Source organism: Callospermophilus lateralis, chromosome 19 (assembly GCF_048772815.1).
Source record: "Callospermophilus lateralis isolate mCalLat2 chromosome 19, mCalLat2.hap1, whole genome shotgun sequence".
In the NCBI taxonomy this organism is placed as follows: Eukaryota; Metazoa; Chordata; class Mammalia; order Rodentia; family Sciuridae; genus Callospermophilus; species Callospermophilus lateralis.
The window spans coordinates 20,021,741-20,088,365 of NC_135323.1; the positions used below are offsets into that span (position 1 = coordinate 20,021,741).

Sequence of the window (66,625 nt, forward strand, 5' to 3'; positions counted from 1 at the left end):
CCATCAAATAACCAACCAGTGAGGCTTTCTGGTAAGTATGTTGTTCCAAATATTTTCATTTGTCAAACCTGGCAGTTCCACCCATGGGGTTGGATTTGTCCCATAAAGATATGATCCAAGCTGGGTACAGGGGTGCACGCCTGTAATTCAAGCCGCTCAGGAGGCTGAGACAGGAGGATTGCAGTTTTGAGGCCAGCCTCAGCAACTTAGCAAGGCCCTGTCTTAAAATAAAAAGGGCTGGGGATGTGGCTCAGTGATGAAGAGCCCTGGGTTCAATCCCGAGTACCAAAAAGTAAAGTAAGATTTGACCCAGCAAACCCCTCCAAGGAAGAGGATTGTTGGTCTTTCTTTCCCTCAAACCTCACCTCCTTGGGCCCCTTGGGGGACCGACTCTGTATTTCCTTCCCTACCCTCTGTACCCCAGGCTGTCTGTCCCCTGGACAAGGAGAGGCAGAGAAGAGGAGCTCTGGCTCTTCAGAACCCCGCCAGGTCCCTTCCATGGCTCCTTCTTCTCTGGGCCCAGCAGGAGCAGCCCTGTCCCCCACGGCCCCTCCTCCCAGGCTCTGTTCACACCTGACACAGTCCTTGGAGCTGGCAGTTTGGGGCCTCCAGCTTCTTTCTCAGCTGCATTTGTGGGAGGTGGTAAGAAACAGCACAGAGTTTGACATCTCAAATCACCAGCCCGCCACAAACGCACACTCTGCAGCCTGCCAGGCTGTGGCCCGCGCTCTGAGCCTGGGACAACCTCCCATTTCAGTTGAGGACACGGAGGCTCAGCAGGGTGAAGGCCTGGCCCTGGGTCACATGGCTGGTGAGTGCAGGGCCCAAGAGGGGCGTCCCCCTCCAGGACCCCTGGGCTGCCCAGGGCAGGCCACCACCTCTCCTCATGGAGACCTAGGGTCCCTGCAGGGGCTCAGCCAGCCCGGCAGGAGGCTCCAGGTCCCTCAGCCCCTGAGGTGTCCTCCCACAGTGGCCTGAGCTGCAGCCATGGGGCGTAAAGAAGCCTCACCCCGCCCCCCACAGCTGGTGGGGCCTCTCGTGAGGGTTCCTTTTCAGGGATCAGCTCCTGCTAAGCCAGGCTGGCAGAAAGGGAGGAAGAGAGGTCACCATGAGACTCAGGCCTGACTATAAAAGGAGGCCAGGCCCAAGCACCGGGGACTCAGAAAGGTGTGCCCTGGCTCACCCAGGGCCTGGCAAGTCATTTCAGGCCTCAGAGCCTCAGCTGACTCATCCAAAAAGTGGGGTCCAGAACGCTTTCCACATCCCAGGGCTGAAGGAAGGATTCAAAGTGGTTTTAGGAAGCCGGGCGCGCCTGTAAATCCCAGCAGCTCAGGAGGCCGAGGCAGGAGGACGGCGAGTTCAAAGCCAGCCTCAGCAATTTAGTGAGATCCTAATCACCTCAGCAAGACCCTGTCTCTAAATAAAATGTAAAAAGGACTGGGGAGGGGGCTGGGGATATAGCTCAGTTGGTCCAGTGCTTGCCTCGCACGCACAAGGCCCCGGGTTCAATCCCCAGCACCACAAAAATAAAGGTGGGGAGGCTGGGGATGTGGCTCAGTGGGTAAGCACCTCCAGGTTCAACCTCCAGTACAAAAAAAAACCAAAGTGGTCTTAGGGGGGGTGTGGCTCAGTGGTAGAACAGGTGCTGAGCATGCACAAGGCCCTGGCCTTGATCCTCGGCGCCTTCCCATGATTAAATAAAGGAGTAACAAGAGTCTTACATGATAAAAATAACCGGCCAGCACCTATTTACTGTGTATTATAAGCCAGATACTGCTCTAAGTAATTTATATTGCTAATTCTCTCAACCACCCTAGGAGGTAGGGACTATTATTATATCGACTTTATAAATGAAGAAACTGAGCCAGAGATGAAGTCACTTGCTTCAAGGTCACGGAGCGACTGGAGGCAGCATTCCAGTTGTGTTAGCGATCACAGCTTCTGTATAAAGCACCAACCCAGAAGCGCTCAACAGATCACCGAGCGGAGGTGCGCTCCTACCATCCCAGCCCCTCAGGAGGCGCAGGCAGGAGGACTCTTGAGTTCAAGGCCAGTCTCTGCAACTTACCAGAGTCACTGGTGGAATGGACCAGAAAATCCAGAAACAGACCAGGGGAGTGTGGTCTAATATACAGCACCGTTCCAAGTTAGTCAGGAAAATACGAATTAGATTATTCAGTACATGGTAGTAAAAAGGTATAGACAGCTGAAAAAAAATAGATAAATAAGACTGTTCTCTACCTCACACCTTAGACCAGGATAAATTACATTAAAGATTTAAGTGTAGGCAAGAAAACCGCAGCAATGCTCAAACTAACCCCATCCGATAGTTTTTAAATCTTGGAGTGGGAAAGGCCTAATACATTCTAGGAGGTATTATAGATAAATGATCGGTCCACTCAACTATGTAAAAATAAAAAGAGCTCCCGGCACTAGAAACAATGTTTAAAAAAATCTTCAAACAATAAATCTTGGTAAAAATGGAAAAGCATAACTCACTTGAATCAAATGTATGAAAGATGAAAAAAATTTAAAAAAATAAAAAATAAATCTTTAAATAAGGTCCACTTGAAGAGGATCCTCAAGCGTCTGATTTTGCTTTACAGTATGGTTATGACCCTTTCAAAACAGTTATTTTTTAAAAAGTGAAGTGACAAGCCAGGCGGATGGCGCACTCCTGTAATCCTAGCAGCTGGGGAGGCTGAGGCAGGAGGATCGTGAGTTCAAAGCCAGAGTCAGCAGAAACAAGGCCCTAAGCAACTCAGGGAGACCCTGTCTCTAAATAAAATACAAAATAGGGCTGGGGATGGGGCTCGGTGGTCGAGTGCCCCTGAGTTCAATCCCCAGGACCAGAGGAGGAGGAGGAAGAGGAGGAGGAGGGGAGAAGAGGAGGGGGGGCAGGAGGAGGGAGGAAAAAAAAAGATGGAGGTGTGGCTCAGCTGGGGTCAATCCTTGGTACTGAAAAAAAAAAAAAAAAAAAAAAGGAGGGAGGGGAGGAGGAGGAGGAAACTAGCAATGGACCTGAACACAGAAAAGAAAATATGTGACTCTAAAGTATATGAAAAGACATTTATTTTCAAAAGAGACATGCAAATTGAAACTGCAGTCTGACTCCCATTTTTACGACGGTTTGGTAAAAGATCAGACTGATAACACCCCGAGCTGGCGAGGGGGCGGGAAACCGTCCCTGCGCCTTGGCTGTGGGAGTCCAGGTCCCCCCCCCCCCTCCCCGGGGGAATTTGGCGAGCGCTGTCAAAGGCGCATGCGCATTCACTTTGACCTAGTGACTCCTCTTCTAGGGATTCGTTATACAGAGATACTCCCACGGGTGTGAAATGACTCGCATGTTAGACCACCCGCCCAGCCTTGTCTTTCCTTCTTGATAAACTGGGAAACCTTCTCGATGCCCACCACTAGAGCAGGGGCAGCATCCACCCGCACAACAGCACATGGCACAGCGCAGGGGGGCGGCGTGACGGCACGGGCAAGGTTTGGGGGTGCTGATGCTAAGCGATCCCCGACACCCAGGACGCCCCCTTATCCGCAGGGGACGTGTTCTACGACCCCCGTGGATGCCTGAGACCGCGGATAGTGCAGAACCTGTAAGAAGAGTGCTGCTAGCACAGTCCACCCGATAAGTGAGATAATGCCAAGTGACTGACGGCACCCACCTGTGTCCCTAGGCTGACTGAAGGCATGATTCGTGTCCCGGGCAGACCGGAGCGGGATGGCAAGGGGCTTCACTGAGCTACTTAAAATGGCATGCAATTTAAAACTTAGGAATCATTTATTTCAGGAACTTCCCATTTAATATTTTTGGACCAAGCTTGGCCGTGGACTGTACAATTACAGGTGACGCAGTGCTGCTGTACATGGTGACATGAAGAAAGAAGCTGCAAACAGCGCAAAGAAATAGGCCGTTGTGTGGTGCACGCCTCTGATCCCAGCAGCTCCGGAGGCTGAGGCAGGAGGATCCCGAGTTCAAAGCCAACCTCAGCAAAAGCAAGCACTAAGCAGCTCAGTGAGACCCTGTTTCTAAATAAAATACAAAATAGGGCTGGGGATGGGGCTCAGTGGTCGAGTGCTCCTGAGTTCAATCCCTAGTACCTCCCCCCCCCAAAAAAAAAAAAAAAAAAAAGAATTAGACTGTTCCATTAAAAAGGAAGGTAGAGAACAAGCTCATGAATATATTTCCTTCTTGGTGCTAAGGAAAGGGCAGGAGGGAGATTTTTCCACATACTCTTTGTTCCTGTGTGTCATTAGGGATCTTTTTTTTTTTTCAGAACCCCTTGGATCCCATAGTCCCGCGTATAAAATGGGGTCATGTTGCATATAAACTATGCACATTTTTTTTTTTTTTTTTAAAGAGAGGGAGAGAGAGAGAGAGACGTTTTTAATATTTATTTTTCAGTTATTGGCAGACACAACATCTTTGTTTGTACGTGGTGCTGAGGATCGAACCCGGGCCGCACGCATGCCAGGCGAGCGCGCTACCGCTTGAGCCACATCCCCAGCCCAAACTATGCACATCTTCCCATCCCTTTAAATCATCTCCAGAATGTCTGTAAGTACCACACACCCTGTAAATGCCAGGGAAATTGTTATACTGTATTGTTCAGGAGATCATGAAAGGCGGGGGGAGGACTGTACTTATTCGGTGCTGAAGCAATTTAAAAATATATATTTTTTAAATCTGAGGTTGGTTGAATCCATGGTAGCTCAATCCATAAATAGGAAGGGCCCGTATACTCTTTAGTGTTTTAGGACTTTTGAACCCTGGCAAGGTACTACCTATTTAAAACAAAACAAAAACATTCAAGCCGGCTGTGGTGGCACACACCTTAATCCCAGTGGCTTGGGAGGCTGAGGGGGGAGGATCAAGGCCAGCCTCAGCAACTTAGTGAGGCCCTAAACAACTTGGTGGGAATTTGTCTCTAAATTTAAAAATACAAAAAAAAAAAAAAAAAGGCTGGGGATGTAGCTCAGTCGCTGAGTGCCCCTGGGTAGACAGATAATCAATTTTAATTTTTTTTAAAAAAGAAAATGAAATAGGGCCAGCACAACTGAGCTCTGGCCCCCCGCTAGCACATGGGGCTCCAGGCTGAGCAGGGGAGGCGCTCACGCAGACCTGGATTTCCAGGGAGAGCTACCAGTGCCCCTACTCTGGCCTCCCGTCTTCCCCTTCTCCAGAACACAGCAGGAGCACCAGCAGCCATCTTGCCTTTCTGAGGATGGGGCTAAGAGCCACGGATGATGGAGGAGAAATAGAAAAGGAGCCTGGGTCCCAGGAGGCTGTGGGGCTGGTACATGCCCACCATTCACACAGTGCATGTGTGCAGTCATATTGTTCTAGAATATAATAGTGGGGTGTTTTATTATAAATCAAGTTTTCTAACAGGTGGAAATATAGAGAACAGCACACCTTTTAAAAAAATATTTTGTTTTAGTTGTAGTTGACACAATCCCTTTATTTTTTTAATGTGGTGCTGAGGATAGAACCCAGGGCCCTGCAGGTGCTAGGCGAGCGCTGTACCATTGAGCCCCGTCCCCAGCCCCATCCCCAGCCCCCAGCACACCTTTTCTAATTTGCCTCCCTCTAGTATTTTTTAACATCCAAGAAAATTAGCCCCGTGTTTTGCCTGAGGTGTTTTGCCTGAAGACAGATCTGTTTTCTCCAGTACAATTTAACTCTATATTGAAATGTCACCTTGGAACCCGGAGCCTGTAATCCCAGCTGCTGCGGAGGCTGGGGCAGGAGGATCACAAGTTCTGGACCTTCCGGGTGACTTAGTGAGATCCTGTCTTAAGATCAAAATGAGAAAGGGCTGGGGATGTAGGGATATAGATCACCCCTGGGTTCAACCACCAGCACCACACCCACAAAACAAAGTTTGCCATAGATGTACACAATTATGATTTGTCGATTAAAAGGGATAATAATTTTTAAAAATTCAGTTCAAATTTATAACAATTAATTTTATCAGTAAGAATAAACTGACTCAGGGCTGGGGATGTGGCTCAAGCGGTAGCGCGCTCGCCTGGCCTGCGTGTGGCCCGGGTTCCATCCTCAACACCACGTACAAACAAAGATGTTGTGCCTGCCAAAAAAACTAAAAAATAAATATTAAAAAAAAATTTAAAAAAAAAGAATAAACTGACTCAAAAATTAAAGATTCCTCTTAAAATTCATGGAGAATATCAAAATAAAGCCCCCAAACGAACCCTCACGTATGCTGTCCACCAATCTTTGACAAAGGTGCTCAAATCATTAATGGAGAGAAGACAATTTTTTCAACAAGCAGTACCGGGAAGACCAAGATGCACTTGGACCCTCACCTCACATCACATATACAACTAACTCAAAGTGGATTAGAGACCGAGATGTCATGTCTAAAATTACAAAAGCTCCCAGACCCAGGTACAGGGGCGCACGCCTGTCATTCCAGCAGCTCAGGAGGCTGAGGCAGGAGGATCGTGAGTTCAAAGCCAGCCTCAGCAACAGCGAGGTCCTAGGCAACTCAGTGAGACCCTGTCTCTAAATGAAATGTAAAATAGGGCTGGGGAGGGGGCTCAGTGGTTAGGGCCCCTGAATTCAATCCCCGGTACCAAAAAATTAAAAATACAACAACAAGTATTGGGGAGGATGCAGAGAAGCTGGGGACCCTGGGGAACTGTGGGCGGAAATTTAAGATGAAGTGGCCACTGTGGAAAGGCACAGAAGCTCCTCAGAATATTTAAAATGTAGCTACCACAGGATCCAGCTCTCGGCTCCTGGGTGTGTATCCAAAAGAATCAAACTGTAGTATCTCCAAGAAATGCCTGCACTGGTGTGTTCACAGCAAAGGGGAGGAAACACAGTGTCCCCTGACAACTGAACAGAAAACCCAAATGTGGGCCACCCCTTCCCTGGAACATCATTCAGAAGGAAGGAAAAGCAGGATGTGGGGGCCTCTGAGCCTGGGGTTCCAGCCACTTGGGAGGCTGAGGCAGGAGGATCGCTGGATCCCACAAGTTCAAGACCAGCCTGGGCAACACACAGAAACCTGCCTCAAAAAAATAATAATAATTTTTTTTTTTTAAAGAGGGAAGGAAATCCATGCTACCACCTGGACGGACCTTGAGAACATTCTGCTAAATGAAATAACAAGTCACAAAAGGACAAGAAGCAGGAAAGCACAGTGATGGTTGCCAGGGCCGGTGGGCGAGGGAGGAGGAGTGGGAGTTTCCTGGTGCCTGCAGAATTTCTGTTTTGCAAGATGAGAAAGTTCTAGAGATCTGCTGCCTAACGTGAAGCTACACCTAACACCACTGAATTGAGGTGTGAGTAAACTTAAGATGGTGATTTTATGTTATGTGGTTTTTTTACCACATTTTTTCTTTTTTTTTTTTTTTATCAAGCACTTCAGTGGGCCACCAGCTTGCGATCCCTCCTTGAGACAGCGCCTTCTGCCAGGCTGGGCCTGTTCCACGTGTTAGAATCAGCGGGAACTTATTGAGGATCTCACTTGCCTGTCTTTTGAAGCACTTTTTAAAATTCAGTCATCCAACGATATTTGCTGAGCAACTACTCTGTGCCAAGCTCTATACTGGGCCCTGGAGAGACGATGCTGGACAAGGAGTCCAGTCTAGATGGGGACAGATATGAAACACCAAATGCACGAAAAAAAATCAGCAATGGGGGCCCTGGGTGTGGTGGGTGATAGAGCATGTCCTTAGCAGGCACAAGGCCCAGGTTCAATCCCCAGTGCTAAATAAATAAATAAATAAATAGCAGCATCCTGAAGCCCATTTGTTATAGGAGGCAGGATCGACTGTGAGGACTCCTCCAAGGAGCAGAAATTTCAACTGAGATTCAACTAGCAGCAAGGGGCCATGTGAGGATTCTCGGCAAAGATCCTGGCAGAGGGAAAAGCAAGTGCAAAGACCCAGGGGTAGAAACAAGCTCGACCCCTCCAAGCTAGCAGGGAGCCAAAGTCCAGAGCGTCTGACTCAGGGAGCCGGTGGGAGGTAGATGGTGGAAACATTGCCAAGAGCCCTGTGTATATGAATCAGAGGAAAGCCAAACTTTATAGAGTGGTTTGGGGAGTTCAAATATATCATTATCTTTTATAATAAAAAAAAAAAAAATCAACTACAAACAGCAAACTGGTCCGAGAAGCCTGGGTGACCAGAAGCCTCTCCAAACCCCATGTTTTTGTCTCAACCCATCCAACATCTGCTGAATCTCTGATTTAAAAACCACGGATCTGGCTGGGTGTGGTGACACAGGCCTATAAACTCAGGGGACTGAGGCAGGAGGATTGAAAGTTGGAGCTCAACCTAGCGAGGGTCTGGCTCTGAATGAAAATTGTAAAAGTGCCGGGGCCATAGCTCAGGGGTAGAACATTTGCCAAGCCTGCACGGGCTCCGGGTTCAGTTCTCAGGAGCACCCACACAGGCTGCACCCCGCCCCGGGGATCGGCTGTGCTCCGACTCCCATCACCCCCAGCAGGGGAGGCCCCAGGGAAGGGGCTCCAAACTGGGCATGTGCAAAGGAGTCAGTCCTGGAGGCCTGGGGAAGAGGCCCCCACAGCCGTGGTCCTCAGCCTGTGGGAGAAGCCCCCTCTGTGGGGGACGGGAGGGCCCTGACTTCCCTTGTGGGGAGAACCCCTCTCCCGCACCCAGGCAGCCCAGGAGTGGGGCCCAGTGTGGGCTGGACCAAGGGCAGATGCAGGTGACCAAAGAGGGAGGGACATTTAGGGGTGAAGCCTGTGGCTGGTGGCAGCGCTGGAGGTGTCTGGGCTGGGTCCTGCTCAGCAGGGCCGTCCCAGCGTCCTGCAATGGCTGCGAGTGCCCCCACCGGGTCACTGACTGGCCATGTGGTCTTGACAAGGTGACTGTGGGCTCGGCCAGGCTCGGCCAGGCTGGGACTGGGACACGGCAAAGCCAGAAGGGGGCTCTCAGTCACCAACTGGCTCCAAATTGCCTAGAATTCAGTCTTGAGAGGGAGAGAGAGCGGGAGTTTAGGTGGAAGCCCAGGATCTCCCCTCGGCACCAACTAAACAGATAAATAAAATTCAGTTCTCTGAATCCACATTCACGACTTTGGCCACACCTACAAGTGCCCGTGCTCAATTCTCTTATTAGTTTTCCTTTTTACTTAAATTCACTTAAGAGGTAACCACGTGTCACATCCCTAAACCAAAAACTGGCACTGCCTGCCCTAAATGAAGAGGAACCCTGGAAAAACGAAACAGAGGATTGAGTTCCATAAAGCTGCTGCCTGCTGCCTGCTGGGGCCCAGAGCTTGAGACTTCCTCCCTCCGTCTAAGAAGGGAGATCAGCAAGCCCAGAGCTGGGTGAAGTGCCAGCAGCCGTGATCGGAAGTGAGGAGCAAATGTCTTTCTCTTCCCAGGGTTCAAAGTGAACTCACTCAGCCTCCATCCAAAATGGACAAGCCAATGGCCAGTCCAGGCTTTGGCAACGATCAGTCCAATGTGGTCAGAGTTGTGTCATATCAAGGGTTCTTAGCTGTGTGACCATCAGCAAATCACTCAACTTCTCTGTGCCCCTGTAAGATAGAGTTGGTAACAGTAGCCACCTCGAGGGGTTGTTGTGGGGATTAAAGCCCTAAACACTAGGCTGAGACCTGTCACAGAGAAAGTGCCGCCAATTGCTTGTCAGCCTTTGGCTAAGATCAAGCATGGGAGGGTGCCACCAAGGGTCAATAAGCCCACCATAGTTAGGAGGGGACCCTGAAGGGCAAGGAAGGGCGGCGACAGGCTTGAGAGCACCTACAGGTCTCCAGACACCAGGTGGAGCCTTCTTCCTCTCAATCCCCGCCTGCCCCAGCTGGCCAGACCTCAGACCTCCCCGTCCCTGTCTGTGCAGGTCCCGCTCTGGTCAGGATGCTTGATGCAGTTCTCACAGGGACCCCACGGGGATCAAGCCCCACTCAGGGGAGAAGGAGCCGGCAGAGGAGGCCAGTGCCTCCGGCTGTCCCTGCAGACCCCGGCTGGGAGGAAGACGCAGGGGATTCTGGGCTCCACCCCTCCCCCACCAGCAACCCCCCAGCACATTATCTCTGAGCGGCAGCAGCTGAGCCTCCCGGTATCTCTCTGATCCCCCAAATTTCCGGTTCCCCAAAGACAACTCAGGATGTGGGGAGGGAGGGGCAGGGAGAGGAGGAGGGAGAGGGAGCAAGAGAAAGATGAGAGGGTGACAGAGAGAGATGGCGTCCAGGACAGAGGGGCAGGGATGGACGGACAGGCAGACGCAGCGCGCTGGGCAGAGTGGGAAGCAGACAGAGGGACAGACCAAGGACAAGACAGAGAGATGGAGGGAGAGGCAGAAAGGGGCGGAGAGACCCTGAGATACACACAGACAGAGGGACCCGGAGGCAGAGGGGGACCAAGGATGAGGCCCAGTGACGGCTGCGGTTGCTTGGGGGGCGTTGGGGGTGCAGGGATTGCCAAGGGGACCTGAGACAGAAAGGAAGTTGGAAGCTTCCCAGCCCAATGTGAGAGGCGAGGAATGAGCAGACCCCCTCAACACCAGGAAGAGGCAGACAGGAAGGGAAGGGGGCGGGGTGGGGACCTGGGGCAGACCAGATGCTCCAAGCATGTATGCCACACCACTCTGGTGTCCTTGAGGACGGCCGGGGAGCCTGCGGCCCCAGGGAGGAGTCCAGCAGGGGAGGTTGGCTCCAGAGGCCTCAGCTGCCCACCACTCTCAGGGACCGTCAAGAGCAGGGCCTGGGGCAGGGAAGGAGGGATTCAGAACAGGGCGGCCCTGGGCTGCTCCGGGAGGGACAGCGACAGTCCCCGCTTGGTCTGGCAACCTGTTCTCTCTGAACCTCAGTCTCCTCCTTTGTAAAAGGGTAGCAAGAGAAGAACCGCTTCAAGGGTCCGGGGTGGACTGAACGTAGGCAGAGTGCCACCGCATGGCATGTGGCAGGTGTCTGAAGATGGGGCCCTTGTTGGTGAGGCCGAGGCTCCCACAGCATCCTGTCTCTGAGTCAACTCTTTCATTTGCAAATGAGAGAAACCCAGCTGAAGCTGAGCCAAGGCAGAGAGAGGCGTTCGTTGTTCTCCCACGTAACTGCACAGTCCCTGGTGGATCCGACTTCAGGAACCAGCGGATCCAGCACCTCAGCGCTCTCAGGAAGCTGTTGCCCTCACCTCTCAACGCTGCTCCTCTTCCGCTGCCTTCTCTCGGGCCACTGCCCTGCTCACTGTGGTCCCTGGCAGCTCCGGGCCCTGCCTTCCCTGTTGAGTGGTCCCAGCTAAGTAAGAAAGTCTCACTCCCAAGAGCTCTAGCCAAAGTCCCCTGTGCGAAGCAGAACCGACCCTCCACGGCTGGCTCCTTGGCTTACCTTCTGGTTTTCTCCTATTCCACCAACTTCTAGCTAATGCGCAACCTCCCCCTCTCCCCCTCAGAGTAGGCTTCAGAATTTGTTGTGTGACCTTAAGTAAATCACTCAACCTCTCTGAGCTCTTTCTCTTGTCTACAGAATGGACTCCTCCCCACCTCACACTCGATATAATAATAATGAGCATGGCATACAGTAAGCGTGCAATAATTGCATCTCACACAGACATCCCTCCTTCTACCAGCATAGTGCTGAATTTTTCTCCAAGCATCATCCCCAAGGCCAGGCCCAGTTGGGAGTGGATTCTAGGTCATGGGCGGGCCCAAACCCACCTCGTGTGGTGTGCCCCTGGCCAGTGATTGGTTCAGGGGAGTCAAGTGCCCCAAGCTCATCCAATCGGAATAAGTTTGGGGCTTTGCCGGGAACTTGAATGTCTTGCCCCTCCCACTCCATGGAAACCTGGAGGGATGGGGACCCCGGACTCGCTGTCTCCTGGACCCACGGGAAGAGACCGGAAATGGACTCAGTAGAGAAAGGAGAGCAGAGGTCTAAGCCAACCGACAATGGGAGGTGCCAGTTCGCCCTCTGACTCCCCCTGTTCCTCGGCATCCGGCCTCTCAGCAGTAAGAAGCCTTCTCTTCTCTTTGGCTTCAAGGACATTCTTTGGGGCTGGCCACCTCAGAACGGAAAGGTCTGAAACTTCAATCCAGGACAGGGGATGTGGCTCAGGGAGAGAGCACCTGCCGGGCAAGCATGAGGCCTGGGTTCCCACCCCAACGTCCCCTGCCCGCTCTGGCTCACAGAACAGACTTAAATCCAATATCCTCAAAGTCCCACAAAGGTCAAGTGGCAGAGCCAAGGCAAAAAGTTTAGTCTCCTGACTCACATTTCAAAGCTCTTGTTATCAAGTACAGCTCTAGGCTTGGAATTAGTGCTTGTTATCTCTGTGACTAATCAAACCAATTATATAGATCAAAAGTAAGAGGTCCGGGCAGGGGGCAGCGGTGCATGCCTCTAATCCCAGCAGCTGCGGAGGCTGAGGCAGGAGGATCATGAGTTCAAAGCCAGCCTCAGCAAAAGCGAGGCGCTGAGTAACTCAGTGAGACCCGTCTCTAAATAAAATACCAAATAGGGCTGGGATGTGGCTCAGTGGCCTTGTGCTCCGAGTTCAATCCCTGGTAAAAAGTAAGCCGTCTGGGGCGGTGGCACAGGCCTGTAATCCCAGCCCTTGGGAGGCTGAGGCAGGAGGATCACAAGGATCCAGATTTCTTCTCTAGAAATTCCAGAAGATTCTCTCTCTTACTAAAGCTACCTTTTCTCCAATGCTAGAATTCAAGAAAAACCTGTTTCTGCTCTCGGCTCCTGTAGGGGCCTCCCCACTGACCTCTCCAATGTGCTAAGAAATCCTGGCCCCAGCCCAGGAGACCTCAACTGCATGGACTGCTCTTTCCCACCTGGGTCACCGGCTGTGGAAGCGAAGCCACATCCCCTTGCTCACTCCAAGAAACACAAATGGAACCTGCTCAGTGCTTCAGGGAATGCCCACACCCCCCAGTCCCCAAGGCAAGGACCAGAGTGGCCCTGGCTCTCCCCATGACCCCCAGCCCATAGCCAACCCATCCTTCTGGTCCCTGGATTGTGCCTTTCAACACCTTCTTATTCTACCACTTCTCTCTGCTGCCCCTGCCACTTCTGTGGCCAGCCCCCCACCATTTCTCATGGGGATGACTCCAACAGCCTCCTCATGGCCTCCCTGCCTCTCGCTTAACTGGCCTCACCATCGATTCTGCCCATCAACCAAGCCAAAGATCTCTGCTAAACACAGACCTGATCATGTCCTCCTCAGCTCCAAAGCCTCCAGGGGCCGCGCTGGGTCTCAGGATCGAGTCTCCACACGGGCTCAGCCCCACCCCCGTCTACTCATCTCTTAGAGTCTTCTCCAGTCTCACCACATGGAATTTATTTTAGTGTCTCCACTGCACCGCGTGGCCTCTGTGGAGGCTGTTGCTAAGGCCTGGGGCACCGCAGCTTGTTTGCTTGGCACAAACCACCAGGGAGGCTTGGCCTGCTGTCCACTGTCTTCTAGAGCCACGTGGGCCACATCCCCTACCCTGACCCGTTCCATCCTGGGGTCTTGATCTTAGTTATCTACCCCATCGGGATACCTTTATGAATGTGTGTCCCCAAACTAGGTACAGGTTGAGCATCACTCGTTCAAAAACCTGAAACCTGAAACCCAAAACATTTTGACCACCAACGTGAGGTCACAAGTGCAGAATTCTACACCTGACCTCACATGACAGGTTGCTGTCAATACGTGAATACACTAAAAATATTGTATAAGCCGGGCATGGTGGTAATCCCAGTTACTTGGGAGGTCGAGGCAGGAGGATCTCAAGTTAGAGGCCAGCCTCAGCAATTTAGCAAGACCCTGTCCCCAGGCTATGAATATAAGGTGTACATGAAACATAACTGAATTTTGTTTTAGGCTTGGGTCTCATTTCCAAGATACCTATATATGTGCAGATATTGCAGAGTCTGAAATACTTCCAGTCCCAAGCATTTTGGATCAGGGCTAGTCCACCAGTGTCATTTTCTCATTCTTAACTGGACGTGTGTGGCTGGCTTAGCCGCCTCACCCCACATTCTCTTGATGATGTTCATCTGCGTTGACAGGCCTGGCTCATTTTATCAGCTGGTGAGTATTTGCCATGTGACTTCACCCAGCTTATCAAACTGTTGTCTGGCAACGGGTGTCGGCTGCTTTCCAGCTGTGGCTGGAAGCCGTGGCACAGGCCTGTAATTTGCAGGGTGGCCCTGTGCCTGCTTGCCCCGCCATCTCAGCCCAGGAGCCAGTCAGCCAGGGTCTCCACCCGAGTCTGCTGGGAAAGGGACGCGCACACCTCCAGATTCCCAGGTGTTGCTAGATTGTCCTCCAGGCTGGTTGCCCAGCATCCCCGGTTGGTAAACTGTTCTGCCCAGACACACAGATGCCTCTGCCCATTTCTGGTTCCTCCCAATAAAAGGATTTAACTCTATCTTCCTGTCTGACTGAACCCTGTCTCCTTCCCCCACATCTCCAGCTCGGGCTCATGAGCTCGGTGTCATGAGCTCTGCCATGTCCCAGGCAGCTGGCATTTTGCACAATAACCAGAACCAGGGCAGCAGGCAGTTGTGACTCTGGAGGCCACAGATCTAATCGCAGATTTACCTCTTTGGCTGTGTGCCTTTGGGCAAATCACCTCACCTCTCTGAACCTGTTTTCTCACCTGTGAAGTGGGGGCACTAACCATAACCGACAATAGGGAAGTCACGGTGATTGAGAAGGTGCCCCACGAGGAGAAGTTCCTGTTACCTCCAGAGTCCACAGAGAACTGGCAACTTTGCATGGCTCAGGGCAACTTTGATTGCAGCGACAGAGACTCCAAGTCAGCGGATTGAAGACAAAGGGTAATTTATTGGCCCACGTGACCAGGAAACCTGAGAGGGTCGTCCTGCCCCTGTGTGGTTAGATCAGGAAGCCGTGCCAGCCTGCCTCTGGGACACTCTTTCCTTCCCGATGGCTCTGTCCTAGGTGGCCCCAGGCTCTGTCCTCCAGCTGAAGGACAGGCTTCTCCTCCCAGCACGTCCCCAGGGCTGTGCCTCGCCACGCAGCCGCTCCCCTGCCTCTGCCTGAGCCCTCACAGTGGCCAGAGGCAAGGGGGATGTCTGGGGTCCCCTCCCGGGGTGCAGGCTGGCTCAACCAGCTCCAGATCCACCCGGAATGAGACTGGAAAAGGAGGGGAGCCCAGGGGAGCCCAAGGGGATGTTCCCCAAATAAGGGGCAGGGGATGCCGGTCAGGTGGGCACCACAGTCACAGCCTGCTGTCCAAGATGCAGTCCAGGGAGCTCCCCTGGGTGCTGCAGCGAGATGCAGAGTCCCGGGTCCCACCCAGGCCACCGAGTCGGGGTGGCACTGAGCCAGACCTGCGGGAGCCACCTGAAACGGGCTGCCCCACACCAGCTTTTTCAGCCACTAGAACCTTTTTTTTTGAGACCAGGTCTCGCTGTGGTGGCAGTCACGGCCCTGCCTCCCTCCCAGCCAGCTCCCTCCAGAGCAGCCGGCTCTGGCGCCCGCACCACACCCACCCGACTCGCGGCCACCGTTTCTGATCTACTGAGAACCACCCAGGCCGAGAACTAAGAGAGCACTCGGGGTCATCGGGGCCAGTCCCTGGTCGCAAGGACAGAGGATGAGTGCCTGGGGGAGGGTCTCACGGTTGACATCCACACCGCCCCCGGGGGACCCCACCATCAGCGGCTCTGCCAACAGCGCTGCACTTACATGGACCACCTCGCGGGGAGATGCGACCTGGGTCTTGGGTCTCAGCCTCACTCCAAAGGCAGCCGCGTGCCGGGCAGTGTCTGCTGTCACTCCCAGGACCAGGCCAGGCGCTTCACCCTGTGGGTGACGGACACCCACCACACGCACACGCAGGTCTCCGTGGCTCCCCCACACGCAGGCACACGCACGCGAGCCCTCCCAAGCTTTCAGCGCAGACCCAGGCAGGACCTGGCGCACCCCAACCTCATCAGCCTCCAGCCCCTGGGGCCTCAAAGTCAAGGGCGCCACAGACCACGCGGCCTTTATTTGGTTACAGAGGGTGGGGCTAGACCAGGGGGGTTCATTCTCAGGCTTCGTCAGAAGGTGCAGGGTATTGGGGGGGACACAGACTGGCCCCCAAAGTGACAATAAGTTAGGGGGGATTCTCAGGCTGTTGTCCGGCTGGAGTCAGGGCAGGGTACCAAGTGGAGGCCCCCCAGAGCCACTTCCAGCTGCCCAGCTCAGCCGGCCCCGCAAGGCTGGATCCAGGACAGACGTGACCCCGGCTGAAACACACAGGGTGGGGAGGCGGAGGGGCCGTGGGTCAGGGGATGGGGCCATCAGCAGGGTCAACAGCAGAGAGGACAGGCCTGAGGTGCTGGTGGTCAAGAGGGTCCTGGAGGGAGGTCACCGGCCCAGGACAGTGCTGAAGACGAGGGCCACTCACCAGACCGTCAGTTGAGCTCCTGCAGGTTCTCATAGTCCGGAAGCCCCTCTTCCTCTTCATCCCCCACTTCCTGGGAGCTCAGGGGAGCTGGGACGGGACGGGACGGGAGGTTGGTGTCCAGCCTGAAGGCCAGCCCCTCTCCCGCCCTGCCCCCACACACACCAGCCTGGGCTCGAGCCTCGGACTCCAGCTCCTGGGACACATTCACGTACTCCCGGCTCCCATCTGTGGGGACAGGTCAGAGGGGGGATGGTCAGGCCAGGTCACACTGAGGGAGTGGGGGCAGGGCAGGAGGAGCCCCAGACAGACAGGGAGGGGGCGGTGGGCGGCCATGGGTGGGCTCCACGGGTGGAGGGGGACAGGGTGGGCGACTAGAGCCCGGTCACTCACCCAGAGACGCCTCTGCGCTCTCGCCGCTCTCAGGAACGTTCACGTAATCTTCCACTGTGGGAAGCCATCGGGGCCCACCCGCCCCCACCGCTGTCATTAGACACCTTCAGTCACAGATTCCTGGAGGCCCCCAATTCGGAAGTCCAGGGCCTCAGGGATACCCTGAGGCTCCCAGTACAACCCACCCGAGTCAGTTGCACAGGGACGCAGGGAATGTTCTGAAGAACTGTCACTTGTCCCCCATGCTGTCTGATGGTGTCATGTGCTGCCCTGCTTCTCCATGAGGACGTGGACAAGGTGACCTTGCAGCCAGACGGCCCAGGTTCAAACCTTGATCCAGCGCTAAGGAACTGATGTGTGACCTCAGATAAGTTATCTCACCTCTCGGTGCCTGTCTCCTCAACTGTGAAACAGGATCAGGAAGGGACTTGCCTCGCAGAGTTGTAGGGATTAAAGCAGAGGTAACAGGATGGTGCCTGTCATGCAGTAAGCCCTGCCTAATGGCTGCTAATCAGTTCATCCCGAGTCCAGCTGCCCAGGAGGCCGAGGCAAGAGGATTGCTTGAACCCAGGGATTCAAGGCCAGCCTGGACACCATAGGGAGGTTTTCTCAAAATAAGTAAAAACAAATAAATAAACCCTGCCCTGGTACTGAGGGGCTGGAGGGGAAGGGACGGACACTAGAGAACCCGGCCATTATACACATACGACTCTTCGTAGGGCACATAGTAGGCCTTCAGTAAGTGATAGTCCTTCTATCGTCCCAGCCTGCCTCATTAACTCGTCCATCCTGATGTTAGCCCAGCAGACATGCCCGATAAGTGAACGAAGTGAATGAACGAAGGAGTGAGTGAGTGAATAAATGAGAGCATTCGGACAGACAGTCCGGAGCCCAGAAGAGAGGTGGCACATTGGAAATCTGAATGGCAAATAGACAGCCCAGTTCAAGCACATATAGACTAAGCATCCCTAATCCAAAAACCCAATATCTAAAAAAGCTCCAAAGTCCAAAATCTTTTGGGTGCCAACATAATACCACAAGTGGAAAATTCCACACCATGAAACTTAGTTTTTTGTACAGTTATTTTAAATATTGTATCAAATTACCTTCAGGCTATGGATACAAGGTATATGTTAAAACATAAATGAATTTCATGCTTAGACTTGGGTCCCATCCCCAAGATACCACCTTAGGTATATGCAGATATTCCCAAATCCGAAACATTCTGGTCCCAAGTGTTGAGGAATACTCAACTAGTACAGAGAGGGGATAGGAACAGAAAGCCCTGCAATGAGACCAGGAAAGGAGAAAGAAACCGAGATGATGCAGGAAACAGAAGAAAACCTCCAGAAAAAGAAAAAGAAAAAAAAAAAAAAGACCACCTCTAGTTAATATTCTTAGAGATTTGCAAGATGCTATGGCCTCTATTAGTGCTTTGCTAATCTGGATGAGGCCCCGGATTCAATCCCCAGAACAAGAAAAAAGAAAAAGAAACAAGAACAGGAAGCTATACAAAAAGAACACTCAGAGTCCAGGAAAGACCTTTTGGATGGGTGAAAGGAAGTTGTAGTAGAAGGATTGAAGAAGAGAGTCAGGAAATCTCCCAGACAACGACTGCACAGGAAAAAGTCAAAGGAGAGAGCAAAGAGGAGATAAAAGGTAAAAAAACAAAAAAAGTCAAAACGGAACAGGAAGTCCAACATATGAATGAGAGAACAGAAGGGGAGCCATCATTAAAGATATAGGAGAGGGAAGAGAAGAAGGTCAGGAGGCACACGGGGAAAAGGAGGTACACAGAAATACTGAACTCACTGGAGAAGGTGCTGTCACGGAGGCCAGGGTCACTGGGCACAGGAGCTGAGGGGACAGCAGTGCTAGTGGCTGGGGTGCTGTCAGGGAGCACTACCCTGCAAGGAGAGAGTGAGGAAGGTGACTGAGGACGTCTGGCCTCACTCGACCTCCACCTCTCGCCTGGCCACTCACAGGTAGCCCGGGTTGTGATAGTCGTCCTCCTCATCATCTTCATCTGCGTCCTCACAGGCTGGCTCTGGGGACAATGACACCGGGGTCAGCATGACCTGGGACAGATGCCAGCTGCCCCACCTAGCCCGGGGACGCCAGATCCCAGACGCACCCTGGTTCTCGTAGCTCGCCATACTGTTAGCTTCAGAGAGAACAAGATGGAGACAGGGTCAGCTCAGGCTGGGTCCGCCTTCTGCCCAGCTGCAGAGCCCCCCGCCCCACAGCCCCTCTCTGCCCTTACCACCATCTGAATCCTGTTGGGAAGGCGGCATCCGGTGGGAACCCACAGGGGGCTGCGGGGATCTCCTGGGAGTCAAAGGTCAGGGGTCATGCCTGGGAGAGGCTCGGGAGGCAAGATGGGTTGCAACAGGAAAAGAGGCCCCAGTGCGAGAAAGGGAGGGGCGGGAGGTGGGATCTGGAGAGGGAAGAGCCATCGAGGGGTACTCACGGGATGGGGAGCAAGTCTGGCTGGCTTGGAGGTGGGTAGGAGATAACAGGTGGGTAGGAGGCGTCAGGTGGCCAGGGAACTGGCGTGTCTGAGGACAGAACTGAGTTGGAAGGAAGGACTCCAGACATCAGGCCCCAGGCCTTGAATCAGCTCCTTAAGCCCCTGCGCCTGGGGGCCGTCCCCTCCCCTCCCATCACAGCTCAGGACAAAACCCTGTGGGCAGCCCAAGGTGGGCTGCCAGGGGACCCCCTCCCGGGCACTAGAAGGCGGGGACCCTCTGCACTCACAGGGAGGTTTGATGAGGATGCTCGTGGGGTTTGAACTGCGAGGAAAGACACAGCTGGGTGAGTGGCCGAGAGAGGCCCGGCCCCAGCCCCAGGGCAGGGGGAAGGAGGGCGGCAAGACTCACCTGTCTGCGGGAGCGCTGTCGTAGGAGTCTGGGGGAGACAAGCCAGGTGAGATGGGGCAGGGCTGCAGAGGGACAGGTGTCGGGCCCGGGGGCCCTGAGTCCCAAGGAGCGGCTGAGGTGGGGACGGTGAAGAGGGCCAGGGCTTGGGGCCTGGGTCAGGGCCTCCCTTGGGGTCCCTGCCAGCTCCCCACTCACCAGGCGGCTCGTGGCAACGCACGCACAGGGCTATCAGCAGCATGGCCAGGAGGGGCAGCAGCAGGAGGCCCAGCGGGTAGGGGGTCAGGCCGTCCACCTCCATCTGCAGGAGGGCTCCTGCGCCGGGCCGGCTGCCCCACAGGCCCTTCTCCGCTCAGCTGCAGCGGTGTGTAGGGACCAAGAGGGCCCCCCACTGGGGTCCTGGTGAGCAGCTGTGTCCTCCTGGGGGCTCCGGGACCACCTCCCCTTGCTGGACTGAGTGGGACGGGTGCCGGCTCTGAGACCCTGGTCCTAGGTGGACCAGGGCCCGGGCTGTGGTCTGGGGCACCAGTCACCCTGTGTGGTCCCTGTGCCCCAGGCGTCCCTGCCCCTGGGCTCAGCGTCTGCCTCTCCTCCACACCCGCTGGCCCGCCACCCGCAGCAGGAAGCTGTGGTGAGCACTGGGTGAGGGCAGGAAGTCATCAGGCTCCTCAGCCAGCTGCACCCGCCCCCAGCCGCCCCCACCCAGCTGTGGGAAGGGGGAAGAGGCCTGAGGAGCCACCGGGGCTCGCAGGAGGGGCTGCTGGCCGCAGGTAGGGGCGAGGCTCTGGTGGGAAGGGGCGCACTGGCCAGCCCCAGAGCCCTCTGCGGCCTCCCATTTGAGGGGGAGGCAGCCCCGGGGAGGCTCTGAGAGCAGGGAGACTAGGGGCAGAGGGCAGCGTCCACCCCACCGCCCCCAGGCCTGCCTGCCGGGAGGAGGGGGCTCCTGAGCAGCACAGGCATGACTCACAGTCACACTGAACCAGCTCAGAGAGCAGTCCTCCCTCGGGGTCGCCCAGCCCAGAAGACAGGGACTCCCCACAGGAGTGACCGCACAGTTCCCAGGAGCCCTGAGGCTGGGGATGGGGCATCCCCACAGCCAGAGGTCGGAGGCCACTAGCACCCAGAGAGACTCCAGCAGGCACGTGCGGTCTGGCTACAAATTTTATTCCCATTACAAATAGCACCAAGCCCCAGGGCCACCGGGCGGAGGGGAGTCCCCTCCCAGACCCCATCCTCCTCGGCGGTGCCCATGTAGTGTCAGGGAGCGGGGACACAGCCCGGGTCTCCTCCTGAAATGGGCCAGGTCAAGGGTCTGGGACCAGGGAACACCGTGGGGTGGCCCAGGGCCAGCTGCAGCTGATCTGCAGACAGACGAGTGACCAAGTGACGCAGCTTCAGATGAGCACGCTGGACACCGGGACCCGGGTGGAGCGGCCTCGCTGGGGAACCACAATGCGGTCGTCCGTGGACCCCGCCTCAGGCAGGAGCCCTGTGGGGAGGGGTCAGAGCCAGGGCTGGATGGACAGGCGAGCCAGTGGGGGGACAGATGGGCATGGGACACGGAAGGAGCAGCAGCAGGAACCACCAGACACAGACAGGGATCAGCGTGCGGGACAGACAGACCCAGAGCTGAAGGGGGGAGAGCGGAGGACCGGGAGGTGCCGGGCACACAGGCCTGGACAGACAGACACACGGTACTGTGACGGTGGACAACAGCAGGCCACACTGACCCTGCGCATGCAGCTGGGCTCGCCGGCGGTCACCCTCGATGAAGATGGCGGTGCCCAGGAAGGCCGCACCACCCAGCGCCCCCACAAAGGCACAGAGCATGAGGGACAGCTGCAGGGCCCGGAACTCGGAGAGGAAAGAGGGTGGCCAGCTCCGACGGAGGCGGTCAGAGATCTGCAAGGAAGAGAAGGAGTCGGAGGGAGCCGGGCAGGAGCCAGGGACGGGGACCCCTGGACATCAGGGAAAAGGAACACGGAGCCCGAGGAAGGGAAGGAGGTGGGACCCCGGGCGAGCCCAGAGCTCCCGGCACTGGAGGGGAGGTAGGAGAGACACCAGGCAGAGGTGCCCAACGGGACGAGTGCTCCGCCCGCCCCGGCTCAGGCCACCAGCTAGTGCTGCAAGTGAGGGCCCCTCCCCCGCCCCGTCCCAGCCCAGGGGCTCACCAGGCCAATGAGGTAGGGGCTCCCCGCGTCACCCAGCAGGTGGGACAGCACAATCTGGAATGCCTCCGCAGTGGAGCGGCGAGTGGGGATCACCACATACTGGGGAGAAGTGGGACTCAGGGCTCCGGGGCAAGAGGCAGGCGCCAGGCCAGGGCCAAGGCTCAGCCTGGGCCCAAGGTCAAGGCCAGGCAGGACTACGGGCACCCCGGGGCTGCACCCAGAAGTTAATGGGGGGTTGGGTTGTAAAGGAGGAAAGGCCACGATTCAGAGCCAGCGATGTCCCCCGACCCCAATCCCGGCTCCCATCAGCCTCTAGGCTCACCCTGGAGCTGCCAGCTACTCACCAGCAGAATGTCAGCCACAATGGCCCAGTTCATAGACAGCAGGGTCTCCCCAATAAAGATGAAAATCTGAGGGGTGGGAGGGGTGGGGGTCTCACAATAAGAAGGGTCTACTACATGCCAGGCTCATCCACTAACCCTTTTCACCACGCCTCTGTGAGGCAGGTCCCATGTTACAGATTTAAAAAACTGAGCACAGAGAGGTTAAGCTACTTGCTCAATGTCACACAGATGGGAAAGACCAGAGATGGGATTCGAAACCAGGCATTCCACTTTGAGTAGGCTCTGAACCACTCTGCTGGCTGACCCCAGTTCCTCCGCCCTGAACCCAGAACGTCCCCTTGACCCCTGTTAGCTACTTACGTAGGTGGCCACGATGCTACCACGGGCGCAGGCGAGGGACAGGAAGAGGAAGGGTGCAGAGCCCAGGAGGCCAGCGGCGCAGACCAGCGGGTCGGCCCGAGGATTGGAGCGGCGGAGGCGGCGGCTGATCTCCACGCCCAGGCCCACACCCAGGACCCCGGTCAAGCAGGTGATGAGCCCGAAGATGAGACTGGGGGGGGGGGGGCGTGGGGACTAGACCCTCAGCCTGCAAGGGCCCTGCGGGTCTCCCTGGCTGGGGGGAAGATGGTTCGTCCCAGCCACCCTCGCACCCAGGTCTATTCAGGAAAAGCCCCCACGGAGATGCTATCCCGCCACGTGTCCGGGACCCGGAGACTGTGACTCTGCCACAGAGCCAGGCTTCAGCCTTCTGCCTGATCCCGAATCCCAGGCTCTCCACCCCTGCCACCTACAGGCGGCCCTGCCCGCCCCATCTGGGTACCTGTCAGAGGAAGAGCAGGAGTCTCCAGGGAGACAGGGGGGAGTCTCCCCCAGGACCACACGGGAACGCAGCAGGAACGCGGGCGCCCAGAGCGCCAGGGAGCCCGTGACAAAGGCCACGGCGGTGAAGCCCAGGGAAGACAGGGTGAAACTGGGACTGCGGACATGGGGGAGGGAGGGTCAGGTCCTGCAGCGGTCCAGGTAGGAAGGGACCACCCTTCTCCCTCCTGGCTTAATTTTTGAAGCCGGAACCCTGGGAGTGGAGGCTAGCCCACTGGTCCTGGGCCTGCGATTCAGGACGCTGACACAAGGGGGCAGTAGCAACGGGACTGTCCTACTGGGCAGCTGGCAGACAACCAAGTCCCGGCCCGCTTCAGCCTCCATAGATGCTGGGGCTTCAGATGCTGGACTGGGAAGGGGTTGAACTCACTTTCTTGCCAGAGCCCTCAGATCTGCCCACCACGAGGTGGGGTTCAGGGGTGGCGAATCTGAGTGACGTTCCACAGCTCCCCGCGGCGGTTCCCGTACCACCAGGAACAGCAGCAGGACAGCCACCACTCCTAGACCTGGTGTCACCTGGGGAAACAGCAGGATTCAGCAAAGGGCACAGGGCAGGACACACTCAATCTCTGGGCTGGGGGAGAGTGACAGCGGAGACCCTCGGGTGTCGGCTCAAGGAAGCCCAGCCTGCAATTTGAGAAGTGAGGGGTGTCGCTAGGGGCCACCTTATTTCTGCAAGGCTAACTTTGCTTCCTTTGATAACAGAACCCTAGTTTTCTTTTGAGAAAGCACCCCCCCCTCACACACTGCTGTCAATCTACGTGGTTCAAACAGCATCTCAGACTTGGCCAAAATTAGCACTGCTAACCCCCAATGCTGGTGGCTGATTTCATGGGAGGCCTGTGAACCGCATATCATCACCACCAGGATTACTGCCCAAGGATCCAACATGCCCAAGTTGCTCAGTTGAAAAAGAATCATTTAGAGTTTCACCTGAGAATGAAGGCAGCATCAAGGACAGGAAGCTAAACACAGAATGATCTCCTTCCTTTGACAGTGTGAGAACCCTGGATCCAGCTTTACCTGATGCTCACCCTGGGGCTTTCCACTATGAAAGCAAATGCAGCCACTTTCCGGGGCCTACAGTTTTACATGGGCTCTGATACCCACAAGCACATGGCTTCATGGTGAGGGCACCAGGTTTCCTGCAGGCTCAGAGAGTGAGCACTGCCACAGAAGGAGGTGTCTGAAGGGCAGAAAGGGGGCTCAGTGAGAATGTCCCTGACCTCCCTCCAGGACACGACCGAACTCACCCTCAGAGCCCAGTGCCAATCCCCAGCCACATCCTTCACTTTGGAGCCTGCGATATAACCCAGACCACTAGAGGAAAGGAGGGAAAAAGGGACAGTCAGTCAGTCGAGCCCCACACCTGGGCCCTCTGCCCCTCACCAGGCCAAGGCCAGCTCACCTGCCCACTGGGATGGCAAAGTAGAACACGCTGAGCATGCGACTCCGCTGGTCGGCCACGAACAGGTCAGCGATGAGAGTGGGCGCGATGGTGGAGTAACTGGCCTCCCCGACCCCCACCAGGCCCCGGGTCAGGAGGAGCAGCCAGAAACGCTGGGGAAGAACAGGGGAGGTGGCAGCCCACCCTGGAGTCAGCCAGTGCTGGGGAGGTGGTGGGCCCAGCAGGAGAAACCTGGGCTTTAGAATCAGACAGACCTGGCTGGAGTCCTGGTTCACTACTTACTAGCTGGGACTTTGAGAAAGTAACTTAACCTCTCTGAGCCTCAGTTTCCTCATCTGCAAAAGGGGAATAACAATAACTTGTTCACACAGCTACTGTGAGGCCTGCATAGTAAAGGTCTACTCATTCCCTCGCACACAGTAGGTGCCAAACGAACCTCAGTGGCTACCACGCCCCTCCCACCAAGACATGCCAAAGGTGAATAAGGACCTTAGGTGTCTGCCATACACCTGAAGCTAAGGACATGGTACGATCAACCAAGGAGAGTACACCTGGGGCCTGGGGCTGAGGACAGAGGCCAGGGCAGAGTGACAGCAGATGGAGGAGATTCCAAAGGAGCCCAGAAGCCACAGCCAGGGGGTGCGAGGGAAATCAGAACGTGCATCGAGAAGTCAGAAGAGAGCTTCCAGAAGGACAAAGTGGGCCAGGGGTCCCAGGGGCTCTCAGGAGATCAAACAGGAGCAGAACTAGGAAGTGGGAGCCCCATTTGGCAACTGGGAGGTCACTGTTGACTTTGGCAAGAGCAAGTTCAATGGAGTGGTGGGGGCAGAAGTCAGCTGGCAGCACTCGAGGGTGAGTGGGAACTGAGGAAGTTGGGCAAAAAGTGAGAGCCGCTCCCTGGCTGTCCCCTCGCTCAAGGGTCCTCTCAGGAAATCAGACCAGGAAGGGGAAGGGTTCGTTCCAAGGCAGAGAAACATGAGCATTTAGGTGTGGAGGGGAGGAGCAAGTGACCAGGGGAACGGGGTGACAAACAGAAGAAGGTTCTGAAAGAAAGGGGAAGCGGACGGGTGGAGATGAACCCAGGCAAGGAAAGGGCAGAAGGTGGCAGGGACCACTGCGCCCGGGCTGAAATGACTCCAAGGAGCAGCGGCAAACTGATGGGGGTGTGGGGAGTGGCCAGAAGCAGGAACCAGCTCGGGGCCTCACCTCTCTGGGGATGAAGGATGACCCCAGTGTCACCAGGGACCAGAAGGCAATGCCCCCGCACATGAGATACTTCCGATTGTACCTGTCACCCAGGTAGCCAAACACAGGTGCCAACACCATGTAACTGGAGATGAACACTGGGAGGAAGGAGAGAGTCACAGCTCAGCCCCCAGCTCCCGGGCCCCCCAACTCCCACCCCAGCTCAGGAATACAAGATGCAAGAAACACTAAAACAAGAGAGAGCCCAACCCCACCCCCGGACACGGCACCATCCCCACATCCCAGTCCTGTAACCCTTCAGTGCCGAACTGTCCCCATCTTCAACATCTTTCCCAAACTCCCACTTAGAATGGATGGTCCTGCCGCCATACCAGTCCCTCCTACCCAGCCTAAACCAAAACCCAAGCTCAACTCAGTGGCCCACGATGCCCCGAGCTAGCCCGTCCACTTGGTCAACCTCACAGCCACCCACTTTCCCTTCCCCTCTGCATCCAATAGCCCAATTGCCAAGGTCAATATCATCTTAAGGGTTTGGGCCCCTTCTGGCCCCTTCTATCTGGAACATATTCTCCTCTCCCCTGAGTTCACAGAGCTTGGCTCCTTTAGATTCCAGACTAGATACCTTTCCAAACCACCACATAGCCAGTCCCTGCCTACCACACTTATTTTATTTCACATAATACTCCATCCTTATGGAGAATGATCTCATTTTAATTGAAAGTTTTACTGAAAACCGCCTCCCACCCTGCACAGATTGCCAGTTCCATCCAACGTAACTCTCCGGGGGTTTACAACACTGACCTATAATCACATGCTTGTTTCTCCAGACTTTCATACCTTAAGTTCCTCATTGGTCTGGAGTAGAAAAAAGAACACTGCGAGAATTAAAATCCCTACTCTGTCTGGAACTTGCTCTCTGACCCTGGGCAAAACTCATCTCCAAGCCTCAGTTTCTTATAAAAGATGCCGGTGATGTTACCTACTTCCTATGCAAAACAGGGATAATAACAGGAATAGCCAATTCCTCCCCCAGTAGAAAGATTTGAAGATACTGACTGATGTCTTGGTAAAGTCCTATAGATATATCACCACTTCTCCAGCGGTTGGCACATAGTAGGTACTCAGAAACATTTGAGGAATGAAGGAGGGAAGGAAGGAAAAGACGACTTTGGGCCTGGTTTTACCTTCCCTGCACCCCCAAAGATTTTCCTCTGAACAAGGAAAATTCACCTTTCCAGACACCTTCTCCTGCCATTATCTATAAAGGGTGCCTACCACGTTCCAAACACTGCACCAGGCACTTCTCAGGCATAAATTCATTTAATTCTCAAGTTGGTCCTAAGAGACGATCTGTTCTTACTAGTTCTATCTTACAGACAAAGAGAAGGAGCCTTAGAGACCCGGGCACCTTATCTATCACCACTCAGTAAGCAGAAGAGCAGAGATTTACTCCGGATGGACTCCCCCTTTAAATGTGATGATGCCCTAGCTTAACTGGTCAGTCCCGAGCAAAATCAAAGTCACTACCTCCCTTATTAATGAGGCCCCTGGAGAAATAACTGCTGCTGTGTGTGTGACCAAGGTGGCCTCCACTCACCGGTCTGGATGAGGCCAGAGCTACTGTCTCCGATGTCGAAGAACTGCTCGATGTCTGGGAGGACGCCTGGAAGGAGAGCGCTCGGGATGAGCCGGGGAGGCGGCCCCATCCTGGGCACCCCGCTCCCTCCCCGGCAGAAGTGAACCTACCGGCCACGGTGAAGCGGTCCATGTAGTTCAGGAGGTTGATGTAGCACAGCACGGCCACTATGAGGGCCGAGCGCGCCGGGGACAAGCCGGTGATGCGCTGCAACCCCTCGCGATCCGGGATCTCGGGCTCCCCGGACTTGGCGTTCCCCACAGAACCCGGCAACCCCGGGGTGCCAGGCACCGGCCCGTCCTCTGGGTCATCCGCCTGGCTGAGGAAGGGCGTGGTGTCGGAGCCGGCCATGGTCCCGGGGGGCGCGCGCTCGCCCGCGCTCCGGTCCCACCGACGATCCACCTGCGAGAGGAGGAGGCTGGAGAAAGGAGGTCGGAGAGAACCCTGGGGATCCTAGCGCACCCTGAGTGGGGTCAGGAGCTCCCGGAGCATAAGCAGGGCTGGGGAGGACCCCGGGCCCTGTCATGCTCTCCCCGAAGACCACCGCGCAGAGGGGACACATGGAATTCAGGTGACGCTGGGGACAGGATAGGGTTCAGGCGGGCCTGGCCCCCCTCCCAGGTTGAGGCCCTCCTCACCCCGGGCAGGGGCGCAGCACGGTCGCTGTCGCTCAACCCCAGCGCTGCACCACGGCGGCGGCCATGTTGCCCGGGAGCCTGTCATGTGATGCGGGGGCCGGCGGCGGAGCTCCAGGGTGCAAGCCCTCGGCACGTGACCCGCCCGGACTACGGAAGCCTCAAAGGAGCCGCCAGCCTCCCGCGTCCTGTGACTGGCGGCCTGGGTCTCCCGGGTAATCGGGAACCCGGTCCTAGCCCGCAACCCCCGAGGCTCCGCGGACCGGCGCCCTGGCAACCCCGCGCTGGGCCTGCCGAGACCGCCCACCTGAAGGTTGTCCCCGTGACCTGGCCGATCTCCGTGGCTTTATCTGGAACGCCCACTTGGCAGGCTTCTCGCTAATCAGGAGAGAGAATGGGATCGCAAGGGATTTGGAAGTAGTAAATCTCTGCAGCCACGCCGGGCGCTCCCGGCAGTCAGCTTCCTCCTCCCGGCGCGTGGCCCGCGGCGTCGTACGTCTCAGTAAATGCTGAGAGAAGCTGAGCCGCCTTCTGTCTCGTTCGGGTCCCCCAGTCCTGAGCTTCCACTGCGGACACTGACATGTCCATTGAGAGACGCGTCCTCCGCCGCCCAGGCCGCAGTGGGGTCCGGAGCTCTTGCGCCCTCTGGTGGCCTCGTGTAGTGCAGGCAGGGGCTCTGAGCGTAAGGACACTGCCACCTGCAGGAGCCCAGCCCCAGGACGCCTTTGAGTAGTTCTTTAGTGGCCCGGCCTGACCTCCAAGCTACATTATTATTTTTTTTTTGGAGGGGGGCGGGGCCGTGATGGCACCAGGGATTGAACTCAGGGGCACTCCACCCTTGAGCCCTATCCCAAGCACTATTCTGTATTTTATTTAGAGACAGGGTCTCACGGAGTTGGTTAGCGCCTCCCTTTTGCTGAGGCTGCCTTTGAACTAGAGATCCTCCTGCCTCAGCCTCCTGAGCCGCTGAGATAACCGGCTCCAAATTACATTTAGTAAACTCTATTGAAAAGTAAAATTATTATAGTTATTTTGAAGATGCAACTTCAAGACCTCAGAAATCCAAGACAAATTCTGGAGTCTCATGGAGAAGTCCAGCACGTGGATGTCACAGACCTGGTAAAGGGTACTGGAGCTGGTCAGGGAGGTTAGGGCTTCTCTGAAGCAGGCCTGGGGTTCACATGTGCAGGAACAATGTGCAAGTTCTTCCCTATCCTTGGTTTCACATTCTGTAGTTTCAGTAATCTGTGTTGAACTGCAGTCCAAAACACGGCTCGGTGCAGTAAGAATTATTTTTATTATGGGTACTGGGGATTGGACCCAGGGGTACTGTGCCACCGAGTCACATCCCCATCCCGTTTTGTTTTTTTGTGGTGCTGGGGATTGAACCCAGGGCCTTGCGCATACAAGGCAAGCACTCTACCAACTGAGCTAATCCCCAGCCCCCCAACCCTTTTTATTTTGAGACAGGGTCTCAGTAAGTTGCTGCAACTGGCCTCAAACTTGCTATCCTCCTGCCTCAGCCTTCTGAGTTGCTGGGATTACAGATGTGTGCCACTGCGCCTAGCCAGTAAGAATTTTTGAGACCACATTCATATAACCTTTATTGCGGTATATTGTTGTAACTGCTCTATTTGGTTATTAGTTGTTGATCTCTTATTGTGCCTAACTTGTAAACTAAAATCTAACTGATAAATCATAGCTATGTATTTATAGGGAAAAACAATGTGTACAGCATTAGGTACACATTGATGGGGGATTGTCTTGGAACATATACCCTGAAGATAAGGGGGAACTACTATAAGGTCAATGCTGTGGGGCTGGCAAGGTGCCTACGTGGAGGGTGAGCCCCAGGTCCCTTCCTCATTGTCCTCCCATGTGGCTCCCATTGTGAAGGTCCCCTCTTGTCCATAGAACTGCTCTACTCCTAGGCAGCAGGCAGGAAGTAAGCAAAGGGGAAGGACACGGACACGCGCTGCCTGCTAGAGCCACTTCCTGGAAGTAGCAGCACTCCTCTTCCACTTCCACCCGGCAGGCCTGAATCGGAACCTTGTTCACATCTAGCTTGATGACATACAGTACCGAATACTGCATCGCTCAGGGAATAATGACAAAAAAATCTGTTTAGCACAGAAAGAATTTATTTTCCCTAATAGTTGCACCCACTGTTGGTTGAATCTACAAGATGCAGTTTCACAGACCCAGAGAGCAGATGACTCTTTATTGAGATTCTCTGTACTTCACTAAAAGCCATGAGTTCTGTTACTTTGGAAGGGAGAAGAATGGATGTGAGGGGATAAATAATGGATTCTGTCACAAGTATCTTAGTGGAGGGGTCACATGAGGACCAGGAAGATGGAAATCCTTAAGTATATACAAGTTTACTCCCATTTATTCTGTTGAGATTGAATACATAATTTTTATGTGCTCAAACTTACTAATGGATACAAAAATTCTGCAAAAAAAGATGGAGAGCTAGACTATACATGGATTATTTACATGCTATAAAATTCAAAGGAATGCCGCAGTCCAACAAAAACATTTTTAAGGAGTTGACATACTTTTGAAAAAATTATACTACATATCAGTGAAAGATTAATGGCTTTTTTTTAGTAGACAAAACTGAGAAAAATGGCTCATTCTATGATAAAAAATAAAACTTGGTCTCACACACAAAGGTACATATCAAATAGTTTAAAGGTGATGTTTAATCTTTTCCAACCAGCAGAGCCTGGCATTAACTAGTGAGAACCAGTGCTGGACCACTCAGAACAGTGGCCAGCCAGGGCACTGCCCAGGGTGTCCTAGCTGGACCAAGCCGAACTCTGCTGACTCACCGTGAAAGGAAAAGAAATGAGCTAACATAAGGAAATGAAAATATCTTAACTAATTTTAAATAATTCAAAAAGCAACAAACTTCAAAACAAAACAATGTGTCTACCTTAAAATTAAGAATGCCTATTCGGTGAAGGATCCCTAGATTCACAAAGTGCCATTCTGAGTTATTTGCAATTACCCAGAAATATATAAGGAACTCCTCAGAATAAACACACACAACACACAAAAAGGAAGTCCTGTGGGAAAAGGAGCCATTCCTAGAGCAGCCAGCGGGGCCGAGGGGCAGGCGACAAGATCCCCCAAATTACTGGTGATCCAATGGGAGTACATTAAACACTGTGCCCCTTGGGCCCACCAGGCTGGCGAAAATCAGACAGTTGGGCAGTACCCAGTGCTGGGGAGGATGAGGAGGAAGGAAGCCTCAAGTGGAAGGCCAGAGAGATGCCGGGGAGGATGAGGAGGAAGGAAGCCTCAAGTGGAAGGCCAGAGAGATTAGCCTGTGTGACCCGTAACCCCATCCTGGGTGTGTATGCTAGAGAAGTTTCACACAAGCACAGAAGGGACACCGAAAAGGATGTTGATCGTGGCCTGGAATGTGGTGCCAGGAGGTGGTGGCACCCCGGTGTCCACTACTTAAGGCAACGTGTGAGTGAAATGCAGTCGATGCCCCTATGGGGTACCACGTGACAGATCTAGAATGAGCAGAGGCTACAGCTCCACACATACTGAGTGAAACCTATTGCACAACAATCTCACACAACAGTGAAAGCATATTCACTGCTGAACACCGTATCCTATAAGGACACAGTGATATTCAAAGATATGGAATAAACAAACAGGGTGCCGATGGGACAGGATGGCGGGAAGAAAGGCAGAAATGCCACAAAACCAGGATCCTTGCACGGGACTGTGATCCCAAAGTCCAAAACCAAATGGCTGTGTACAGTTCTGCCTTAAGTGTGTGCATCAGGAAGAGTGTACCAGAAAGGGGGCTCTAAAGGGTCCTGGGGAGAGGAGATGCTGTGGCTGAGACCCTAGTACCTTCGTTCTTCGAGAGTGTTCCAGGGCTTAAGCTGCAGCCCAGACACTACTCTGGAGAACATGCCCCCAGCAAACTGCATTCCCAGCCCCCTAATGAGGATAAGGCCGCTGTTGGTCCTTGATGTGATCTAAGGCCCTGTGTCCCAGGCCTGGAAGCCCATAACCCAACCCTCATTTATTTCAAGTCACTCTTTGAATAAGAGCAACAGTTCATAGAACAGACATTGGAGGAAGAGACAGGAGATGAAGGTGAGAGATGATGGGGAGAATCTCCTCCATGTCCTGGGGGCTGCACAATTCAGCAGGACCTGTCATGCAGCCACAGGCCCCCCAGGACAGCCACGACCACTACACAACTAACCAAGCAGCTAGGCTGGAGACCAGGGTCAACAGGAGATGGAGTCAAAGTTCATTCCTTGATTTTGCCTCAGCTTAAAGATAAGTTCTAACTCAGCTTCTACTAACCCTGATAGGGCAAAAAAGCTTTGTCCCCAAGTCCTGGAGGGGCCTCCAAACAGGGTTTCAGCCCCAGACCTCAATGAGGTCCCCGGATTCCATGCCCAGATCAGCCGGCAGCTCCTTGCCTGAAAGCTTTGTCCCATCGAAGAAGAAAGACAGCTTGTGTCCAGAGAGTCCCATGGCCTCCTCATAGTGTGACATGAGGGTCTTGAGAGGAGAATCCTGGATGGAGAGGAAAACACAGATGTAAAGGAGGGTCGGGAGACTGCGCGACGGTCAGCGAACCTGGCACAGGAGGACAAGCAGCCAAATCAGTGAGGGCAGCGCCCTGGAGGGGAAGGCGAGGGGACAAGCAGTCAGCACCGCCTGGTTCCCCTCTGGGCACTGGCACGAGTCCTCCGCTCCCTGTGGCCTCAGATTCCTCAAGAAGAGAGTGGGAGCCACAGAACCCAAGGGTGAGGGTGTAAGCTCTGGGTTCGGCAGGTCCTCCAGCCCCAGTCACCTCACTTACAATAAGGAGGCAAGACCACAAGACCACAGGGAAGCCCGGACTCTGAAGTGAGAAGGGTCTGGCTGGGGCCTGGCTCTCCCGCTTACTGGATGCGTGATGTTAGACAAGCGTTATGGGCTAGGGCACCTATATAATTTATATCCTTAAACCATGATCCCAGCAACTTGGGAGGATCACAAGTTTGAGGCCAGCCTCAGCAACCTAGCAAGACCCTGTCTCAAAATAAACTTTTTTTTTTTTTTTTAAATATGTCCTTACAAGGAAAACAGGGACATAGACACATCAGGAGACCACATGTGAGCACAGAGGCAGCTGCAGCCGGGAACTCTGGCCACCACCAGAGCCAGAAGGAGGCAAGGAAGGGCTCACCGCATTCAGCTGACCTCTGACTTCAGACTTCTAACCTTCCCAAGTGTAAAAGAAGGTTTCTATTGAGTTAAGCTACTGAGTTCTGGTACCATAGTGCTCCATTCTTCAGGGGGAAGATGAGCCAAGACCCCTCATGGATGCTTAAAACCATGGATGGTACCAGACCCTATGCATACACTCTCATAAGGTTTCCTTATAAATTAGGCATAGGAAGAAATCAACAATAATAAAATTAGAACAATTTTAACAATATACTGTACATTGTAATACACGTTATACGACTGTGGTCTGTCTCAAGATACCTTCTGTAGGGCTGGGGTTCTGGCTCAGGGGTGGAGTGCTTGCCTAGCACATGTGAGGCACTGGATTTGATCCTCAGCACCACATAAAAATAAATAAATAAAATTAAGGCATTGTGTCCATCTACAACTAAACATACATATATGTACATGCATATACATACACACACACATATATATACATGCGCAAACACACACACACACACACATATATATACAGTTGGGCGCAATAGCACACGGCTATAATACCAGTGGCTCAGGAGTTGAGGTAGGAGGATAAAGACTTCAAACCAGCCTCAGCAAAAGCAAGGCATTAAATCAACTCATTGAGACCCAGTCTATAAATAAAATACAAAATAGGGCTGGGGATATATATATATATATATATATATATATATATATATATATATATATATACCTTCTGTACATTTGCTCAGACACCTGTGCATAGTTTCTTTTTGCGTTAAGTTTCTTTTTGAGTCTGATAACCCAGGCATGCACCATTGTGGCCAACTATATATTTATATGTGTGTGTGTGTGTGTGTGTGTGTGTGTGTGTGTATTTAGTTGTAGATGGACACAATGCCTTTATTTTATTTACTTATATCTTTCACTTTATAAAGGATGCACCTTACAGATTTTCTTTGGCATATCCAAATTGCCAGCATCACAACTCTTATTTGGGGGCCATTATTAAGTAAAATAAGGATTATTTGAACACAAACGTTGTAATATCACAGCAGTAAATCTGATAGCCCAGGTGGCTGCAAGCAGCAGCTAGTGTACACAGTAGGGTTCAATGGAGAAGGTCCATCCAGCAGGATAGAGTGGGATGACAAAGGACAGTGCATGATTTTATTTCACTATTCAGAACTGTACACAATCTAAAGTCTATGAATTGTTTATTTCTGGACATTTCCACTTAATATTTTCAGAGCACAGTTCCATGGGTGACTGAAACCCCAGATCAGCGGGGATACCTGTATCTTGTAACAGCTGCCATAAGAACTGACACAGCAAGTTCCTCCACCCCCAGTTCTGAGTTTCTTATTTGTTAAGTGAAGTCCACAACAGGACTTTCCCAGGTAAGGCTTTCCAGGTCACACCATTGTGATAGAATACCTGAGCAGACAGCAATCATCCCCAGCACAGACACTGGCATTTACAAGTGGTAGAGTATCTGCTTAATGCCCACAGGGCCTGGGTTCCATCCCTCGTACCACGAAAAAAAAAAGTGGCTTTAATTATTTTTCTGTTGTGTTCTGTTTCTTATTGGTCACTGTCCAAGGATCATTTCTGTTTTGACTGGAAGGAGTCAGGACTGAGGGGACATACAGACTAGAACAGAGGTTCCCAGCAGAAGAGGGAGGGAAGTCGAACCTGGGCTTTCCCCACCTCCTAGGCCAGGCGTGTGCCCAGTACGGAGGGTAGTGTCCTCAGTGAGTCAGGGTTAGGAGGAGTCCATTCCTGCCAACTGACAGAGAGACAGCAAAGGAAGGGGAGGGTGTGGACAGCCATGTCTTTCCCACTCACCTGAGACAACGAGATCTCCAGCATCTGGTGTTTCTCTTTCCCCTGCACCCTGAGACGGAGCTGCTGGGATGTCTCTGTGGCCTCTGAAGAACTTGCTAGCACCACACAGTCTGTGGGAGGCAGAATCAGGAAGCCAAGCCTAAGTGGGGGGTTGGAAGTGCAGCCTGCTCTGGACCTGTCCCCATTCTCCCCTCCCATGGCAAAATTTCCTCAAGCCAGGTGTGGCGGTACGTGCATTAGATCCCAGCGCCCAGGAGGCTAGGGCAAGAGGATTGCAAGTAGGAGGCCAGCCTTAGCAACTCAGGGAGACCTTGTCTCAAAATTTAAAAAATAAAACTAAGAAGGGGGACAAGAAGCCAAAGAGCCCTTTCTGTGTTCACATTCCCCGCTCTGCCCCCACCCTGTCCTCACCGCCCCAAACACAAGGCTCTGGTCTCATGTAGCTTTCTGAGGACGCGGCTCAGTGGCAGAGCACCCTGGGCTCAACCCCTAGTACTGCATAAAATAAAAAGCCTCCTTGAGGCCCCACCTCCTTCCACTCACCAATGATGTCAGCCACTCCAAGCTTTAGAGTCCTGGGGGTGGCCGTAGGGGACAGTTCTGTCTCTCCAAAGAGCAAAAGAATCCTGCTTGGGGACACCCTGAGACGGGTGGCCATGTGGTCCACCACGCTCTGAAGGGGCTCCGACTAAGAAGGGGAAAAAGAAGCAAAGGAGCCCTTCCCACCTTCCAGTTCCCCGCCCCGCCCCCACCCTATGCCCACCGCCCCCACCACAAGTTTCTGGCCTGAGCTACTTGCTGAACTCCTCAGCCGTGAGTCTCACCATATTTACCTGGCAAGTACAGAACAAGGTCATGTCAGAAAGAGGTTCACGTGAGCAGCCCAAAGAAATGAAGCAGCCATGGCATAGGAGAAAAAAGGGAACAGCGGGGATTACAACAGGGAAGGACACGTCCCCTCAAAATGGCCATTTCAGCTGACTGTCACGGAGTGGAAGAGGGCAGTTGATTACACCTTCCTTTTTTTTTTAGTACTGGTGATTGAACCCCGGGGTGCATAACCACTGAGCCACATCCCCAGACCCTTTTTATGTTTAATTTAGAGACAGGGTCTCACTGAGTTACTTAGCACCTTGCTAAGTTGCTGAGGCTGGCTTTGAACTCACAATCCTCCTGCCTCAGCCTTCCTAATTCTGGGATTATGGCATCACAGATGTTTGCCACCAAGCCCAAAATACCTATTTTTAAAAGAAGCCAGAAATCTGGACTTTTGCCTGAAATTACCCGTAGTAACCCAAAGGTTGGCAACAAACTTTTTTTTTTCTTTTGTGGTACTGGGGACCAAACCCAGGGATTGCAGGTGCAAGGCAAGCACCCTACACTGACACTCCCACCCCTCACAGATCTTTAAACCCCACAGAGCAAAGAGAGCAGAGGCTGCGTTCTGACGGGGTCCTGGGCTGCCTGCTGCAGCCTGGCCTGGCTGTCTCTGAGTCACCCACGGGGGGCACTCAGCGAGTGCTCGATTCTGCCATCATTCTTAGTGTTGAACTGGGGCATCCCCACCCAACTATCTGCCTTTTCCAGGAAGCTGGAGGGGCTCAGGATGACCGAGTGACATCTGCTATGCCCAGTGAGAACAAGCACAGAGGAGCACAGAGCCCTGGGGAGGAAAAAGCAAGATGGATGAGGAGAAAACACTTTGTAGGAGAGATGACACGGCAAGATCATTGTACTATCATATGTAGCTAATTAAAACAAATTTAAAAAATAAAAAAAGAAGATATGATGCTTCTGTGGAGCCTTGAGAAATGGGCAGGAAGTTCGCCAGAGGGAGAGTAAGGAAAAGTTACAGAGAGAGGATCCCAGACACGGAGGGGAGAGTAGAAGGACCTCTGCAGAGCAGGACGGGAAGAGGAAGGCTCAGTCCCTGCTGCCAGAACCCGCCTGCAGGGCATCATCTCCTCAAAGCAGCTCTTGGTCCTCCTCCTGTGGCCCTCAGGCACTTACCATTCTGATGGGCAATCTGATCAGGTCAGCCCGGCACCGAATTTTCAGTGGGAAGAGCCGGGGATTCTCCGGAAGCGTGGGCCCCTCCACTATGACCACCTCGTCGTCTTGGCTCTGGTGGCCTTGGCCCTGGTGCTGCTTGGGGCTCAGAGAAGATCGGAGATCTTGGAGGCGCTTGTTCACTTCCCTAGGGTGCAACAGGACTCTGGGTTAGCTGAGGTCAGCCACCCTCCCAAACTGTCCTCCTTCACCCCATCCAGAGCCCCATGGCCCTGACACCTCAGTTTCTGGAGTGCCCGAGTATGCTTTCTGCTTTTTGTCCTTGGTGGAGGTGGGGGCAGAGGAGAGGTGTCCCGAGCCCTGTAGAAAGAAGAGAGGGACACGATGAGGCAAAGGAGAGACTCCAGCCCCCACTTCTCTTCCTGGGCTGTGGATCCCCAAGAACCCGAGGGGAGCTGGAGAATCAAAAGAAATCACTTTCTAGTAACTTCTATTTTACTGGAAGACAGGGGTAGGTAAGGGACAGGGAACAAGACATCAATTTTATATTTACAAGACCCAAATATGAAAGGAAGAAAATGTCTCACTTAAAGATAAGTCACTTCCCAGGTAAATGTCCAATAATCTATAACAGATACAGGCATTGACTACTCTTCCTCTACTCGACAATTCTCACACAGGTACCCCGACTTTCCCTCTTAACAGACGAGGACAGAGAAGCAGAGAAGACAGCAAACAGACACCTGGTAGAATGTGACCACACGCTTCCCCTGCATTAGCCCACCTCAGACTCCACTTCCATGGCTAAAAGGTTCTGGGGGGCGTCCCCTCTTCAACCAGGAGCTTGATTCCCCACCTGGGTCTCAACACCCCTTCCATCCCTTCTCCTTTCCCTTTCAGGAGCCAAAGGTCCTGCCTGCCTCACTAATCTAACTCCCTTCCTGTCCCCAGGGCCCAAGAGCCTCAGCCCCACTCACTCAAACACCTTCTTTTTCTTCTCTTCTTTCTCATCCTTACTCCTCAGCTTCTTCTTCCAGAGAGAGTCTGGATGTGGGGGATCCTCAGGGTGGGGACTGCTAGCATCTGCCACATCTGCCTCTGGGAGCAGAGGAGAAAGTGGAGAGGGTTAGCCAAGGAGCGGGGGCAGGAGCTACCAAGAAGAAACAAGTCAGAGACTTTAAGGGCTGGGGTGTGGCTCAGGGGGAGAGCACCTGCCTGGCATGTTCCAGGCCCTAACACCGTAACAAACTAAAAAGAAAGGAGACTGGAACCCCATTAAGTCACCATTTTTAACTTATATTTCTAATAAAAAGAAAACATATCATTCTAAAATACAGAAATTTTTTCCCATTTGCTCAATGCCAATAAATTTTAACATAAAACATCAAAATAAATGCTGTTGGGCTGGGGTGTAGCTCAGCAGTACAGTGCTTGCCTAGCGTACACAAGGCCCTGGGTTCTTTTCCCAGTACCACAAAATAAATACTGCACAAATGAAACAATAATGAACTCTAGATCAGGAGTTCTCAACAAGGGGCAATTTTGCCTCCCAGGGGACATGTGACAATGTCTGGAGAAATTCTGCCGTCACAATGTGGACAGGAAGGGGGTTGTGATGTGGTAGTGAACAGAAGTCAGTCCCTATAGTACACTGGACAGCCTTCCTACAAAAAGAACTTTGCAGTCCAAAATATCAGTAATGCTGAGGTTGAAAAATTCTGTCCTATCTAAACAAGGCAGCTGTCACAGGCACGAAATCTTGTATTTCTAACAAACTCCCAGGGGATGCCCAACTGTTGGGCCCACATTTTGAATAGCAAGGATGGAGGTACCTTCTGATAGTACTTCTACTTTCCAGGTACTGTTCTAAACTATATACATGGCCAAGAAACAGCTCTCTATATATTCCCTTAAAATAATTCTCACCAAAATCATTTTAACATAGATCCAATATTATCCCCCTTTTCCTAATGAGAAAATTAAAGCATTAAGAGGTTAAATAACTTGCCCATGGTCACACAATTATTGAGAGTTAGGGCTGGGATTTGAAGCCAAGCCAAATCAGTATTTGGTACCACTTCATGGTACCAAAGTCTTGGTCAAGGTCTGCATTTACAGATGGGATCACTTCCTTATTAGACTTGATTCCTATTCACTGTCCTTGGATAGTTTGCAAAAATCACACATGACTGGGGGAGGATAAAGACTGTGCAACCCTGATAAGAGTCAAAGAACATCCTTCTGGCTCCAGGGTGTTCCCATGGACTTGGTGCAGTCATAACAAGATATCACAAATTCTAAACACCGCCCCTTCCCCTGCCCCCACTAGGATCACAGAATCAGAATGTTTGGGGGTGCCACCCGAAAATCTATATTAATACACTCTTCTGTCTGTTAAGAGTCAGGAAGGGGCTAGGGCTCAGCGGTAGAGCGCTCACCTAGCATAAATAAGGTCCTGGGTTCGATCCTCAGCACCACATAAAATTAAATGAACAAAATAAATATATTTTAAAAAAAGAGTCAGGAAGAGGGTGGTTGGACAGCACTTCTAAGTTGGCTCCAGTGCTTTCTAGTTAATAATCCAGCTCCTTCCAGGACTGGAGTCTTTTAATAGGTAGAATGTAGGAGTCTCCTCTCCCATGTCCTTCCCTTGAGTCTCAAAAGACAATTAGGGCTGGGAATGTGGCTCCCAGATGGAGTACAAGCACAGTCCCTAGGCTGGATTCCAAAAACCACAGAAGAGAAAACTGGCTGCAGGGGTGTAAACCCCAGAAAGTCTCCTTGGGGAAGCCCATGATCCCTTACCTTCCTCAGCCCCTTCAGGGCAGAGTTTCAGGAGGGACACATGATCTGGGATGAGGTGGAGGCTGCTTTGCACCTGTAAAGACAAAAAGGAGAGGATCAGTCCCAAGTTCTCCACCGCCCAAAAGGGAACATGGAGGATGATTCTTCTGGCACCCAATTCCTATGTCCTCCCTAAGGATGAGGATACCATGGCCCACTCTAGGCAACTCAGAGGAGTCCAGCTTCTCCAGAATCCCATTTTTCTTGTTTTCCAGTGCTGGGGTTTCAATCTTGGGCCACATGCATGCTAGGCAAGCATTCTACCACTGAGCCATATCCCCAGCTCCCCCAGGATCCAAAATTGTGGTACCAAACCCCTTTCCCCAAGACACTCTGAAGATGCAGCAATAGTTCTTTTAACCAAGTGTTTAGCTATCCCTCTATCCTAGACTTCTAGTGAACCCCAGCCCTCTCGCTCATCCTACCACCTGGGGACCCTGGCCTCCTGGAGCCCCCAGTCTTTCTGAATCCCTCCCTATGAACCCCAGCTCCCTGGCTTCCTTAGCAATGGACTCCAGTCTCAAAGTTCAACATGCCCCAAATCCCAGCTTCTCCCAGTCCCTCTGCCTCCCTATGCCCAAGACAACAGAGCCCCATATTTGCAACATACCCAAATCCCTTCACTTCCCCAATCTGCAGGTGCCCCAGGAGCCTCGCGTCTCTCCGCTTCCGACACCCGAGCCCCGGTTTCTGTTTAGCCGGGCAAGGCCGCCCCCAGCCCCCAGCCCCCAGCCCCCGCACACCCGAAACACAGCCCTCCTGCAGCCCCCGCCCTTCAGCCCCCGGCGCTAGCCCTCCCGAGAACCTGGCTGCACCTTCCCGGAGTACACCGGAACCACCGGCGCCTCCCCCGGATCCAGCAGCAGCCGCCGCCGCCGCCGGACCAGAGTCCGCTGGGCTCCCGCAGGCCGCGCGTCGGCGCCTTCACTGTCACTGTCGCTGTCGCTGTCGGCCCGGGGTGCGGCCGGCACTGGGGGCTCCGGAGACGGGACCACAATCGGGGACGAGACCTCAGCTGGCTCCGCAGCACCGCGCGCAGTCGCGACCTCCACGAAATCCTCGTCGCTGTCGCTGACCAAGTCCACAAGCACCGTGTCCGGGGTGCGCCGAGCTGGAGACCGCTGGGCGCGAGGACGCCGGCCCCGACCGCCCCGGGCTCCCCGAGCCCCTCGGCCAACACCGCCGCCTCGGGGCCTTCGACCCCGTCTCCTCGCCGGTTCCGCCATGGCACACGCCCGCCTTCACTCTGGGCCGCCCCCCTCCAGCAACTTACGCTTTTTACTGGGCGAACAGCCCGCTGGCCAGCATCCCTCTCCGCACGCACGCTCTGGGCCCGCCCCCTGCCACTTCATTGGTCAACTCACCCGTCCATCACGCACCCACCACTGAAACAAAGGCGCCAAAGATTCCAATCCCCTCGGTGCAATCAGCGAAGGTTTCGATTGCGTCCAGCTCCCCCATTGGCCGGGGGCTTCTTCCCTTCACACGAGCCTTTCCCCGGACCCGCCGTGGAAGAGACCCGTCTTCTCGGTGGCGGAGGCGCGGGGCATCCTGGGAATTGTAGTGCTCGGAGAGGCGGAAGAAGGAGCGGGAATCGCCTCACGAGCTGCCAAGTTAGGCCTGAGGTTTCGCGGGTATCCGGCCACGGCACCCCCACGACTGCTGCAGGCCTGAGGAATTCCACCCAGGGCCACGTACGCACACAGGTACACCGTCCCTCACGTCGGACACCTTCAAACACACCACAGTGTCGGCAGTATCCACACCCAAGAGCACACACTTGGCCCAACGCGGCTCCTTCAAGGGCAAAGACAGATTAAAATAAGAGGCTTAATTCTCCCTGTTGAAAACAAAGGAAAAGACTTCTCGACCTTCTCTTTCAAAATCTGACCTTTCAAATACAGGTGCTCCTCGATGTATGATCTACCGTTGCAATTAACATGCCCAACCCACAGGAGGTCGCGGCTCGTCCCCACAGTGCACCTGGCAGTACCGGCTTTCACCCGGTGACGGCGGGGTTGGCTGGGAGCTGCAGCCCCCTTCCCTGCCCAGCATGTGAGAAGATCGCGCTAGCCCGGAACAGACCAAAATCCAACATTCAAAGTGCTGCATATGCTGATCCTTATAATGCCTTTCACAACTCAGGGGCTCACAACTCAGAGCTGTGTTTGTGGGGGGGTTTTTTTGGGGGGGAGGGGCGCGGGTTGCTGGGAACTGAATTTAGGACCTGCCAGTCAAGCACTCATCCCCAGCCCAGGGGAGATGTGTTTTGAAATGCAAATGTTAAGGGGATTCCCGCCCCCCTCTCCCAGTTCCTAGGGGAAAATAAGAGCCTAACTTCTCTGGTCATCTTGCTCCAATATGTGAAACTACCAAAAAAGTTTGTTCCCTCTCCAGCAAACGTCTTGGCACAAGTTGCCGCCTTGCTTATCATGCATGATAAAGTTAAGATGAACCATGTTTGACTAAAGGCTTAATCAACTTCTTTTGAGGAGTTGTTCATCTTGAAAGCCTGATATCAGTTTTGAAATTTGACCTTAAATAGCTGTGGGGCTGGGGGTAACTCAGAGGTAAGGCAAGATTTCTTTCTGCCTTTGCAATCTTCATGGATTGCTTGTGATGCCAATCTCATTCTAGCTTAATGCATACTCTGTAATAAAACCTTTCTGTTCCCTACTGCCTTTATGGAGAGGGTTATTGGGTTGAGAGATCTTTGTTTTTAATATATTCCCCCCAACACACCCACCCACACCTCACACAAATGGTATCATACACCTCCAACATCTGTATCTTCCACACAAGTCCTGAGCAACACAACACAAACACACCCCTTCCACACTTCACACCTCCCGCTTTGCCTCCAACTGAACCTCACGCCATACGACATACGTCCACAGCATACTTCCAGTGACACCCACACAACAGGCACCCACCTCCACAAGACACATACATACACACACACACACATATATCCATGTAAGTTGTTCTGCACACATCCATCTAGAACAGCATCTCAGATGCCACCCACATCCCATTCTGGATACCACCACCACCATCTCAATGACATCCCCCCCACATTCACCCCAACACAGCACACCTTCAGATCCTCCACCCTGACTCACCCAGGTCAGGACTGAAGACTCAAGCCAGCAGGTGGAGCTGTTTCTCAGTACACAAAGGCTACTGGGCTCTGACAGAGGGGACTCCAAGGACTTCCCAACCCCAGAAAACTTTTGTAGGCAGGCTGGAAGCACAGAAATTGCACCAAAGGCCCCCATGGGAGACCAAAATACACCTCCCCAAAATATGCTTATTTGGCATATTACATGATGGCTATTCAGAGAAATGCTGAAGTCTGTAAAAGACACATTTATAAAGGAAACTGACATTATAAAAAGTAAACGGTATTTGCTAGTGGTGGCTTTCTCTCCGGTCCCCTCTGAGGTAGAGTAGAAGAAAATAAGAAAGAGGAAGAAAGGAGATATAAAGGAAGGGCAAGGAAATCAAAATTTAAATTCAGAAGTTTTATAAACTTTTCTAGGCCTAAGACAGTCTCTCTCTCAGGCCTGTCAATCCCAAATTTCTAGAAAATATGTAAATTCGTCTTGAGTATGATTAATTATCCCCCCAATAAACAGATTAAGCAAAGAGAGATATGACATTTTAAGAAATCTACTATTTAGGTGGACTTTCCAGGGCTCTCTGTTGATCAGATCACCTGAGATTGACCAGATCACTGGAAACCATCTTGAGACCACCCACATGACATCACTCCTACATACCTATTAACACACCTCATAGAGTTTCCCTTAAAAGAAGAGCGGGGAATCCCCCAAATCAAGTCTCCTGCTCTTGAGATGACCCATATTGTCCCTTGAATACGTTAATCTACTTTCCTAAATAAACTTCTGTCTGGTGTGCGCTGAAGTTCTTTCCATCATGTAGGCCCAAGAACCCTACTCCGGAAACTCCTTGGACCTTCTTGGGAGACAGACACCTCTTCACCTGTGATATCTTAGTTTGTCACCCCCTCCTCACAGAAGACCCAGGTCCCTGTTTATTTCTGTAACTATATTATATTAGATACAGTTTATATATGTTATGTATACATATAATATTACACATATTATCCCCCATCATGTGTCCCTTCTGACACTCTACCCTGCAGGACTGAGAAAAGTCGAGTTTCTATGGAGTGGCACCTGACATCAGCTTCTCTGAGACTCCCTGGCGTGTACGTCCCTGAAGCCAATTATTTCTCTCTTTAGGGAATAATATGTAAACTTCAACTATCTGATTTTTTTTTTTTTAGTCTCATAATTTTGTGTGATTCCCATGCATGTGGATGTACTTAAAATGATTTTTCTAGCTGGTGCGGTGGCCTGTAACCCCAGCCACTCAGGAGACTGAGGCAGGAGAAGCAGGAATTGAAGGCCAGCCTGAGAAAATGAATAAGACCCAATCTCAAAATAAAAACTAAAAAGGGCTGGGAGTGTAGTTCCGTGGTAGAACCCGAGGGTTCAATCCCCAGACCCAAAGAAAAAATGAAAGAAAACAAAGATTTTGTTCTCTAGTAAATTGTCTGCTATCAGGTTATTCCAGAGTCTCAAATTATCCAATCTTCAGAGGGAAAGGTTGTTTTTTGAAGATGGGCTCTTACTATGTGGTCCTGGCTGGCCTTGAATTCCTGGGCTCATGCGATCCTCCTGTCTCAGCCTCCCTGGTAGCTGGAACTACATTAAAGTGCCACTGTACCTGGCTGATCGTCGAAAGTCTAAAACAGCCTACAGCCCTCTTCTAGCCATGGGCCCCACCTGGGAGGTGACTGGAAGCCAAGATGCAAGAAGTGACACTGAGGGCCTGAAATGTCTCTCAAGTCTCCTTCTCCCCAAGCTTCAGGAGCTAAAAGTGGCCCAGCGTGGAAGGGATAGAGGTGGGATTCAGACCCACAGGGCCTCATTCTGAAGCTCTGGGCTGGAGGCAGCACCCCTTCTCTTCCAACCTCAGCTTCCCCCCCACACTTCCCCCCAACCCCCAATGCATGAAGCTCCCACAGCAGAACTTTCCATAATCATACCTTTGCTCCTCCTCCTTCCCATTTCCTGAGCCTCTGAAGATCACTACCATCCCCAAGCTGGGTACCCGGAGCACCAAGGAGACTGGGACAAGGATCCAACCTCAGGAAGGCAGGATGTTTTAACCAGAAGTCACATTTTCTAGGCTTCGAGCACAGGTGGGAAACTCAAGTGAACTGACGTGAAGAAAGCAGATTTGTCTTATGCCTGTAAGACCAGCAACTCAGGAGGCTGAGGCAGGAGAATCTGACGTTCAAGGCCAACCTCGACAATTTAGCGAGGGCTGAAGCAACTTAGGGAGACCCTGTTTCAAAATTAAAAATAAAAAGGGCTGGGATGTGGCTCAGTGGTAAACTGCCTTCGGGTGCAATCTCCAAAATAAAAAATACAGAATCTTCTTATTTTCTTGGTGCCAGAAATAAAGAAGGAAATCAAAGTCATGATGGTTCAGGAGGAGGAATGTGAGGTCAAGCAGCCCTGGGAATGGCTTCCTCCCGCCCCTTTGTGGTACTGAGGATTGAACCACGGATCCTCTACCATGGAGCTAGGTCCCCAGCCCTTATTCCTTTTTATTTTGAGACGGGGTCTCACTAAGTTGCTCAGGCTGGCCTAGAACTTGTGATTCTCCTGCCTCAGCCCCCAGAGTTGCTGGGATTACAGGTGTGTGCCACTGCACCTGTATGTCGGATTGTCATTGTCATACTCACCTGGAGACAGAGGTCAAGGCTGGGGCCTCAGGAACAGCAGCAAGCTGAAACTGCTTCCTGACCAAGTCTGGAAATTGAGGAAGGAATATCTCATCTGGGCACAGACAAAGGAGAAAAAAATAAATCCTTCCCCAGGGTCCTGGCATGGGACATGGACGTAAGCCATCGAGGGTAATCAGGATCTCAAGGCTCGTGGAAATCGGGTCCTGACACAGCCCAAATCTCTGGAACAAAAATCTACTTAGACAAACTCATGAATAAAATGGTCAGAAACCTGTGTGGCTGGTAAGACAGTGGCAGAAGCCAAAGTAGGCTGGCCCCAGGGGCAGGCAGTGGGGCCCAGGGGACTCAAGGGATTCCCACAGGCAAAAGAAACACCAAGAAGTCAAGAAGCCCTCCATGGTGACACCAGGAAACCACGGGAGAGTTCACACCATTATAAAGATAATAGTGCTGGGCGAAGTGATCCCAGCAGCTCGGGAGCTTGAGGAGGGAGGATCACAAGTTCAAAGCCAGCCTCAGCGAAAGCAGGGCACTGAGCAACTCAGGGAGACCCTGTCTCTAAATAAAATACAAAATAGGGCCGGGGGTGTGGCTCAGTGGTCGAGTGCCCCTGAGTTCAATCCCTGGGACTCTTAATTAATTAATTAACTAATTAATTAAAAATATAAGGATAATAGTAACCATACAAGGCCTCTTCCCTGGTGCCATTTTATAGTTAGAGAAACTGAGGCTCAGACAGGTTCCTCTGCCAAAAGCCAGTTAGCAATCAAAATAGCTGTTTAACTTCTCTATGCCTCAGTTTTCTCAGGTGTAAGATGAGAATTTTAGTGCTTCCTCCTGCTGGGATTGTTGTGAAAGTAAATTGAGATGATACCTCTAAAACACTTAGAAAGATGCCTGGCACATAGCAGTAATGTTAACACAGGAAAAGTAGGTTTCAAATGTTCAGAGATAAAGAAGAACTCTCCAGAAAAAAAAAAAAAAATGAAAAAACCCCAAGATTTATTTTATTTTATTTTTTGTAATTGTAGATGTACTGAATGCTTTTCTCAGGGTCACTCCAGGTGAACTGGGCTGCATGAAATAACCACACAGAGACAGAGAAATACCTTTTTCTTTGGGTCCTGTGTAGGCTCCTCTGACCTGAGGGGGTCTGTGGAAAGAGAGCAAGGAACAGTGCTGAACCCTTTTTATGGGGAGAAGCCATTCAAATGAGGCAAGGGGTAGGATTACAAAGGAACAGGTGAACACTCACCCCCTCTGGGTGCTACCTACTCCTAGGGCCACGCCTTGTAATCCCATTGAGGGAAAAACCCAAGTCAGGGGTCAGGCAGCACTACCGAGCCCCCGTGGTGCATCAGGACTTAAAGATGTGTGCATTTAGGGTAGCTCCCCACAGAATGCCTTTAGTTTATTTGTTTATTTTTTTATGTGGTGCTGAGGATAGAACCCAGTGCCTTACACATTCAAGGCAAGCGCTCTGCCACTGAGCTACAGCCCCAGCCCAGAAAAATAGCATATTATGAACTGATGCACTAAGAAAAGAAATTCTGGGCTGGGGGTGTAGCTCAGTGGTAGAGCACTTGCTTAGCATGTGCAAGGCCCCAAGTTCCATTTCCAGAACTGCAGAAATAATAATAGTAATAATAATAATAATAATAATAGTAATAATGGAATAAATTTAGGGTAGTTCAAAGGAAATTAGAATAAATAAGAAAACAAATAATTCTAGAAATAAAAATGTACACACTGAAATATTCTAGACAGACATGCAGAGAGGTTTGAAATTTCTGGAGCAAGAGGACATGGGTTTTCAGAAGCTAGTTCTGGGTTTCAGAAGGCTACTAGACTTGGGGACACTGGTGGTGGCAGAAGAAGCAGGCCAGGCAGAAGACATCAGGAATACAGTGACTGATGTCAATTTTTCCTGAGATAAGAATTTGGATGTAGCCAGGTATGGTGGTGAGCGCCTGTAATCCTAGAGGCTCAGGAGGCTGAGGCAGGAAGATCTCAAGTTCAAAGCCAGCCTCAGCAACTTAGTGAGGCACTAAGCAATTCAGTGCGACCCTGTCTCTAGTAAGATATTTTAAAAAGGGTTGGGGATGTGGAATCCACATGGATACCAAAAAAGAAAAAGAAAAAAAAAAAAGAATTTGGAGCTTTCTACAAAATGATTTTGGGGGATGAGGACTTTTAGTCTCTGATTTATTTGGCTTTTTAATTTATTTTAATTTATTATTATTATTATTATTAATCCTGGGGATTGAACTCAGGGGCATTTTACTACTGAGCCACATCTCCATCCCTTTTTACTTTTTATTTTGAGATATAATCTCACTGAATTGCCCAGGCTGACCTTGAACTTGCAATCTTCCTGCCTCTATCTCCTGAGTTGCTGGTATTACAGGCGAGCACCACCATGCCTGGCATCAGTTAGCCTCTCTGGTGCTCCGTTTCTTATTGATAATTTTATACCCAGAAGGAAGAGTGTCAAGACTGAAAATAGGCTGGGGACGGTGGCACATGCCTGTCATCCTGGCAGCTCAGGCTGAGGCAGGGCAGGAGGAATGAGAGTTCAAGGCCAGCTTCAGCAATTCAGCAAGAACCTCAGCAACTCAGTGAGATCCTGTCTCAAAATAAAAAGGGCTGGGGATGTGGCTCAGTGGTAAAGTGCCCCTGGGTTCAATCCTCACTATCACCCCCCCAAAAAAAAGATTGAGTAGGGGCTCAGAATTGGATTGCATGGACTCAGCACTTAATACCTCGGCAAGCCTTGGGCTTGTTATTTAACTTCTCTGCCTCAGTCTCCTCATCTATGAAAGGGCCATAATGAATATACTTATCTCTTAAGTTTGTGAAGATAAAATATGTTAATATAATCTTATTGATCCTGGGGATTGAACTCAGGGGACTGAAAGGACTTCTGAAAGGACTTCTCCCCACTGGCAAGCGAGCAATTAATTCTGCAGCAGATACCCATTGGGTGTCCCCTAATCCAGCTCTGTTCTGCACTACCTGGAGAGAGCATCAGATCCCTCAGGTTAGGGCACAGCCCCCCAAGACTGCTCCCCTCCTCCTTCTGATGCCGATGGCAGCCCCCAAATTGTTTTATCTGTGCTTGTCATCCACTGGCTACAAACCAGGGTTCCCACTACCCTCTCCTTGGATTCCATCAGCTTGCCACAGTGGCTCACAGAACACAGGGAAACGAATTTACTAGTTTGTTACAGAGGACAGATGAAGAGAGGCACAGGGCAAGGCCCATGGGACAGGGCATGAGGCTTAATTATTGATTACGCCACTGGCCACTGGTGATCAACTGACCTTTAGCCCCTCTCTCCTCCCTGGAGGTTGAAGGGTGGGCTGAAAGTCCTAACCCTCTAATCCTGCTTTGGTCTTTCTTGTGACCCCCATCCTGAAGCTCCCTGGGAGTTGACAGCCACCCGTCAAGTCAACTCGCTAGCTTACAAAAAAGATAAAGCTCTGGAGATTCCGAGGATTTCAGGAGTTATTTGTATAACAGGAAACCGGGATGAAGACCAAATATTTATTTCATGGGGCTGAGTGGGTAGATTGGTGGTAGAGCACATGCTTAGCATCCATCAGGCCACAGGTTCAATCCTCAGCACCAAAAAAAGGCATAGTGGTGAGTGCCTGTAGTCCAGCTACTCAGGAGGCTAAGACAGGGCGATCACTTGAGCTTAGGAGTTGACCAGCCTGGGCACATACAGTAGATGCTCAATAAATAAAGACTGTATGATGATGGAACATGCGTCTAAGTAGTCTGCCAGTCCCTGCAGGGTTTCTTCCTTGTGCATACAACTGCCAAGTGAACAACAGTTGAACAACTGGGTTGTGGGAATGTAGCTGAAGGTGAGGAACAGGTAGGTGAGGGCAATGAATGGAGCCACCCCACAGAAGGTACATGCTAAGCCACGCAGTGCATGGAATGCAGCCCTCCTGCCTCTGGGGACTCAAGAGGGGACAGGAGTGTGTCCATCCTTACCTTTCCTTCCCTCTCACAAAAAAGCACTACACTTCAGAGGACTGGAAGAGATCATTGAGTTTATTTGGGGAAAGCAAAAGGGGTTGGAAGATTCAGTTGTACATACACAAAAACACACACACATGCGTACATGCATGTACACACGCATGCGTATACACACACACACACACGCAAACACACACACACACACAAACATCCCAAGCAACTTCACTCCAGGGTTTGACACCGTCTGCTGGGAGTCCCCAGATTTCCGAGTCAGGAGTAGGCAGGTGTTGGGGCCTAAGGACACGCAAGCTGTGTAGAAGAAATGGGGGTGAAAATGGGTCCAGGGGCCCTCCCCTGCCCTCCAGGCTCTGGGAACCGCTTTCCCTCTCCTTCTCAGAGTCAATGTCCTCTGCCATCCCTGCATATCTCCCTCCTCCTCCTCCTCATTTCCTAGCGACCGTTCCCAGCTCACCTGGTCACCTGGGGGTCACCTGGTACTCCAGGCTCCCATGCGCCCTCCTCCTCCCCACGCTGGTTCTGGCTCGTCGGGATTATCCATGTTCTCATAAGAGTCTGCGTCTGCGAAGGACCAGAAGAAAGCAAAACGCAGGTAGGGGTGGAAGTAGGCTAGGAAGGGAATCCGCCAGAGGACACCCAGGGACAGTGCAGAAGCCCGTACCTTCCTCATGATTGGGGCCAGTCCGAAGGGGACGGAGCTGGGGGGCCACATACAGGATCCCTCTCATATCTTCATAGGACTGGGACCCTGATTGGGCAGGGGATGAAGAATTGGAGGCCAGATCCATGCCGGGGGCTTGGAAGGAAGTTGGCCTACCACTGGGAAGGTGGAGGCTCCACCCATGTTGGAATGACTGATTAGGTCACCACCAGGTTTGGGGTCCTGCTTAGTTGTAGGGCCAGGGTTAGGTATGGGTTAGACTATGGTCATGATCAGAAAAACTGGAGCCAGGCACAGAAGCACATGCTAACCCAGTCTCTCAGAAGGCTAAGAAGGAGAATCCCAAGTTTGAGACCAGCCTCAGCAACTTAGTGAGACCTTGTCTCCAAATAAAATAGAGCAGGGGACGTAACTCTGGTAGAGCTCTTGCCTCGCAGGCACAAGACTCCAGGTTCAATCCTGGGGTTTGGGGGTGGGGTGGTGAGCAGATTTGGGAAAAGTGAGAATGAAGAGGAAATTGAGCTAGGGTCAAGGTTGGCAGTGCATTGGGCTCGATGTTGATGTTTAAGGTTAGTGACGATGTAAATACTGAGGGTCCAAATTGGGGATGGGGTCATTGTTGAGGTTAGAGTTAGGAGTCAAATCTAAGGTCAGGGTTAAGCTTGAATTTGGGGTTAGAATCAGGTCAAGGTTGGGTCTGGTGCCAGGGCTGCGGGCAGGTCACCCAGGCTGGGCAAAGTGGGATAGTCCCAAGCATCTCTCACCAAGGGAGGTTGCTTCCCGGCTGGGGTCCCTGGCAGACCCATGGGGGCTCAGGAAGTCTGAAAAATGAAAAGGGATGTCACTATTTCTCCCAGCTTCAGACCTTTCCCCTTCCCAGGAGTGCGACCTTCTTCATACTCACCCATTGTCTTGGTGACCGGTGGGGCCAGCTCTTCATCCTCGTTCTCGTAAGACTCACCTGAGGCACAAGGAAAGCTCCAGAGACCACTCCTACCCTTAGGGGCTCCACACTGTGCTGGCCCCTCCCCCATACCTGAAGCCCCACAAGGACCCTAAATTACCATTGGAGAAGGAGTCTGCATCCTCAGGACCCAGGGACCCATCCTCAGGGTTCTCATAGCCACTGCCATCTGGTGGAGAAGGAGGGACATCCAGCAGGGGTCCACAGCCCACAGAAGTGGGGAGACCGAGAGTGGGCAGCCTTACCCTGGGAAAGCTGGTCCCGCCCAAGGTTGGAGTCGTTCTCATAGAACTCGGACCCCTCCTCGCTGTCCGGCTCCTCATAGCCCTCCCCTTCTTCTTCTAGTCCTGCGGGTTTGGGGACAGGGGTGGGGAACTGAATCACTGTTGTCGTCCTCCAGCCCAGGCCAGAATGTGCCACAGACAGCTTCAACACCTCTGCGTGAGGAACGACCCCCTCATTCACCTGCTTCTGGGGTGCCAGCCTCCTGGGCATCGCGGCGTGGGTTTCCGTAGGACAGGGAGGCGCTTCCCAGGCCTGCCGCCCAGCGCTTGGTACGTCCTATAGAGAATGGCGCCGGGAGACGACAAGGTGAGGGGGCAGGGGGAGAGGGTGCTCTAGGTTCCAAGGATGGCCTCTGGGTTTAGGTACCTGGCCTTGAACCATGGAGGCCAGATCTATGTCTGGGGTGGTGGCCTCAAGTTCTGGGGCACGGTTTGGTGGTGGAACTGGACATCAGGAGGCGTCCTGGGGGTGGGGCTTTGTGTCCTGGAGGCGGGGCCTGACTCGGGGGGCGGAGCCACACCTGGGTGGGACTCCGCAGCCTCCGCCCACCTGCCTCTCGGGAAGGCCTGGCGCTCAGGGGATTGGAGGGATGAGGCGATGGGTGGAGCTCTCACGCTGGGGCGGAGCTACAGGCTGGAAGGGCTGGGCCTGGGCCCGAAGGGCTGCTGGGGCCTCTTACCCGGGCCAGAGGTGGGCGTGGGAAGGGATAGCACGTTTCCATACTGGTTCTGGGTCCCGTTTCCCTGAGGAGGCGTCACTTTGAAGAACCTGGTGGAAGAAGGGAGTGCACTGAGGCTAGACCTGGCAAGGACCCCGGACACACTTCAGATTCAGTTTGGGGCCTCAGAGGTTGAACGTGGTCACTGGTGATTAGCTAGCTCCTCTGTGGGACAAGCTACAGAGGAGTCGGGATCACTCCGGGAGGACGTGACACAGCTTTGGAGCTGCACTTGGAGCCTGGGCAGTAATACTCCCGGTGGAGATGGGGCAAAGACCCCCGGGCGGAGGAAACAGTAAATGCATCACATAAGATAAAAGGGGGCTGAGGGTGCCCTTGCCAGATTACCTCCTGGTGGGGTCAATCATCCGCTTCCTTAACCTCCTCTGGATCAGGGCTGGTGGGAGTTAAGAAGAGGGATCAGAGGAGGAGTGCTTGGCAGAGTGAGGATTTAGGGGTACTGAGGAGGTCCCCTGGGTCAACAGAGAAGATGAGTTCAAATTCCAAGGAGAATGGGAAGTTTGAAAGGAGTTAGAGAAGTGGGGGGCAGGGTTGTAGGATGGGGGAGGGGTGGGAAGAGAGAAAAACAGGTGTCATACCAGCCAGTGTGTGTTATCCTGAGGTAGAGGGGGTAGAGTTCGAGCAAACTGGCTGGGGGACATAACTCACCTCTTCGAAGATGAAGAAAGGTCACCAGGGAACCCAGGCAGAAGATCAGATAAACCAAAGTTACAAGGGGGACTTTCCAACCACCAGTGGTCAGCAGCCAGTGCCAAACTGCTAAGGAAAGGGTGCTGTGAGTCAAGGACTCCAGGCTGGCGTCTTACTTCCCAGCCTCAAGAACACAAAGGAGCTGGCTGTGGTAGCACAAGTCTGTAATCCCAGTGACTTGGGAGGCTGAGACAGGAGGATTGCAAATTCAAGGCCAGCCTCAGCAACTTAGTGAGGCCATGTCTCAAAATTTTAAAATTACAAAGGGCAGGGGCTGGGGCTGTAGCTCAGTGATAGAGCGTTTGCCTAGCATGTGTGAGGCACTGGGTTCAATCCTCAGCACCACATAAAGTAAAATAAAGACATGGTGTCCACCTATAACTAAAAAATAAATATTAAAAAAAAATTACAAAGGGCTGAGGATGTGGCTCAGAGGTTAAGCATCCCTGGGTTCAAAGTCTGGACCCAACAAAACAAAAAACCCAGAAAACAAAAATCCAAAAGGACCATACACCTGGGGATTGAAGCAAGACATAGTCTCTTAAGTCCCAAGCTATGAGGAGGACTATCCTCCCTCCCTCTAAGAAACCATACCCTAGGAGGACAGGGACCATGCCATACAACCTGGTACCCAGCGTGAGGCAGTATTTATTGAGCAAACCAAGTAAAAAGCATGGGTGTGATCCAAGGGGATGTGAGGATTAATGGAGTTTAGCAGTCAGCTTCTTGCTGCCCTTAAAATGATCAAGGTCAAAGTGAAGGGAAGAGGTAAGTCCATAAGGTTGGGAGTTGGGATCCAGCGTGTCGCTGTGGTCAAGTTTGGAGTGGAAGCTGAGGTGGTGTTTGAGTGTTTGGTTGGAGAGCATGGGGGGCAGGTATCAAGGAGACAGAAACAGCAGAATAACGTGACCGAGTTGGTGGGGTGAAGGGGAAAGGATGCCCACTCTCCCAGCTGGGGCAGGCGACAGGTGTTGGCATTTCTCATTTACGCAGGGCCACCCAGAAGTCCACACGTGGGAAAGATGTTGATTTTGATTTTATATGTGTTGTGCCTAAGGTTTCATGAGCCATCAAATGGCAATTGCAGGGGTAGCTGGGTATGAAACCCAGAAGAGAGTTACTAAGGCTTGGTGACACCAGGAGCCATGGGAATAAAGGTTCCAGGAGAAGAATGTGTTGTCAGGAATGGGAGTGGGAAGTCATGGAGGAGGAAAAGGCCCAGGGCTCCAGCAGTGAGGGGCGGGGGAATAAGGCTCCTCCCAAAGCAGATGGCGAGGAACAGACAGCGTCAGTGGAAGACCCAGAAAATCAGCCTTAGAGACAGGGAGGGAAGAGCTGTGTGGAGAAACTGGGTTTCCGGTGCAGGCTGTCAGTCGCTAGGCACCATGGGGCATGCCTGTAATCCCAGCGGCAGGGGAGGCTGAGGCAGGAGGATCTCGAGTTCAAAGCCAGCCTCAGCAATGGCGAGGCGCTAAGCAACTCAGTGAGACCCTGTCTCTGAATAAATTACAAAATAGAGCTGGGGATGGGCTCAGTGGTTGAGTACCCCTGAGTTCAGTCCCTGGTACTCCCACCCCCAAAAAGAAATTGGGTTTTGGGACCAGGCTTTTTGCAACTCTCAGGTCAGGGGTTGAAGATTGTCTGGCTTCCGACTCTTCCAGCAACCCCCACGCGATGACCTACAATGGGCGGTAACTCTACCTGGCCGGGCAGTGACCTTCACGCGTATCTCGATGGTCAGGTTGCCACGGAGACAATAATAGGTACCAGCATCTTGAGCTGTGGCCTGGGGCAGCGACAGAAGAGACCCCCGGACCCACATGTCTCTGGGTGGGGCCTCCTTGCTCAGGCTTAAGTTCAGCAATGAGATGTGAGACTTAACAGGGCGCCTGAAGATCCAGGAGAGGGGGCCACTGACCACAGGGGTAGGGGACACCCCACAGGACAGCCAGAGTGTGGAATTAGGGGCCACAGTGAGATCTGGAGCAGAGAGAGACAAGGAAAGCCTCATGCTTGGGGTCTGATCCCCCCAAACCTTCCAGTTTCCAGTCACCATCCCCCTCAGGGAACCACACCTCCTGGCATCTCCCCAGCAGAGACCCCTTACCTTGGCTGAAGCTCTGTTTCAGACTCCCCCTTGGCGGGGCACACACCGGCTCTGTATTCCAGATCTTAGGGTGGTCCTTAGCCCACACATAGAGTTGGGAGGTGATGGGGGGATCAGAAGAGAGCCCAGTGCCCCCGGAGGACATGTTCCCCCGGCTACAGTTTAGGGCCTCTAAGTCTGAAGCATTCCACCGGAACAACTCCCCTGGGAAGAGACCCAGAAGCAGACACAGAGACATTAGGAGAGGAAGAGAGCTACAGACCCAGGAATAAAGACTCAGAGAGATAGAGACAGAGATGAAGAATGGCGGGCGGGGTGGGACAGGTGGCAGAGAAACAGCGACCAAAGAGAAGCGGGAGAGACCAGGGGCAGCTGTGTCAGTCGTGAGGCTGCAGGTAGACCTCCTCCAACTCCACTTTGGCCGTGGGCCCACTGTCCCTGGAGGCCTCCCTCTCCTTGGCCAGCCCCACTGCCCAGCCCGGCCTGGCCCTCACCACTGCCCTCCACGCTCACTGTCCAGCCAGGCCGCCAGGTGTCCTTGGAAGGGGGCCCCGGCTGGCACAAGTAGAAGCCCCCCATCTGGTGAGAGACGTTGTAGACGAGCAGCAGGATGCCCAGGTGCCCCACATGGATGCCCAGGTCTGGTAAGCCCAGGCTCAGCTCTAAGAAGGGTGCCGACTGGTTCCCCCGAGACCAGGCCAGCTGCTCGGAGGGAGCATGATCCTGGAGGCACGGCAGCAGGATGTCTTTTCCCTCTGTGGGGGGAGAGAGAGAGAGAGAGAGAGAGAGAGAGAGAGAGAGAGAGGAGCCCCTAGTCCCCTTCCCTCCGAAAAACCAGAGGACCCCACAGGCTGGGAGTGCACGAGCCTTCAGAGAGCTTCTCACCCTCCCACAAGTTGACAAATAAGAAAATGGAGGCCCAGAGAGGGTAAGTTACCCAGTCAAGGAACCCAGCCGTCCAGACCCCACTCCTTCCCTCTCTGCCCTCCGGACATACCTTCCACCTCCACCAGCAGTGGCTTCTGGGGCCTGACTCCCACAGGGGTAAGAAAGAGGAGGAAGGACAGGAGCAGAGGAGGTGGCATGGTGGCCTGGCTCCTCCGGGCACCCAGCTTCCCCGCGCAGGGGATGCTGGGGCAGGCCCGGGCCTGGTGGGCAATGAAGCATGGGTGTCTGTGGGGGTGGCAGGCGATCCCCCCAGAGAGGAAGGGGGCGGTCCCCCTCGGCCCTTCTCCACTCACCCTCCAACCTGTGAGGCTCGCCCTCTTCCTGCTGCAGCTCTGTTTTCATTGTCGCACTCACCACCTTGAGAAATGCCCTTATTTGTGCCTCTCCTTGTTCTAATTCCCCCACAAGCTCCTAAGCCCTTGGGAGCAGAGACTGTCCCCTTTGCTTTATGCCCTAAAGCAAGTCACCTGACAGGACTTTGTTGAGTGAAGGGATTCAGACTAAGGAGCTCCCTGAGACTTTTCCCCCCTCCCTCTTTCCTCCTCCCAATCCCGGCGGCCCTGAATCCATTTCCCTTCACGTGAACATCCCCCATTCATCCCACCAACATTTCTTGGGGTTTCTTCCACCTCCAGCGCACTTTGGGGTCTGACAGATCAAAATCTGTATATTTTTCTTTTTTTGGAACCAGGGATTGAACCCAGGGACACTTAACCAATGAGCCACCTCCCCAGCACCACATCCCCTCCTGCCTCAGTCTCCTGAGCTGCTAGGATTATAGACCTCCTGGCACCAGAATTTGAAGTTTCTACCTTCACCACTCAGCTAAATTCCTTCATCATTCAAAGCCTCAGTTTTCTTATTAGCTAGGGAGAATATTCAAACTATATTAAAAAAAATGGTTTGTGGGCTGGGGATGTGGTTGAGTGGTATAGTGCTTGCCTAGCATGTGCAAAGCACCACAAGAAAAAATAAATAAATTAAAAAAAAAAAATATATATATATATATAGTTTGTGAAGACTAAACAGGACAATATATGTACAGCATTTTTAGCCCTGCACCCAGTAGGCCCTCAGTTAAAGACAGTGTCAATTAATAGCTAAAAGCTGCCTGGGTTCAAAACCATGGACAATTTCCTTATCCACAAACTGGGCATGACAAGAGAACCTATCCCGCAGATCATTCTGGGGATAAATCAGTCACCGTACATAAAGCTGGGTGGCGCTGGGCAGTTATGTGAGAAGGCAGGAGCCGCTGCAGCTCCTTTGCAGTGGTCCTTAGAGGTGACTAATGATTCAGGTCGCTTTTTCATCCAGTTCTTCCTCCAGGAAACCCCTGCTTCCGTTATAGAAAGGACCCATTTAGAAATGGGGAAATGAAGACCCTGAGAAGGGCAGGGTTTTGTGTGAAGTCACACATCAAGCATCGGGCGGGCTGGTGATACAAGGAGCACTAGAACCCGGGAGTCCCAACTCCTAAATCTCTCTTTCCCTCTCCCTCTGTCCCTCTCTCCGAGTGTGTGTGTGTGTGTGTGTGTGTGTGTGTGTGTGACTGCTGAAGGCACTCAGAAATTAAGGGCTCAGGGACCCAAGAGACCTGCTTTCTCAGTTGTCAATTCCCAGGCCAGTCTCACTGGGCTGTAGCTTCCTGTTTGCCCTGGGCAAACCCCAGGGGACTCTACAGGTGGCAGGGCCCCCACTTCCCTTTGGCCAAGTTGAGGCGGCTGGGAGGGGACAGTGGGGCATTGGGGAATGGAGAGGGTGAGTAGCTGGATCCCCGTTTGCTTCTCACTCATCAAAACAGCTCAAATCTCCCATATTAGCTCCACAGCTGCCCCGTCCGGCTCTTGCCAGAGCATGGCCGTCCCCTTCTTAAAACACTGCAGTGGCTTTTCATCTCCCTAAAATAAAACTCCAGAGCATGGCTTCCCAAGATCCAGGTGATGCTGTATTTTCCATCTACTCCTCCAGCACACTCCTCCTCCCGCTTTGCACTTGCTCTTTTCCTGCTTGATTGGCTCCTTTCATCTCAGATTCTGTTCAAATGGCTCCCTCAGAAGGGCCTTCCTTGAGCCCGTGGGAAATTTTTTGATCTCACATTCTTGTTTTTTGTTTTTTTTTTTTTTCTTTCCAGCACTTGCCTTGTCTCAAATGACGTGTGTGTGTTAGTGTTCTCACCTGCCTTCTGTGCCAAATGTTCACTCTTTGGCAACAGGGATCTTTACTATCCCTAGATGTACACTGGCACCTAGTAGGTGCTCAATAAGTGTGTGTTAAATAAAGGAAGGAAAGAAGTTTTAAGAATGCAAGAAAAGTTTCTTCTCTTCCTGTGCATGTTCTCGGTCCCCAAGGCTGGTTCATTCTATAGGTAACTATTTCTAGAATCAATCTCCTCCTCTCTTTAGACCCTTCCAGAACCAATTCACCAGCCTCTCTCCTGGAGTCCTATGCCCTGAGTATTCTGTTCCCCAATTACGCACCATTTATCAAGTAAGCTTCTTTTGGACCAGGCATGGTGGCATATGCCTGTAATTCCAGCAGCTCTGGAGGCTGAGGCAGGAGGACCACAGGTTTGAAGCCAGCCTCAGCAACTTAGCAAGGCTCTAAGCAACTTGGTGAGACCCTGTCTCAAAATAAAAAGGGCTGGGGATGTGGCTGAGTGGTAAAGCACACTTGGATTCAGTCCCCGGTAGGAAAAAAAAAAAAAAAAAAAAAAGAGAAAAAAGAAAAAAAGCTTTCTTTGGAAGAAAACAAGGGGGAGGGTGCTGAGGGTGTGCTGAGGGTGTGCTGAGGGTGTGCTGAGGGTGCAGGTCAGCAGTAGAGTGCTTGAGGGTGTGAGTTCAAGCTCCAGCATTGCAAAAAGCAATTTTTAAAAAGCTTTTTTTTTTTTTGGCGGGGGGCTGGGGATGTGGCTCAAGCGGTAGCGTGCTCTCCTGGCATGCATGCAGCCTGGGTTCGATCCTCAGCACCACATACAAACAAAGATGTTGTGCCTGCCGAAAACTAAAAAATAAATATTAAAAAACTCTCTCTCTCTCTCTCACTCTCTCTTTTAAAAAAAATAAATTAGAAAAAATAAAAAGCTTTTTTTTTTTTTCTTTTTTGGTACTGGGGATTGAACCATGGGGCAGTTAACCACTGAGCCACATCCCCAGCCATTTGTATTTCGAGACAGGACCTCACTGAGTTGCTTAGTGCCTTGCATCAGTTGCTTATGTCGCACCCACCTACTAGCACCTCTTTTGCACAACCGAATATTTGCAATTATGTTCTCAGCTGGGCATTCTACACACACAGTAAAATGGGACATAACAACAACAAAAATGCCAGGCGCAGTGGTGCACATCTGTAATCCCAGTTGCTAGGGAGGCTGAGGCAGCAGGATCACGAGTTCAAAGCCAACCTCAGCAACTTAGCAAGGCCTCAAGGCAATTTAGCAAAACCCAGTCTCTAAATAAAATATTAAAAAGGGCTGGGGATGTGGCTCAGTGGTTAAGTGCCCCTGGGTCAATCCTCAATACCAACAAACAAACAAACAAACAAAACGGTGCTACTGCCTAAGTCCAAATAGTCCAAATAGAACTAAGTCCACTTAGTTCTACAAGTATCTGGAGGAAGCCCTGGACTGCCTTGCCAGTGGACCTGCAATGTTGGCATGATTCTGCCCGCAGTGATGGAACTGGGGTGCCAATGGTCACACATGATCACAGTGAACCCCTTTTCCTTTTCCTTCCCCAGTCCTCTAAAGTTATGATCTGGCTGGGACAAAGACAAATTTGTGCTTCTTAAAGATCAGTGGTCATTTGAATAGTCTAATGATTCTGATTCCCAAAGCTTCTTAATTAGTCATGTGCTTCTCTTTCTCAGCAGCCTTCAATGGCTCTCAGGGCCTACAGGATAAAAGCCAGGCCTGAGAGCTCCCCAAATTGATTGGAGGCTCATTTCTAGTCGTCATTTTACCTTTTAGAAACCCTGCATGTGGGGCTGGCGCAGGGGCTCACTGTAGAGCGCTTGGCTTGCATACAGGAGGCACTGGGTTCCATCCTTAGCACCACATAAAAATAAACAAATAAAATAAATGTATTCTGCCCATCTACAACTACAAAAGAAAGAAAGAAAGAAACCCTGCACGTATGTTAAGAATTAAGTCTAGACTTAATTCTGAGGCAAGAAGCTATTGGGGATTTATAAGCCTGGCCAGATTTATATTTCCCACAACTCCCCCTGGCTGCAACGTGGAGGGAGGCCAGACAGACCTGTAAGGGAAGCACTTATTTATTCCTTTTCCTCCCAACAGATTTTGGGAAACACAAGACAAGAAAGACAGGGCTCCTAATCTCACAAAGCTTTTTTTTTTTTTTTTTTTTTTTTTTTTTTTTTTAAAGAGGGTGAGACAGAGAGAGAGAGAGAGAGAGAAAGAAAAAATTTTTAATATTTATTTTCTAGTTTTCGGCGGACACAACATCCTTGTTTGGATGTGGTGCTGAGGATCAAACCTGGGCCGCACGCATGCCAGGCGAGTGGGCTACTGCTTGAGCCACATCCCCATCCTGCTCTCACAAAACTTTGATGCAAGTTTTGGGGTCAGGGAAGGATAAAGAGAATGGTAATAAACAAGTTAACCAGTAAATAATTGCGGGTAGTGAGAAGTGCTCACCATATGGTAGCCAGGTGACAGAGGTGGCTTCTGTCTTTTTCTTTCTTTCTTGGTACCAGGGATTGAACCCAGGGACGCTTAACCACTGAGCCACATCCACAGCCCTTTTTTTATACTTTAACTAGAGATAGGGCCTCCATAGGTTGCAGAGGCTGGCTTTGAACTCGCAATCCTTCTGCCTCAGCCTCCCGAATCGCCGGGATTACAGGCATTTGTAACTATTCCCCAGTGAGACAGCTACTTTAGACAAGGTAAAGGAAGGCCTCACGGAGGAAGGGACATTTGAGTGGAGATCTGAGATGGGTAAACTTGGTGAGTTCAAGTGAGTGCGTTTACCGAGATCAGCAACTGCCATATTCTTTCCCCAGTGGTTGTACCATTTCACCTTCCTATCAGCAATGTATGAGAAACACTGTTTTCTCCTCATGATCAGCAGCAATTGGTGTTAGCGCTTTTATTTAGCCATTCCCAGAGGCCTGCAGTGCTGTCTCCTTGTGACTTCAATTTGCATTTTCCTAGGCTAATGGTGTTGAACATCTTTTCATGAGAATATCTGCCACTTGTGACATCAGTGAAATGTCTGTTCTTGTCCTTTGCCCATTTCCAAGCTAGATTACTAGAAGGCTTTCAGCAGGAATGAGACAGGATTGACATTTTACAAAGATGGCACCAGCAGCTTTGACAATGAACTACAGTGGCCATCCACACGGAGGCTGAGAGAAGAGTTAGGGGGCATCACAGAAGTTCAGGAGAAGGGCCCTGGGACTGGATGTTAGCAATGGAAGAAAAGGGAACACATTCTAGAATACTGAGTACACGGGAGGTAGAGTTTACAGGAATTCCAGGTTCCTGAAGTGTCTTTTGGAGGGAGAAAACAGGTTTGGGCCGGGTGCCGTGTCACACAACTGTAATCCCAGTGACAAGGTAGGCTGAGGCAGGAGGATCACAAGTTTGAGGCCAGTAAAGCAACTCAGAGAAACCCTGTCTCAAAAACTGAAAAGTGAGGATGTAAGTTAATACTAACGTGTCCCTAGGTTCAGTCCCCAGTTTAAACAAAAACAAAACAAAACAGGTTTGGGGTAAAGAGAAGCAAGGATCTGGGCTTGAGTTGGAAGCGCCTGCACTCTCCAAGGGGAGAGGTCACAGATAAGGAGAGCTGGAGCCAGGCTGCGCCAGAGGAAGGATTTGAGAGGCACCGGGAGGGGGAAAAGGGGATTAGGAGGAAGCGGCTTCAAAATGGGGGTGGGGACGTGGAAGTTTCGCACTTCTACGCCTGACTACGTGGGGACTCGGAGGCGCCCAGAAAAATGAAGCCGACCCAGCCCTGGCCCGAGGGACGCTCCACCAGGGCGGCGGAGCAGGGAGGGCCGGGCCACCGCTCGCGGTAACGTGAGCCAGGCTGCGGCGAAGGGCGGCGGGGGCCATCCAGGGTTGACTCCGGGAGCAGCGCGACAGGAGCCAGACAGCGCTTCGTCCTCCCGGGCGAGGCCGGCCGGCGTCCCCGAGGTGGAAGAGCAGCAGAACTTCCAAGGTCGCGGAGAGACGCCGGGGAGGGACCTCTTTGCAGTTGGAAGGGCAGGGTCCTCAGGACCCGCGCGGCCCAGGAGAGGGGCGGGACCCGGAGCCAGGGCCGGTGTCCACTCGGGAATCTTCGGCCCACGCTCGGCAATCCACCTCACCTCCGGCCTGGGCCGCGGGTACGGGGCCGATCCGGAAACAGCCGAGCGGATCCGGAAACAGCCGAGAGGACCCGGAAGCGGCCAGCGCCGTCACCAGGGAGTGCGGGAATCCGCCGTTTGCGCTGAGGCGATGGCGGCAGCTGCGCCGGCGGCCGCGAGCGAGGACGGGCGGCTGCTGCGGCCGGGGGCCGGTACGTCGGGGAGCGTTCGTGCACGCGGGGGGCGCTGGAGCCCGAGGCGGAGCCGAGCTCGGCCGTCGGGGGGTGGGGGGAGGAGAGGGGAGGCTGGATAAAGGGGCGGGGCCACGCCGCCGGGAAAGGGGGCGGGGCCTTGAGCCACCGGCGAAAGGGGCGGGGCCTGGTGGCTCGAGGGGAGGCCCAGTGGCAGGTGAGAGGCGGGGCGCAGTGGGGAAGGGGCGGGGCCATTGTGGAGGTCGCGTTGAAGGGAAGAGGAGATTGGGTGAACCGAGGACCGACTGTAGGCAACGCCAGGCGGAATGGAGTGGGAGAGAGGCGAGGAAGGGGCGGGGACCAGGTGAGTGGGGCGGGGCCAGGTGAGTGGGGCGGGGCCGGGTTGAAGGTGGCGCCGCAGTACCGAGTTGAAGGACTTGCAGATTTGGTGGGTGGCCCGGAGTGTTGGGGATTCGTGAAGTAATGCGCATAGAGACTGATTCCTGTCCTCCACAGCCATGGACCCCCAGTCCCTTGAAGGTGTAAAGGTTGAGACCGAGTCAGGTGAGCTCAGCCGGCTTCGGGCTGAGCTGGCAGGCGCCCTGGCAGAAATGGAGACCATGAAGGCGGTGGCGGAGGTGAGCGAAAGCACCAAAGCCGAGGCTGTGGCTGCAGTGCAGCGGCAGTGTCAAGAGGAGGTGGCCTCGCTGCAGGCCATCCTGAAAGGTGAGAGGGGCTCTCCCCCAGACTCCCCAAAAGCCCATAAGAGGGAGTATCCGCAGGATAAGAAGGAGGACAGATCAGTGGTGGGAGGGTTGCAGGGTGGTCTAGCTCAGGGTATGCCTATGGCCCAGAGCTAGGGCCACCCTTTTCTGATTTGCATAGAGGAACCACACGTGATGGCAGCCACTCTTGTTAGTTATAGCTAAGTTTAGCTCCCTGCTGTGTCTCTTTCCTTGTTCTCTGTCATTTCTCGTCCCTCACTGATGACTGATCAACCTTAAAGATAAGCAAGAAACTTTTCAGTTCCCTGAAAGAGTCTTATTTTAGTCTGGGCTTTTGGGTTATAGACTCAGCTTGGGGGCCCAGTCTGTGAATGTGATCCTCCAATTTCCGACCTTACCCAGGCACCCCTACCCACCCCTCCCGCACACATACACCTTCCTCCCTCCCTCCTCTCTACTTGGGAAGCACCAGCTGTCTTGCTCCCAGGTCCCTGAGATTCTTTTCCTAATTCCTGCCTCATCATTTAGTCAGGGGCAAAAGTCTTTGAAACATATGACAGACCTGTTGCCACCTGCTGTAATGGGGCTCTGTCTGCTTTCTCCTAGCCTGTTGTCCCAGCCTCCTCACAGATCTCCCTCAATGATCTGGCCTTGACACTGGTTTCAAGAGTAAACTGCCTAAAACTCCCATCCCACCATGCGTTTCCTTATCTGGAGCTGTCTCCTACATTTCCAGGCGTCCATACTTATGCAATGTAGTTATATCTTCATACAACTCATCCTGTTATTGACTTCATGTTCTTAAATTTTTTTTTTTTTTTTTTTTTGGTACTAGGGATTGAATCCAGGGGCACTTTACCACTGAACTACATCCCCAGACCTTTTTATTTTGAGATGAGGTCTTACTAAGTTGCTTAGGGTCTTGCTAAGTTGCTATGGCTGGCCTTGAACTTGAGATCCTCCTGTCTCAGCCTCTCAAGTTGCTGGGATTAGGGGCTGTGGTTGAGCACTTGCCTCACATGTATAAGGCACTGGGTTCGAGCCTTAGCACCACATATAAATAAATAAATAAATAAAATAAAGATATTGTGTCCATCTACAATTTTAAAACGTATTTAAAAAAAAAAAGTTGCTGGGATTACGGGCATGTACCACCATGCCTGGCAGTATTTGTTCTTTTAATAGTTTTACTTTTTAAAAGCTTACATACATGTATTAAAGGAAGCTTCTTATCTCTATAAAAAATAAAAAGGTGTGTCTCAAATAATAACAATAGCTTTTATTGAGCACTTATATATGCCAGGCACAAAGCTAAATATTTTATGAGTATTTCATCTTCATAACAAACTGTGAGGTAGGAACTATTATCCATCTCCATTTTACAGAGGGAACTCTGAGTCCTAGAGAGTTTAAATAACTTGCCCAAGGTCACACAGCTAGACAGGAGCAGAAGATTTGGCAGGCAATCTGCCAGCTGAACCTTTACTCCTAACATTAGTACACATTAAGATACATAAACGTCTGTGCAGATAGAAAATGTTTTTGTTCTACCTACTGTTAGTGCCACAGACCTGTAGTGTAAATTCCAAACCTCTTGGTGTGGCATTCAAGGCCTCAGGAGCCATGCACTGCCCCCCCCCCCCAGCATCTCTCCTCAGGAGCCTTTACTTGGGCTTTTCTAACATGCCGCTGTGCCCACATTCGCCACCTTCCACCTCTGGGCCTCTGCTCCCGCTGGCCCTGTTACCTGGACATAGCTCAGTGGTAGAGCACCCCTGGGTTCAATCCACCCCAAACCAAAAACCCCAAAATATTTGTTGTAGCTGATCCATATTAATAGGAATAGCGTTGTGTTTTCAGAATCCATTATAGGATCAGTTGGACAGTTTGTCTCTGAAGATCAGATTCTTCAAATTCTCCCAGTGATTCTTTATCTGAACAGTGTGCCCCTGTAGAAGTCACAGAGATGGTAATTACTGCTTTAACAGAAATTCTGGCCCATCCTGTTGTCAGCATATACAGTTTCCATCGTGAAGTATCCAGGCATTACTTTGAACTGTATCCAAAACAGCTTGGTGGCCCAGAGTATTACTTGCAAATCCAGTCCTGTTTTGACCACAAAATCAAGTATCATCACACTGTGCTCCAGAGCACAAAATACAGGTTTCTGGTATCTTAGGTCCTACCCATCAACCAGCTGTTGGTTATCTGGAAATTGTTGGCAACCATTCTGCCTGGTCGTGCCACCCACCCTGATTCACGGGCTGCGTATCATCACCTTCAGTCCCTTCTTCACTCTGAGTATGCCCAGGTTAGCTGTCACCATGCCAGCTTCTCTGTCCTGTCACCTCTTGATGAATTTAAGTGGTGCAATTGATTTGGACATAATGCTTCCAATATAAACCCAGGCAGTGTGGCAACTGAGCCTTTACTTCTAAAATTAGTCCACATTAAGAGAAATACTGCAGCCAGGTGCAGTGGCTCCATGCCTCCCAGTGGTATGGGAGGCTGAGACAGGAGGATTGTGAGTTCAAAGCCAGCCTCAGCAACCCCGAAGTGCTAAGCAATAAGTCTATCTATCTATTTATATATAAATACTGCATATATCAGAACCATTTCCTGCTAACTAAAATGGTGTTTGACTTTCGGTTTTAGTATAAATGTCAGGGACCAGGTCTTTAATCAATCTGAGAGACAGATTGGCCATTGGTCCCTGTCGTGTGCCAGGGAGAGGGCTGAGCACCTTACCCATGTCATCTCCCTTGGTCCTGTAACCAGCAGTGGGTCAGCAGCACCCCGTTTTGTTGCTGGGGATGCTAAGGCACACAGAGGCCGAGGCCGGCCCAGCTCTGTGTGCAGAACCCTATGGTGCCACCGTGGTAGATGGCCTTCCAGAGGAAGGCAGCGCATCGAGAGCTCACCCTTCCCCCCGCAGACTCCATCAGCAGCTATGAAGCCCAGATCGCGTCCCTGAAGCAGGAGCGGCAGCAGCAGCAGCAGGACTCTGAGGAGAAGGAGCGAGAGCTGGGCCACCTGAAGCAGCTACTGGCCCGGGCCCACCCCCTGGACTCCTTGGAGAAGCAGATGGAAAAGGTTGGGGTCAGGCGGCCTGTGCTCCCGCTGGGCCTCGGGAAGGTGTTGGGTGGGAATCGCTGAGGTGCCCGTCCACAGTCACTGGCGCAGGATGCCGAGCGACGACTCCAGGCGGAGCACAGGGCACCGCAGACTGCTGACCCCTTGGCGCAGTCCTGGCTTGCCCCGTGCTGGTGGGGTGACAACTTCATTACCTCCAAAGCCAGATCAGCCGTGAAACGGGGAGGGAACTAACACTTCAGGGAACCTCTCATGCGCCAGGCGCTGGGTGCTTGGTGCTGGGC

General features: G+C 52.4%; 5 protein-coding genes and 1 long non-coding RNA gene across 18 annotated transcripts in view; 2 read left to right on the forward strand and 4 right to left on the reverse strand.

Annotated features, from left to right (window-relative positions):
• Positions 1-15,949: 15,949 nt before the first annotated feature.
• Lat (linker for activation of T cells) lies at positions 15,950-20,184 on the reverse strand. 3 transcript variants are annotated; one of them, XM_076840393.1, is made up of 11 exons: positions 19,845-20,184; positions 19,650-19,677; positions 19,528-19,562; positions 19,241-19,328; positions 19,034-19,098; positions 18,754-18,934; positions 18,583-18,677; positions 16,771-16,824; positions 16,543-16,605; positions 16,381-16,467; positions 15,950-16,219 (listed from the first exon to the last, which is right to left on the reverse strand). In XM_076840393.1, the coding sequence occupies exons 1-10, from the start codon at positions 19,945-19,947 to the stop codon at positions 16,388-16,390; spliced, it is 792 nt and encodes a 263-aa protein (XP_076696508.1). In that variant the 5' UTR covers positions 19,948-20,184; the 3' UTR covers positions 15,950-16,219; positions 16,381-16,387. The 3 variants fall into 3 exon arrangements, with proteins under 3 accessions (XP_076696508.1, XP_076696509.1, XP_076696507.1); XM_076840394.1 differs by lacking the exons at positions 15,950-16,219; positions 16,381-16,467; positions 16,543-16,605; positions 16,771-16,824 and having other exon boundaries at positions 18,008-18,677; positions 18,754-18,817; positions 18,905-18,934; XM_076840392.1 differs by lacking the exons at positions 15,950-16,219; positions 16,381-16,467; positions 16,543-16,605; positions 16,771-16,824 and having other exon boundaries at positions 18,008-18,677.
• Positions 20,185-20,794: 610 nt separating this feature from the next.
• Positions 20,795-28,542, reverse strand: Spns1 (SPNS lysolipid transporter 1, lysophospholipid). 4 transcript variants are annotated; one of them, XM_076840318.1, is made up of 14 exons: positions 28,422-28,542; positions 28,233-28,303; positions 27,401-27,692; positions 27,252-27,317; positions 25,655-25,791; positions 24,449-24,684; positions 24,294-24,360; positions 23,411-23,556; positions 22,982-23,137; positions 22,522-22,711; positions 22,162-22,227; positions 21,818-21,916; positions 21,377-21,548; positions 20,795-21,135 (listed from the first exon to the last, which is right to left on the reverse strand). In XM_076840318.1, exons 3-14 carry the CDS (start codon positions 27,639-27,641, stop codon positions 21,041-21,043), a joined length of 1,671 nt encoding a protein of 556 aa, XP_076696433.1. In that variant the 5' UTR covers positions 27,642-27,692; positions 28,233-28,303; positions 28,422-28,542; the 3' UTR covers positions 20,795-21,040. The 4 variants fall into 4 exon arrangements, with proteins under 4 accessions (XP_076696433.1, XP_076696432.1, XP_076696434.1 ...); XM_076840317.1 differs by having other exon boundaries at positions 28,233-28,542; XM_076840319.1 differs by lacking the exons at positions 28,233-28,303; positions 28,422-28,542 and adding an exon at positions 27,929-28,216 and having other exon boundaries at positions 24,449-24,600.
• A 1,504-nt stretch (positions 28,543-30,046) lies between these two features.
• Nfatc2ip (nuclear factor of activated T cells 2 interacting protein) lies at positions 30,047-41,092 on the reverse strand. Of its 2 annotated transcripts, XR_013089444.2 has the most exons (9): positions 40,645-41,092; positions 39,791-39,863; positions 37,963-38,083; positions 37,265-37,345; positions 36,986-37,172; positions 35,519-35,663; positions 34,976-35,085; positions 31,234-32,485; positions 30,047-31,183 (listed from the first exon to the last, which is right to left on the reverse strand). XR_013089444.2 is itself a non-coding variant. In XM_076840420.2 (8 exons), exons 1-8 carry the CDS (start codon positions 41,053-41,055, stop codon positions 32,327-32,329), a joined length of 1,287 nt encoding a protein of 428 aa, XP_076696535.1. In that variant the 5' UTR covers positions 41,056-41,092; the 3' UTR covers positions 30,047-32,326. The 2 variants fall into 2 exon arrangements, 1 of the variants encoding a protein (XP_076696535.1); XM_076840420.2 differs by having other exon boundaries at positions 30,047-32,485.
• A 277-nt stretch (positions 41,093-41,369) lies between these two features.
• LOC143385277 (uncharacterized) lies at positions 41,370-42,505 on the forward strand. The gene is made up of 2 exons (XR_013089452.2): positions 41,370-41,535; positions 41,734-42,505. It is a non-coding gene; the product is annotated as an uncharacterized LOC143385277 (long non-coding RNA).
• A 7,202-nt stretch (positions 42,506-49,707) lies between these two features.
• Positions 49,708-58,517, reverse strand: Cd19 (CD19 molecule). Of its 6 annotated transcripts, none has more exons than XM_076840173.2 (15): positions 58,498-58,517; positions 55,564-55,824; positions 55,070-55,273; positions 54,664-54,942; positions 52,921-53,031; positions 52,600-52,648; positions 52,213-52,301; positions 51,714-51,809; positions 51,494-51,595; positions 51,349-51,417; positions 51,189-51,245; positions 51,049-51,105; positions 50,285-50,371; positions 50,078-50,184; positions 49,708-49,914 (listed from the first exon to the last, which is right to left on the reverse strand). In XM_076840173.2, exons 2-14 carry the CDS (start codon positions 55,646-55,648, stop codon positions 50,093-50,095), a joined length of 1,377 nt encoding a protein of 458 aa, XP_076696288.2. In that variant the 5' UTR covers positions 55,649-55,824; positions 58,498-58,517; the 3' UTR covers positions 49,708-49,914; positions 50,078-50,092. The 6 variants fall into 6 exon arrangements, with proteins under 6 accessions (XP_076696288.2, XP_076696284.2, XP_076696283.2 ...); XM_076840169.2 differs by lacking the exon at positions 58,498-58,517 and adding an exon at positions 56,067-56,475 and having other exon boundaries at positions 52,921-53,028; XM_076840168.2 differs by lacking the exon at positions 58,498-58,517 and adding an exon at positions 56,067-56,475.
• Positions 58,518-61,905: 3,388 nt separating this feature from the next.
• Rabep2 (rabaptin, RAB GTPase binding effector protein 2) overlaps positions 61,906-66,625 on the forward strand; it is a 12,135-nt gene continuing 7,415 nt past the window's right edge. The window contains exons 1-3 of one of the 2 annotated variants that reach the window (XM_076840374.2): positions 61,906-62,544; positions 63,040-63,249; positions 66,184-66,341. In XM_076840374.2, the coding sequence (XP_076696489.1) occupies positions 62,484-62,544; positions 63,040-63,249; positions 66,184-66,341 (429 nt within the window). In that variant the 5' untranslated portion in view covers positions 61,906-62,483. Of the gene's footprint in view, positions 62,545-62,802; positions 62,888-63,039; positions 63,250-66,183; positions 66,342-66,625 lie in introns of those variants that run through there. The other variant, XM_076840373.2, reaches the window with a different exon arrangement.

What these genes read in the sequence shown, in the direction of transcription:
- Lat (XM_076840392.1), bottom strand. Translation starts at nt 19,947, where the DNA reads ATGGAGGTGGACGGCCTGACCCCCTACCCGCTGGGCCTCCTGCTGCTG. An exon ending in GCGTTGCCACGAGCCGCCTG is followed by an intron (nt 19,678 to 19,844) that starts GTGAGTGGGGAG and finishes TGTCTCCCCCAG; the next exon opens with ACTCCTACGACAGCGCTCCC. An exon ending in CCAACAGGATTCAGATGGTG is followed by an intron (nt 18,935 to 19,033) that starts GTAAGGGCAGAG and finishes TTCTCTCTGAAG; the next exon opens with CTAACAGTATGGCGAGCTAC.
- Spns1 (XM_076840318.1), bottom strand. Translation starts at nt 27,641, where the DNA reads ATGGCCGGCTCCGACACCACGCCCTTCCTCAGCCAGGCGGATGACCCA. An exon ending in GGACCGCTTCACCGTGGCCG is followed by an intron (nt 27,318 to 27,400) that starts GTAGGTTCACTT and finishes CTCTCCTTCCAG; the next exon opens with GCGTCCTCCCAGACATCGAG. An exon ending in GTAGCATCGTGGCCACCTAC is followed by an intron (nt 22,228 to 22,521) that starts GTAAGTAGCTAA and finishes CCCACCCCTCAG; the next exon opens with ATTTTCATCTTTATTGGGGA.
- Nfatc2ip (XM_076840420.2), bottom strand. Translation starts at nt 41,055, where the DNA reads ATGGCGGAACCGGCGAGGAGACGGGGTCGAAGGCCCCGAGGCGGCGGT. An exon ending in CCCTGAAGGGGCTGAGGAAG is followed by an intron (nt 38,084 to 39,790) that starts GTAAGGGATCAT and finishes CTCTGCTCCCAG; the next exon opens with AGGCAGATGTGGCAGATGCT. An exon ending in AAGAAAAAGAAGGTGTTTGA is followed by an intron (nt 37,346 to 37,962) that starts GTGAGTGGGGCT and finishes TTCTTTCTACAG; the next exon opens with GGCTCGGGACACCTCTCCTC.
- Cd19 (XM_076840168.2), bottom strand. Translation starts at nt 56,154, where the DNA reads ATGCCACCTCCTCTGCTCCTGTCCTTCCTCCTCTTTCTTACCCCTGTG. An exon ending in GCGGGACCAGCTTTCCCAGG is followed by an intron (nt 51,418 to 51,493) that starts GTAAGGCTGCCC and finishes CTTCTCCACCAG; the next exon opens with ATGGCAGTGGCTATGAGAAC. An exon ending in TGCAGACTCCTTCTCCAATG is followed by an intron (nt 51,246 to 51,348) that starts GTAATTTAGGGT and finishes CTTGTGCCTCAG; the next exon opens with GTGAGTCTTACGAGAACGAG.